This window comes from Amphiura filiformis, chromosome 15, assembly GCF_039555335.1.
Source record: "Amphiura filiformis chromosome 15, Afil_fr2py, whole genome shotgun sequence".
NCBI lineage: Eukaryota > Metazoa > Echinodermata > Ophiuroidea > Amphilepidida > Amphiuridae > Amphiura > Amphiura filiformis.
Window position 1 is genome coordinate 44184236 of NC_092642.1, and position 72089 is coordinate 44256324.

Below are 72089 nucleotides of genomic sequence, written 5' to 3' on the forward strand. Positions count from 1 at the left end.
AATAATTTTCATTTTTGAAAATCACAATATAATACAAATTTTATGACAAATTATAAAAATTTGATATTTTTCAAATTTTGATATATAACAGTCCTCGAAGTAAATTATATAAATCTAATGATATATTCTTAAAGTGTATATGTAGCAGGGAGGAAAAGCCGACGGTCAATTGAAAATGTTGACCTTTCATATTGAAGATATAGATTTTTTTTCAAAAAGACCTAATTTTTTTTGGTGTTTTGGGGAAAAAAAATCCATATCTTCAATACGAAAGGTCAAAATTTTCAATTGATCTTTGGCATTTCATCCCACCTACATACACGTTAAGTATAAATCATCAGATTTATAAAGTTTACTTCGAGTACTGTTAAATATCAAAAATATCAATTTTTAATGATTTGCCATAAAATGTGTATTAAATAGCGAATTTCAAAAAACCAAAATTATTTGATATCAGAATGACATTCTTCGTATTCAGAATGCAATTCGATATGTCTGATGTGCTCTAATGTCCCAAAATAAATACTGTCCAAACGTTCATACCACAGCCCTTAAACAGACAAAATGCTCAAACTTGGATGGAAATGTTCTCAACTACCTATAACGACTCGTTACCTAGGTAACCTTTCAGGGAACTACCGGTATAGGCCATCATCAACCGGGCTCAATTGGCAATGACTTATTTTGCTGTGCTACCTAGGAACGAGTCATTTTAGGTGGTTAAACAAACTATTCTTTAATGAAGTTGCTATCACCAAAAGAACAATTCCCTATCAAAGTTGGATTTTTCTGTTTTAAGCCCTGTGGAGTTGCTTATTTAACCTTTGACCTTTATTGCATATTATAACAACGATAAAGTCGTAGATAAGCGAAACATAATATTTCCCGCATCCTTATGACGATATTATGGAGTTACGGAGTTATGGGTAAAAGAGTAACATTGTGAGGTTATAGGTTCCTCGGCCCATTATGCGTCTCAAAACTATTAAACAGGTCTGAACAAAATGGCCATATGCGGGGCGGTGGATTCAACCTACCATGGCGATTTCTGCCATGAAGATATCTGGCGATGACACTGGGCGGGCGTCCTTAGTGCGGGCAAAAACAATCACAAAGTAGGTGGGATTTAACCCCACCTCTTTTTTCCACATTTACAATCATTCTGAGCAAGTATTAGTCTTTTAAATGAGCTTTTGTATTTATTTACTTGGTTTAGATGTCTGGGAGTTCATTTAGACATTTAGATCAAATTTACGATACGAATCCCTCCTCCTAATCCTCAACCACCCTTGGCACATTTCATGCCAAACGTCATAAGAAAATAATTAGAAATTATTTGAAAACAGGATAAAAACATGAGTAATATCATGAATATAGAACAAATTAGCCTCAATTTAAGACCTAATTGAATCTTCTAAGTGAAGGAATACTCAAGCGACACTGTTTTGAAGTCCAAGCTGCACATCAAAATGTAACAAAACCACCTTTTTGGGTACCCCAGTATATGACATAGGATCATATAGAATCAGACCCCCGCATCAGCCCGTGATCAAAACATCTTGAACTCAACGTAGCATTAAAACGTACGTTCTACGTTGAAATATGCTGATTTTACCTCATGTCTAGGTAAAGGAAACGTATAGAACGAGTGTATCCCAACGAATGTTATAATCAAAATATCATGTGTTTTTGTACAGGTGAGGGTGGGGCAATAATTCACTGATGCTCGTGCGATTCCACAACCATTATTACCAACCACCTGTTATCTTTTTTTGTATTTTCATGCGAATTACCCCATAGAGGCCTCTTGATAGACAAAGTTCGATAGCGTCTATGCCCTAAGTTGAGAATGGACCGTCCCACTCGATTTGTGAAAAGGTCGCGAACCCTTTTAGTGGGCCCAAGTAACTGCCTAAAATGAGGCAAAATTGGGGAAATACAAACGATCGAATTTGGTACTGGTGTTGAAATGAGCACAATATTTAGTTACACCTTTTCAATGTAAAATTAATTTTCTCGGCCAAATGAAAAGGAATAATTTTCATTTTTTCAGTAAATGTCAGGAAAAACTATAATGCTTGATATTTTATGGTTTTTTTTCAAATTCAAGTGTTAAACTTAGGCGTGAAATTTAGTCATCGAGTGTAAGATTTTCGATTTTGATAGGCTTCAACTTGCTCCGCGAGGTTTTGTTTTTTTTGTTTGTTTTTTTTGGATCAACTTTTTAGCTTTTCAAAGTAGTTAGATAGCCTAATGAAGGATTTTCCCAACTTTCTAAGGCACATCATTGTCAGCTATATATCATAGTTTTATCAGAATTTCCTTTTTGATTTCACCATTATTTTACTTTTACGGTTGTCATGTTTTTCAAAATCAACGCGTGAAATCTTTTCGCTGGTTTATAAAATTACATAAAGTCTGCACAAAAAGTAACGCAACTGTTATAAATACGCCTATAGCTTCAGAACTAACAGAGAGAATGATGATATATTTACGCGCATGTTGATACCCCATTTGTCTATGTCGTTCAACATTAACAACGCAGTAGTGCTTTTAAAGAAATATACCCGAAGTTGCAGTTTACAGCGATCTCTGGTTATTATGCCAGCACTGTAGCACGTAAAGCACGCCATTATCTTCGCGCTTACTTCAAATCAATACAAATAGCTGCAACTTTTTAATTCGGGTATCTTTGTTTCAAAACACTGATGTATTGTTAATATTGAACAAAACTGGACAAATTGGGTATCAAAATGCGCGTAAATAAATTATCCTTCTTTTTATGTTAAAATATTGTGAAAATAATTATTAGTTCTGAAGCTATAGGCGTATTTATAACAGCTGCGTTACTTCTTGTGCAGACTTTAAATATATCTTATTCTTAGGCCTATATTTCAAACTTGATATTGTGCGCAAATTAAAGAAAATATTGTAGAAAGACCGCAGAAAGTTTTCGTTTACCTATTAAATTTCAGGTAACAATATTGATCTTACGGTCAATAAATACGAGCGTGCTTGATCTGGTTATTTTACTTTTAGTTTATTTTTCATAGCGACAAGTATTTTCATATTGACAAGTGTCCATACTCAATCTCTAGGGCAACGCATCACATCCAACGGGATAGCTAGGGGGGGGGGCGGTATATGACTTTGGCATATTTTTATCGACTATGTAATTTTATATCGTTCCATTATCCAGAGACCGAACCGAACCAAAACTGAGCTAAAATGCCCAAATATATCCCCCACAATCTACGCATGTATCCTGGAAATCTAGTGGGTTTTTACACTTTCAATAACAATGAATCTTAGGGACCGATCGTTATTTACGGCAGGGGGGGGATGGGTGTTTTGGCAAAAATATCGACAAAAAATTTCGCGTTCCCCCCTCGCGTCCGCTCAAAATTTTCGCGTTCCCCCTTGTTTTCCCAATTTTCTCCATTTAAAATTAACAATCCCCCCTCATGGTTCAACCAAAAATATCAGGTTCCCCCCCCAAGAACACAAAAATTTTCGTGTTCCCCTAAATTACCCATTCCCCCCCCTCCGCCATAAATAACGATCGCTTCCTTAGAATTCGCTGTATGCACGTAGGCTACTAAATGAGCCGTTTGTTTGTTTGTTTGTTTGTTTGTCCAAAAGAAAAGAAAAAACCCCACCAGAACCCCCCAAAAAAAAAAACGCGAGCGAAGCGATGGAAAAAAAACGGCCAACATTTGTTACAAATTTGTTAAATTTGCTAAAATAATCTGCTAAAAAAGCAGCGGTTTATTTCGTCGCCGGCCATTGAAGTTTGGGTGTAACTATTTTTGCCGCTTACCACAATATTGGTTTCTAAGGTTCATTACCCTTTTTGGCATTGCGACCGACCTGACCATAATAAGTTAGTTGACACCACCTACTCATGCATTATTGTCCCAACGCGATGATCCATGGTGGCTCAAGCTGAATCCCCGGACCTGACTCTTCCTCCTACACGATATATTGTTGTACATTGGGTGTGTTAAAGGGAAATTCACAGATCTTGACCAATCTAAATATTGTGTTATTAATACATAACACCAAAAGATATGAGCTAAATCAACAATGAAAAGTCAAATTGCGGATCAAAGAGCCCGAAAAATGGTAAAACACGATTTTAGCGCAATGCATCATGGGACTATTTCTGTAAATTGCCAAGCGCTATTTTCAGATTCCACAGTTTCGTGTTTATTCAGGGAACTTACTCTACCTATCTGGAAATGCATTTCACTAAACATGGTCCGTAAGTGGTAGGCCTACATACCATGTCTATAATAATTGACATAGGTCTGTATACGGCAATATCCATCCTGGCATGCTTATTAGGCTTAGCCTAAGTCAGTTACAGGCGAAGTAAGTCAGATCAGGAAAGTTGAAAAAGACTTTTTCAACTTTCCTGGTCAGATGTGAAAATAGACATTTTATTAATTGACTTCATGTGATATATATTTCAAATTACAGAATCTTACCTTAAAATACCATTGAAATAATTTCATTATATTAATAATCAGTAAAATAAGAAACTACTATAATAAATAAGTTATATAATACTAGTTAATAAGACAAATAAAAAAGGCCGTTTGATTTCACCCATTTTATATATTTTTTCGTAGGCCTATACTGTGCCTGTTTAAATGGACGGTATGCCTAAGAAACAAAATAGGGCCTATAGACCTAGTTTTATAATAAATATATATTATAAACACTTTATATAGGTAACCAAATGAGAGATGTGTAACGCTAATACCATTTAATTACATCATAATTTTCTTTTCCATGAAATAATACATTTTTTGGATTTCTGAAATGGGCTCGCCCTAGTCTAATTAGGCATAGGTCTATACATTTTGTTATCTTTGTTATTATTTTATCTTTCTTTTCCCTCATTATTTCATTCTGTCTTCCTTCTTTCTTACCTTTCCTTCTTCTGTCTTTGTTTTGTTTTCGTTTCCTTTCTTCTTTTTTTTTTTTTTCTCACTTCTTTCTGTCGTTGTTATTTATTTGATTGATTATCCCCATTAATTGTTTCAGTTTCCTTTCATAGTATTCTTAAATTTTCTGTTATTTCACTTTGTCTTTCTTTATTTATCTACATTTTATTCCTTCTCTTTTCTTTCTTTCTTCCTTTTATTAGTTTTCTTTCTTTCTTTCTTTCACTCCTGAACTTTTTTCTTTCTTTCTTTCTTTCTTTAGTTATTTCTTTCCTTCTTTTATTCTTTGTTTATCTTTCTTTCTTTTACCTGATCATTGGTAAATGGCGATGAAAACACGGTACTCTCGCGTAGCTGAACTTCTTACCAGCGGCTGGCGCACACTCCACGCAGTTTTTAGTTTGACGCGCGCGTGGCGGCAAGAACTGCGCGGACAAGATTTCACAGAAATTTCAGTTAGAAACGAGTGCGTACTAGACGCGTGGATTATACCCCTTAAAGTATCGACCGGGGTTCGAACCAGCAATCTATGGATCCATAGTTGAGAAGCTATACCACTACCGTACGTTACGAGTCGACCGAAAGCTGTCTATTTATCATACTTATTGTTTACGGAATAAAGCGCGCACATACGATATACTATTACCGGGACTATTACTAGTATATTACCAATAAATACGTATTATAATCTAGGATCAATTAACCCTAACCCTAAACCCTAACCCTAAATAGGCTGAATAGGTACCTGATCATCGCAAGCTAGCTGTACAGCGCAGAAACACGCCGCATAATTTTCATTAGGCATAATAGTACTCCTCTTTTCGCCAAACGCCAAGTGTTTCTGGAATGCTGCTAAAATAAGAAAACTATTAATGCTAATTTATTGCACATTCTAGGGAAGCGTGGTTGCCTTTTTAAAATAGCTGAGTGAGAGGGTTTTCAATGAATTATTTTTGTGTCAAAATTGAAGCATCCTAATTATAAAAGAATATATGAATATTTACTGCACATCATATATAACGATTCGTGATACCCAATTGTGGCACATTTGATGTCGTTTAGGAGGCAGAGAATTTTATATCAATTTGATATACGCCAAAATATTTTTTTAATTGAGCAAGAATAAGGATAGAAAAAACGATGAAAATTCTATGTAAAAATTACATTAGAACCCGCCAAAGATTACTGTTTCGTTTTTATGGTAATCTAATCCTTTGTTTCCTGGGAAAAAAATTGAGGTCTAATGTGGATTTTTTTAATATAAATGATTAAAACATGTGTATTCGATGGTAGGCCGAACTTATTTTACTTTTTTTAAATTTCATATTGGGGAAATGTGGCTGGGAGAATTTATGTATGGCGTGGAGTGGTGTGGCATAATAGGTACATAATCGACGCTACGAAGCGAATCCCAAAACACCTATCGATCGTCACGAAGCGTGCTTAAAGCCATATTATAACATTTGCTGAGGAGAACGCCCTCAATATTTTTAAAATTCTTTTTTTTACATGATTATATTGTACTTTATAAAACTAACATACCCTGCAAAAATCAAGACTATTGGTGCTGTAGTTTTGTCAAAATCCGAGATTTGATAAAACGCAGGAACCGTCGATGAAAAAATTAGTCGAACGCGTACACGATGTTCATAACATAGTACGTGCGTGACGGATACACAGGGCCGGATTTACCATGGGCCAGATGGACCCCCAAGATTGCCCGAAAACACCATGTTTTGGACCAAAATATGGTAATATTGCAGAAATTTTCCGTGCTTCTCGCGGAAAAACCCATTACACACTAAAAATCACCTTAATCTTGTGTTAAAATAATCCGAAATTGAAATTTTTCGCGCGCATCATGTTAAATTCGAAACAAATATGCCCGTCACCCTCTAAACCAAAATGTGGACACTTGAATGCACATGCCTTCCTCATGGTGAGTTTGGGGGCCTCCAAAGTCTGACCTGGCCCAGGGCTCCCATAAAGGTAAATCCGGCCTATGGATTTATTTGTTTTGTTTTTTTGTCCAAAAGAGAATAGATTTATTTTGAATAAAAGAAGAAACAATAACAACACAAAAACGGAAAAAATCGGCCAACATTTGTTACAAATTTGTTAAATTTGCTAAAATAATCCGCTAAAAAAGCAGCGGTTTGTTTCGTCGCTGGCCATTGAAGTTTGGGTAAACGGGAAATTGGATTCGTTTATAGGAAAAAAGACACTTGAGTTTCTCTATTTTTGAGAAACTATAGAAAGCTATCGTAGACCGCGTTTCGATTAATGGTGAGAGACTTAGTTGATCTCATCAGTTACATTTCAGCTGAATCTTAAGATCACCTAGTATTTTGGTATATTTGTTCAAAGTAGAAAAATAAATCTGCAAAGCAACATAACTTAGGACTGAAATGCCTAACTTTTTGACATTGGCGATTTGGTCCATTTTTAGTGACAGTTTTTTTTCTTCTAAAAATAGAACATACAATGTCTATTATAAATAAATAATAATAAAATAAATTTCGGATTTATATAGCGCCTTTTTCCAGCTAGATCTTGAAGGATTCAAAGCGCTGCCATGGTGAATCATCACAACCAGATCGCATCATCTAGACCAGTTGCAGCCGAATCTCAGGCGCAGACCTATCCGCACTTAGATTGTAACATCCACCAAGTATCCGTGCAGCTCCCCAAATTCCATTGGGTGAAGGAAGTTTTTTTGATAACCAAACAACTAATCACCAATTTTTTGAAAGCAGGAGGAAACCGGAGATCCCGGAGAAAACCTGCGAGAGCGAGCATGGAACCGGGATAAACCAAATGCACACAGAGTCCTTGGGCACGGCCGGGGCTTGAACCCGGAACCTCAGTGGTGCAAGGTGAGGGAACTACCGCTGCGCCAACTCGCTCTCCCATTATGGCATTGTGCAGTTATCTTAACATTTAGTGGTGAGCGGGTGATATAGTTACGCAATCTAATGTTCAGATATCGGTAGGCCTTTAATAGAGAATAGATTGGTAGGCCTATAGCTATATATTTTACCTTCATGCAAATTACTTGCTAAGTTTTAGGTAACAAGAAGCTAATATGTTTTTGCTATGCAAAAATGCGTATATAGGTTGTAAAATGGGTGGTTGTGAAGTTCCAACCAACAGGCCATCTATTCCGTATAGAAAAAAAGATACTTGAGTTTCTCTATTTTTGAGAAACTATAGAAAGCCATTTTGCTCAGCTTAATTTTAAGATCACCTAGTATTTTGGTATATTTGTTAAAAGTAGAAAAATAAATATGCATAGCTTTATAACTTAGGTCTAAAATGCCTAACTTTTTGACATTGGCAATTTGGTCCATTTTTAGTGACAGAGTTTTTTTTTCTAAAAATGAAACGAGGTCTGAAATTGTGTAACCGCCAACCGAGGATACCAAGTTTCAGTAGTGACTCGCCTTACCGGGGACATACTGTGACATGGTACTATCCAATCGGGGACATACCCTATACGTATAAGAGAGGTCGCGATATGATTGTGCTCTAAATAGTAATAATAATTATTGTATTAAATTAATTTTTAGTGCCTCTATGGTGTGGGGGGTGTGCGTGTGTGTGGAGGGCTGATAGTTGGGGTGTGGGGGTGTGTATGTAAGGTGTGTGTAGATATGAACCTGTATAGCGCTTTCAGACCAGATGATCAATGGTTTTTGGGGTTGTGGTGAGCAGCGGTGGTTTCGGATTAGGGTATACGTGCTCTGTAGCCATGGCGCCTATGTTCAAGGGTTCAAGGGTATTAGGTTTGGCAGACAATGGTGACCGATCATTTAAAGGGGTGACCCTAGTAGTTTAGGATATGGATTGTCTTCAAACTTACATACAATATCAAATATCGTCCCATTTATGCATCTATATGAGAAAACGAGAATATTTTCAGCGTAAATGTGAATAATTAGCACAATTAGCAAGCCAATCATTGGTTCGCGTGAATTGTATTATGGTCCAGCATCCAGAAACATGCAGCTCTTTGCCGCATTCCCGTCGTGTGCTTCGCCATACCACTACGCCCATCATTCTTGACACAATATAAATGTAAATGAAAAAAAAAGAGTTTTCACACGTAGCATTATACAAATTATAATGAGGCGATGCCCAGGGGTGAAACCCCTTATTCCCTAATCCGACCCTTTTCCCACGTGTTTATTACAGGTTTACGTAGCTCCTATATATTTGAGTGGGTCCCCCAGGGGCAAAAAATAATATTTTAAACAATGGTGTGACGTCATAACTTCTTAAAAGTTTTTCAAAAATTGGCCCTCAAACTCATAATAACAGTCCAATACAAGAACGAACTGCAGAAATTCATACTTTAATATTCTGTCTTCCTGTATAACCGGTTATTTGGGATAATTACCGTCTCGTTATCTTGCTATTTGATGACAAAATCAACGGGCCAAAAAGACGTACCAAGGAAAAAATATGGATGGGCTCACCGACTTGGAGATTTGCTGGCTAGCGCCCATTGGCCGTTGGCGGCGGGTGGAATAGCGTCGAGCCCGATCTTAAGTTTATACACCTTCAACCTACATGCTTGGAAAGGTCGTTTTCAACAGATTTACCACATTCGCTTTGCTATAAAAATTGAATTTCGTTATCTGTTGACCTAGTGAAAAAAGTGTTTTTAGGGGAAGTGTTAACTTTCGTTCGATATAAAACAATCTGATTGGAAGAAGGAAACACTTGAGGCCTATTTTCAAGCTAGAATCTCACACAGCTCTATGATGCTATGTACTCAACCATATAGTATAATGAAAGACTGTGTTGAGACCATTAGCTTGGACGAAATTGTGTGCTCAGGTTTATCGAGGTGGAAACTGTGCATAGATGGTTTATAAGAGAATCGTTTTTGTAGCCAAACCTTTCCATATGCCTAATTACTGCGCATCATCAGCGCATGATGCGTCTGTTGTTATTGATAGACAGTCAACATTAATAGGTAAATTTTCACGGGAAAATTTTCTGGACACGTGACCAATGCGTATCAATGTGAGTGTAACCTCGAGCCTGATCTCTGACCCCCGGCGGTGACCTCGCTATTCAAGTCTTAGTAATTTTGAATTGGAATAGTATTTTTTGACCGCAATTTTGATAGAAATGTGTGCATTGCAAATTTATTGAATATTATGTTATCTTAATTTTTTCACAATATCATCAAAACGTAATTTCAAAAATATCTATCTACGGAAAAAAATATTTATCTACGGAAACTCTTACCATAACATTATTAACTTGCGACAAGTAACTTATTTTGCCTCAAAGGAGGAATTCTTCCTATTCAAATACATTGGAAGAACACCCGCCGTGCTCGGGGTCACATTCCATAATGCTAATATGTCTGCGCCCATGGGTGTCACGTGTCCAGAAAATTTTCCCGTGAAAATTTACCTATTAATTCTGACTGATAGATATTGACTCCGTGGAACGGACTGAAAATTAGGTAGTTTCGTAAAATTCTTTTATTTCAAAAACGGAGCGATCAATAATGTCAAGATGCTAAAAGTATGTGATAGCTGATTATGTTCTTCAACATCATTTCGAGGGCTTAGAGCCAGAACAACCTATGTCCATTTGTTTTCTCAATTACTTGTTAGTCATTTCGGCAACAAATGGACGGTTAATTATATACCCTCCATAATAAATGCAAGTGACTTTGGGGTATATGCACGGCCACTTAAACAGTTAGTTAGACGCAAGTGACCATGTATATACCCCAAAGTCAATTACATTTTCTTATGGAGGGCAGAATAACCGTCCATTTGTTACCAAATAAGTAACATGTAATTGAGAACACAAATGGACATAGGTAGTTCCCGACGATATAGTTCTTTCATATTATTGACAAAGGATGACGTTTAGAAAAGCAATATGAACACAACACCTCCGCAAAAACAAAAACAAGCCAACAACAATACGAGCAGCAGGAAATACTATATAAGACGTAGTGGTGCAAATTATTGATGACCCATAAACATGATAAATGCAACAACACAGTGTTGTATGTTATGGCTCTTGAACCAGAAGTGGAGAAAAGTTTTACCGGAAATGGATACTATGCTTTCAAAGGAGATAAATTTGTTATCCAAAGGTATCTGCCTACCTGTTAAATCCAGTCTTGAACATCACCAGAAGCCTACTCCAGAAACAGATCCTGCTGATAAAATCTCTGCGACTGGATGGGTCTGGGTAGTGTTGATAGGATGTTTTGTGAGTAGGGTATTGCTAGAAGGTTTAATTGCGTCTTTTGGAGTGTTCATCGTAGCTTTGCAAGATCAGTTTCCTGGCTCTATGGCGCGAATTTCATGAATAAGTTAATTGGCAGCAGGACTTTCATATATCGTTGGTAAGTTTAAAAATAATAAAGTATGTTCAACCATACCGGCAGGAAACCAAGAGATGGATCTAGAACATACAACATACAGTCTGTCCACTCTGAAGTACAAAGTGACAACTCGCGCGTATACAGCGAGTAAACAGTGCGCAGTGCTGCATCTCTGCTGCAGGTATGCGTGCCTTCAAAGTCGGCACAATGTGTGCGTCCGCGTCGGTACTTTTTACTTCAGAGTAGACTGACTGTAGCAGTGTCCAGACCCGTACGTAGAATTTGTTTTTGCGCGGGGTGCGAAAATTCAAAAATGTAGACCCCCCCCCCCCCCAAAAAAAAAAAAAAAGAAACAAAACAAACCCCAACAACCAACCGATCGCAGGTCAAAAGTGGACTTCATCCCACTAAATAATACTAAGTGGTATGAAGTCCACTTTTGGCATGTTATGGCTGTTTTTTATTTAGGCATTTTGTATGCCCCCAGCAAACACAAAAACGTTTTAAATAAGTTATATTTTGGCTTTTGATTTAGGTAAAAACGTTTTAATAACATTAAAATGTCGGGTTATATAAAGGTCATGAATTTATTTTTTAAACGTTTTGTATGAAAACACACTACAAAAATATTTTGTCAACACTTAAATAACATTATGTTAAAATATCTATATCCAGCAAACACGAAGAGGAACACGATTGAAGGTTTTTTTTATCCGGCATAAAAAAAAGCTTAAAAAATAAAACACGCGTGTTTACGACCAGACGACTTCAGCTAAATCGTAGATCCTTTTGCACTAGAAGTATCCACAGTATCCATGACACACATGTTACACACCATTGTCATCTGGTTGTCATCCTGTTTAACCTTACACAGCCCTCTAACGTCGAGAAACCATTTTATTTACTTTGTTTTATCAATCTCTCGGATGATGGCAGCATATCTATATTGGTGCTAAGGTTTATATAATATAAATATAATATATATTATATAAAATATGATCAGAGCCCTGACATATTGGAAAATGCAGCCAATCAAAGTTCATGAAGTCGTGCGATCGATACCTACAGCTATACAATTAGGCGATTTTATTATTAGGTATTTTTGCTGCACCATTAAATAGTATCAGCCTATATTAGTGTATGTTACTTACTTACTTACTTGCTTATTTGAAATCTTCTTCTTATATGAATTTTATGCATATTATGAAAGTTATCATTGTTTCTGTATTTTTAAATGTGGTGGTAACCAAGAGCGAAATAACATTATGTTTTGCAACAAATTTTACAATGTACCAAAAATTGTACGGATTTGTTGGAATTATTTTTATTTCGAAAATGTCACAAATATAAAGTTCATGATAAGGCTAAAAATAATGCTATGTCTCAAAGTACATGGCAGTTTAAAACGAATGCGGAGTGCGGGTGGTTTTTTTTAAAGAATTTTTTTTTGAAGACTTTTTTATAACTTAAGGGATGGGGTATGAACGTTTGGACAGTATTTATTGTGGGACATTAGAGCACATCAGACATATCGAATTGCATTCTGAATACGAAGAATGTCCTTCTGATATCAAATAATTTTGATTTTTTGACATTCGCAATGTAATACACATTTTATGGCAAATGATTAAAAAGTGATATCTTTGATATTTAACAGTACTCGAAGTAAACTTTATAAATCTGATGATTTATACGTAAAGTGTATGTAGGTGGGATGAAAAGCCGACGATCAATTGAAAATTTTGACCTTTCGTATTGAAGATATGGATTTTCCCCCAAAACACACAAAAGAATAGGGTCTTTTTAGGAAAAAAATCCATATCTTCAATATGAAAGGTCAAAATTTTAAATTGATCGTCGGCTTTTCCTCCCAGCTACATACACTTTAAGAATATATCATTAGATTTATAAAATTTACTTCGAGGACTGTTATATTTCAAAAATGAGAAAAATCATTTTATGTCATAAAGTTTTATTATATCGTGAATTTCAAAAATGAAAATTATTTGATATCAGAAAGACATTCTTCGTATTCAGAATGCAATTCGATATGTCTTATGTGCTCTCATGTCCCACAAAAAATACTGTCGAAACGCTCAAAACGCTCATTCCAGATCCCTTAAGTTTTGAGTTAAAATGTAATTTTCGAGTGTTCAAAAGTATACAGCATAAATTGTGGTTGATTTACACAATTAAAGTACAAATATCAATATTTAAACAATGTCATGAAAGGCATGGCTTCTTTTCTTTTTTTTTTTACCCTAAACAAAATAAATTTAGATGTCTTAGGTGCATATCTTTAATTTGGTGTCAGTGGTCATGCGCTCAACACCTATTTTTATTGAGTGTAAGACAATAGTAACAGCTGCACTTTAAAATTTTCTTAAGAATACCTTACCCACTTATGAGAATCTTGCACACAAATTGGGCTATTCCATTTAAAATCCACACTTATCCCTGTGGAAGATTTAATTTAAGTTTTCCACAGAGGGAGTGTGAGTTTCGAATAGAATAGACAATTTGATAACTTTCATTTGAAATACTCGCTCCAGTTGTGGAAGATATAGGTAAAACCATAAAACAAGGGGAGTATGGGTTGCAAAATGAATAACCCTGACCAATTACATTTGAAAAAACATACTCCCCCTGTGGAAGGTATTTCCAAACTCTTCCACAGGGGTAGTGTGGATTTCAACCGGAATAGTCCAATAAATGTACCAGCAGAAGAAACATACACTAACGATATCTTATTTTATCAATTTAAATTAATTGTGCATTTTAGCGCCTCAAATCAACTTTGAATTGTGAGTTTTCAAATATATTTTCAAAAGTCATCAAAACTTTTGCTTACGATGGTCTTGCAGTCTGCCCACATTAGATTGCACGTAAAAGAAACACACCCGGCCTGGTTACTCAGTGATCAGTCACGGTGGTCAGTTTCAATTGACTTCATTATAATGGGGTAAAGGTAAAAGCGCTTTGTTCCTATTCGAGATTCCTATCGCAAAATGGAGCGTTGACCAGTAAAATGCCCAAATTCATACATCTTTCACTTTGAATTTAAAAATCCAGTGGTCGTCACGCATATCACTAAGCTATTCAAAAATCAGAACTTGTTATATTTGGTACAGATTTTGAAAGTTGTATCGCCCAGATCTTCCTTTATGGCCAAGTTAAAATAATTGTGCCTGGTAGGCTTACTTGGCGACATCAGAGGTCTGAAATATAAAGAAAGGTGTGTACCAAGCGGTACCAAGCTTTAAGGCGAGTCGGATGAGAGTATCAATCTCAAATTTTGAGACAAGTAAAGATGGCACTCAAGAGGAAAGCTGTGTCTATATAAACCCTTCAAAAAGTTTGGAAACTTTCCCAAACGGCTTTACATCTGAAATATTTGAAATATATTTCCATATTGTTTCATATCAATACAAACATTGTTCTTTCTTGACAGAAAATTACACCAAATTTGTGACCATAACTTATTCCATGTAACTGTCTTTGAATGACAAGGAGGTCTCAAACAAAATGTGCCAAATCTGCCATTGTCTACGCCATTTGCATCAGTAAACATGAATAAGGAATATTACACTGTTTCATTAAAAACGGTTTCAAAGTGCTGCCAGTCTGATGTACCGGCGTTCTGCAGCCTTTGTTTTTCTTGGTCGGCCACTTATGGATCTGTCTTTGACATCTCCGGTCTGACGAAACTTGGCACGGGTTCGCTTCGCGTAGGATTTATTCAATTTTCGGGCGGGTTGATGCATTTATATTTGGTTCTATTTTCTAAATTTTCAGTGATTCCTTTGTTATAAAAACAGCAAAAATCACGTTTTTTTCTCGTGTATGAAATAGGTTAATAAAATGCGTATCACGTGCTTTAGACGCATCGACATCTCAGTACGCGTGTATGTACAATTTTACTCCCACTAAGTGATACGCGTTTATTAACCTATAAATGATAACCTTGCTTCGGTAATATGTCGGGCCTTGTGAAAAATCGAAACATTTTGATTTGGACCTCGGGATATTCCTCGGTTCCAGGGGCAAAATGTTTCAATTTTTCACAATGCCCCTGAAATAACTGATGCGCAGTTATTTACCTAAATATTGAGTTTCAAATAGGGTCACTTCGAGGCGTTAGGGCGCTACAAAAAAGAAAGAAAAAAGAACATACTATCCCAGCAAACTAACGCCTATAGAACTGAGACTTTTCCTTTGAGATCACGGTTGTTTGATGGGATCATTTACAACCAAATAAGTCAGGCCTAAATAGCAAAATGTGATATCATGCTAATGTATACAGATGCTTTTGAGTCATTCTCCCTCTTTTACAAAATTATTCACTTTTATAGCATTTTATAGCTTTTTCGATATAAAATGTATCTATTAATGACAAAATTGGTGGCGCTATTTAGTTTACTGGAAATTACTCTTTCCAGCTTTTAATACAGATAATTCCTTTTATTGTTTGATGAAATATGTTTATAAAAATTTCCTTGTTGCTTGTTTCACCTATTCCAACTGTTTTAATGGCAGTATTAATCACCTATCCCTTGCAAATAAAGAAATATGATTTAGGATAAATAGCGCCGTCTATAGTTTGCATTTAGTTAATAATGAAGCCAATTCTATATGCATCAAACAACCGTGAGATCAATGTAGTAGTATTAAGAAGTACACAGCGGTTTTTGTAGATTAATGGCAAACTCTGGAAAAAAATTGGTTCCTGCGATCCCACTCGGCTTAAATGAAATATTTTATCGCAATACAAACACTTGTTTGGTGTAAGGACAATCACCTAAAAATAAAGCCAAACTACGAGGTCCAGACTAATCGGACAACTGATATTATTGGCAAAAGTTAGCGTTTAGAAAGGCAATGGGCTATTCCATTTAAAATACACACTCCCCCTGTGAAAAATTTGGAAATATCTTGGGAGAGTATGAATTTAAAATGGAATTAGCATATTAGTAGCTCCAATTGAAACTCACCATCCCTCTGTGCAAGATTCAGATTGAATTTTTTTATCAGAGTGTGTGTGTTATTCAAATGGAGCTGCCTTATATGTTCATTCCATTTGATATTCATACTCCCCCTGTGGAAGATATTTCCAAAATCTTCCACAGGGGTAGTGTGGATTTTAAATGGAATAGCTCAATATAAACGCATCACCACCCCCGCAAAACAACAATAATAACAACAAAAAGCCAGCTATAAAAGTGGCAGGAAATACCTAAGACGACCAGTAGTGCAAATTATTGATGATCCATAAAATGCAAATAACGCAAAAGTGTTTTACGAGCTGTTACACCTGTTAACTAATTGATCCAGATTCACCCGATTGGATACTATGCTTACAAAGGAGATAAAGACGGTATCCAACGGCATCTGCCAATCTAAATCCAGTCTTGAACAACGGCGGAAACCTATTCATGAAAGTGATCTTGGTGAAGAAAGCTCAGAGACTGGTTGGGCCTGGGTAGTTTTGATAGGATGTTTTGTCAGTCGGGTATTGGTAGAAGGTTTAATTGCGTCTTTTGGGGTGTTCATCGTAGCTTTGCAAGATCAGTTTCCTGGCTCTATGGCGCGAGTTTCTTGGATTGGTTCATTGGCAACAGGACTTACATACATCGTTGGTAAATATGAAAATAATAACAAATGTTGAATCCTACAACGAGATGGGTCCAAAAGGATTCAACATAGCAGTGTCTAGACCTGTGCGCAGGGATTTATTGTGTGTGTGGGGGGTGTGTGTATGTGGGGGGGGGGGCACAGTGTCATCGCCCCGATATCTTCATGGCAGAAATCGCCATGGTAGGCTGAATCCACCGTCACGCATGGCCATTTTGTTCCGACCTGTTTAATAGTTTTGAGACGCATAATGGGCCGGAGGACATCTGAGTAAGGTGTGAGTGTGGGGGTGAACATGGTACGCCATAGGTCACTGCTTTTAGACTACCTCCACGATTGGCCTATACACTGCGCTATTATAGTTCGGCACATATAAAATCAGAATTATTGTCAGTTTTTGAGTTCAAGACGCAAGCTTCTTTCTCAAGACGCAAGCTAACGACTATCATATCTGTTCAACACGTATATTCAAGTGCAAGGAACCACATCTGGCTTCTTTAGACGAAATCATTTACGGGAGATATTCATCATTTTTTATTCCGGTATCCAAAGATTTTCGTCTGAATATCAAAATCGTGCATAGCACATTCACGTGTATCGATCCCGGGTATTTATTTTAGTATCTCTGCTGTACCAAGTAATTATTAGCCAGGCGATGTCGATGTGGGGGGGGGGGGGCGAAATACGGAAATTTGGATCTTTCTCCACCCAAAAAAATCGCCTGTGATGCAAAAAGTGAGCTTTATCCTGCTAATTATGGTGGATATTTTGAACAGTTTAACATTAAAATTGGTCCCTTTTGTTAATGAGTCTGTCTAAGTGAGATGTTGACCTTTTTACGAATGAAAAGTGCGCTTGCTCAGATTTGTGCAAAACGTGGACTTGTTTTAAATTTTTTGAACGTCTTATTACCAAGAAATGGACATTTTGTCCATTTTCTCCCACATAGGACATTTTTATTGGATAACAAAAAGTGAACCTTTGATAATGGAGGTGGACGCACCCGGAATCCCCTGTGTACGGCCCTACAGTCCAGGAAGTCGCACTACTCAAGTGAAGTTGCAGTAGCGTATACAGCCCTTTTCAAACGGGTGAGCGTCCCCGGTATCCAAAAGAAGAGAAATTGGAGAAAAAGAGAGAGAAACGCCTATGTGCATGTGATTTTGATGAGTCTTCCTATTGATTGAACTATTTTATATATTTTATACTTAGAAGCCTTTCAGTAATGCTACAAGCTGTGCATTATGTATTATGAACTTTACAATGTCCGTTCCCTTATATCTTATGTAGGCCCCTTTGGCAGTGCCTTTTGTAAGAAATTCAGCATAAGGCAGGTTGTATTGGGAGGATCCGTGTTGACTAGTGTGTCATTGGTTACAGCGTCATTTGCTACGGATCTATGGCATCTTTATGTATGCTCTACACTCGCAGGTAAGCTCAATGCAGGCAATAATGTTAAAACGTTGGTTTATGCATGGCGTAATGGTGTCATATGTGTGACATCTGCTGGTCGCAAAAGTCGCTACTGGTTGCTATGTAAATCATGCCATGAACATGGCATGTTTATGCCATGAACATTTCAAGACATTCCGATTCTTCTGTTTTGTATTTGGCATGAACATGCCATAAAATCATCTACCAAGGATTCGTGGTTGGTTAATTTTGAACCCATTAAAAATGTAATTGACGCCCTTGAATAAAGAATTAATGGGCATGGAAGTAGAGAAAATTTGACATTGACCATGATTCACGCCATGAATTTGGAATTGAATTCAGCCGATGTAGTGTAAATACCCAACAAACGAATTAATCGGCCGTAATTCAAAATACAGCTTAAGTCGGTTACGACTTTTGCCCAATGTAAACGGGGTAATAGACACAGAATGAACATTACATTCCCTGAATACACTAATGTGATATTTAGTCCGCACGATATCATCATCATCAGTCGGCTGCGGAGCAGGTGACTACAAGCTTTTTCCAACTATCCGATCCACGCGCTTGATGTTTAACATGACTCTGTAGCAAGATGCAAGAGGGATATACTCGTGTGATACACTCTTTTCATGTTCATTAAATTGTGTAGGAACGACCATGTGCGCATAAAATAGGGAAAGGTTTTAGCATAACAAAAGGTCAAGCTCAAAAAAAAAGTCAGCGTGAAACTGTATGATTTACACAACAATGCACAACTTTTAGAGAGCCAACGCCCTCTATAGCATGTTTGTATTCATCTGGTTTCTCATGACAATTTTACTAATTTTACTTCTGCCTGCTGTCATGGCTATAAGCCGTAATCGGGCTTTAGAAAGTATGGAAACACAAGATCCATAATAAATAGCATAGTTATTGAATTTTTTTTTCTTTGCTCCTCAGGTACAGGACTCGGTTTAATTTTCCAACCTTCCTGTGTCATCATCACATATTACTTTGACAGGAGACTTGCTCAAGCCACTGGCTTCGTCTCGGCTGGTGCCGCAAGTGGTATTCTCACATTTCCCCCGCTTTGTCAAACGCTCGTGGACATCTATGGATGGCGACCAGCACTTCTATTATTGGCTGGAATCATCAGCAACATCTCTGTTTGCGGTGCTCTTTTCAGACCAACTATCTTTGAAGTAAAAATCAACAAAATTCGACAGTTAAGGAACGATCCTGGTAGTGATGCCAAATGTCAGTGTAAACTCGGCTACGTTTTTACTTCTGTTTTACACGCTGGTGACTTAATCGTATTAAAAAACATCTACTTCGTTTTTGCGATATTTTCTTTATTTTTATTTGGCGTGTCCTATTTTCTCGCTCTTTATTACACGGCATCACGCGCAGTACACGCGGGTATTTCAGGTGTTGATGCGGTGTATTTAGTCTCCGCTATTGGGATGGGGTCTCTTGTCTCCAGACTTGCCCAGGGTTTCATTATTGACCACCAATTTATGTCTGCATCTTTGTTGACAGCGGTAACACAAATTATTTGTGGAATAGCTTGTAGTCTGAACCCAATTTCAAACAGTTACACGGTTTTGATGATTTCTGCTATCTTACTCTGTCTGGGTAGTGGCGTAATGGCCTCAACGATACCCATACTAGCGAAGGACTATGCTGGGCGAACGCACATTTCTGGTGCCTTGGGATGGATTCTGTTCTCGACGGGTTTAGGGAGTATACTTGGAGTATATTTAGCAGGTAACTTTTATTATGCATATTCCAAGATTTTTTTAGATAATATAGCTTACAATTATACAGGGTATACCACACAGCTCCACACCTTCAAATTTATGACAGTATTTATCAACCGGGATGTGAATCTCGAGAAACAAGAAGTAACGATCTCTATGGGCGTACTGTTAGGGGAAATATGGGAACTCGCCCGCCTGCCGCACGTGTATTTATTCTTTTCAACCAGAATGGTCCAAAATGCGCTAATCAAACCTTAATCCTAAGGCCCAGTATGATTGTAGTGGTACATTATTGTCGCAGAAAGAAATTGTCAGGGTGTGTTTATTTTTTGCAACCATAGTAAGCAGCAATACGCTAAACCTGTATATGGGCGTATAGTTTGGGAAAAGTAGGTCAGCTGCCCCGGGCGCTTATTTATTTTCTGCAATCACAATGGGCCAAAATGAACTAACCCTAACCCAAATCATAAACCCTAACCTTAACCCCAACCCTAGAGGCTCGGTGTATGCGACCCATTATGTTTGCAGCGGCCCATTATCTGATTATTATTATCGCAGAAAGAAATTAGCAGGGCGTGTTTATTTTTTGCAACTATAATAGGCAGCAATACACTAAACCTAACTTTAACCCTACACCCTAACCCGGCCCATTATGGTTGCAATAAGAAATTAAGAGCGCCACAAACTGAAGCTGCACGTCTGCATTTGGAAGGAAATGTTAGTTTTTATATTCTATTTTTCCTATTTCAGGTGTTCTCGTGGATGCCACTGTTTCCATTTTTTCATAACCAGTGCATGTTTTCTGCTTAGTACTCTCTCTGTAGCAGCTCAAACTCTTACGAAATGTACCATATCCCTGTCCCGGGGGCGTATTCAATTTCTGCAACCATAATGGGCCACAATATGCTAACCCTAACCTAACCCTAAACCTTAACCGTAAAGCTTTGGTCTATAATTGCGGCTCATTATGGTTGAAGCGGTCCATTATGGTTGCAGAAAAAAATTAAGTGCCCTGGGCACATGTTTATTTTTTGCAACCATATTTAGCCGTATTACGCTATAACCCTAAGTGTTGGTGATACTGCGGCCCATTGTGGTTGCACAACAACTGAACATTAAGCGCACCAGGCGCCACAAATTCAAGCTACACCTCTGCATTTGGAAGAAAATGTTAGTTTTATTCTATTTCTCCTATTTCAGGTGTTCTCGTGGATGTCACCGGAAGCTACAGCTTTCCATTTTTCATGGCCACTGCATGTTTTCTGCTCAGTGCTCTCTTACTAGCAGCTCAAACTCTTATTAAATGCACCAGTCGCCTATTTACAACAGATACAAGAAGCCGTGATGAATTACAAGGTGAAATCAACAATGGCTTAGAAATAGAGGAAAAACATCTAAATGAGCCCTTGGGTTCCAGAGGGCAACCTGGTAAATTTGTTCCAAAAAACGTGAGACCAGTTGCGGTCCCGGGACCGCTGGAATGAAATAGCAATTTTCTTCGTTTTACCTCATTTGTTTGGATCGAAATTAAAGTGATCAATGCCATCAATGAAAACTAAGATTTAAATAGGAATTCATTCTTTATGCAAATCACATATTTTACCATTAAACATATCAATACAAGACACTATTTTTAGACCGTGTCACCTTAAAACAAAATTGTAACATTTGCTGAGGAGGACGCCCTCAATATTTTTTAAAATTCTGTTCCTTACATGATTGTCAATGTACTTTAATGATACCCAGCAAATATCAAGACTATAGGTGCTGTAGTCTGAACAAACTGTTTATTATTACGGTGGAAATATTAGCATGTACATAGCGTGCGGAACGGTCATGCACAAATCAAAGGACCGTACCGTAGCACGACCGACGGAGTGACACGCATTGGCGACATCGGGTAGCAAATCAGTTGTTCCGATCAAAATCAAAAGGTGACATATCTGACAGTATAAGCTAACATTTAATTGAAAAGAAATGCTAATCTATTTTTATGGAAATGTCAGAACTTCAATAAAGTTTATTTTTCGAATACTACCTTTCAAAAAATATTCCTCGTGTATCAGTTCACCGTCGTCAAAATATTGCAGTGTTTTCCACAGAAAAGAAGCTGCTTATTTTTGTGTTTTAATTGTTTTTTTCATAATAGGTAGACCTAAATATGAAGATTTCGTATATCCTTACTAAACTCACCGTTATCTTTATAAAAAAAAAAGCATAATTGTCTGCTTAATAAACGTTCCCTTTCTATTGCAAATGAAATACAACTTATAACAATAACGAGAATGCCTCCCCTTTATTTATTTCATTCAATTCATTCCTAAACGGAAGCATGTACTTGCTTCCTATTAACCCTCTGACGGGTGTCGCAGGCGACAAGTTCCAAATTTTATGTAAAAATTCAGAATATTACATTTTCATGACTAAATTTTGAATCGGCATGAAAAATGCACGAATACGAGTACAAACAAGCCCAGTATTGGTTCAGTGGTTTTTGAGATAGCTCTTGATATTTTGAGATAATATTTCAGAACTTGGACTTTTTATGTTGAAGCCTATGGCTAGCACGCAGAAGATTAATTGACTTTGGTTAGACAAAGCTCGAACCGACTTGACCGATTATCACTAGTGTTAGGTGCACGTTTCGGTAAACATGGTAAATTGACCGGTAAATTGTCACTTAAGAGTGGTTTGTTACGCACGCGCACGTTCATTATCAAGAACACGAATCAAAACTAATAATGATTTTTTGAACAAAAGATGCAATAAAAAATACATAAAGTTTAAAAATTTCAAATAAACCCATTATTTTGGTTTCTTATAACGATACCTTAACACACAAGCAATATTAGCGAAATTAAAGTCCCATTCAGTGATCCCAGCGCACGTATAAAAAAAAGTGTAAAAATCCCTTAAAAGTGAAGGATATTAAAGTCGTTAAAATTGTCATTGTCATTAGGTATTTCTGAAATGAAAAATTTGGGCAAAAAAACAAGGAAGCAGCATTGTCGACAAAGTTGAATACATGTAAGCTAATTTATATACTGTCAGTATCTAAATTACAGATTCATGTAAACTGTCTTATTCAGTCTTTCATAAACACACGCAAGCTATGTTAGCACATCTATGACAATGACAAAGGTACCAAAATCTGAATTTTGATGATTTTTACGATCATCCAGATGAGCATATCACTGAATGGGCCTTTAACCGAACTATATCAGATAAAACGTGTTTTTCTCAGAATTGTACTTCGTGGACTTAGCACGTTTTGCAACCAAACTCTTCAGAACTCTGGTTGGTTCAATTTGGCTGGTGGTTGGTCTGATTTGATTGGTTAAAATACCAATCTATTTTACCATTACCATTGGTAGAAGGAAATAATCCACGTCATCGTTATTGATAACAGTTTTGTAATAATCGTTTACCAAGCACGGTTTACTTTCTAGCATAGTAACATTTACACATAACGTAGAATATTGGATATAGATAAGTGAATCGGTTAACATTGGATATTATTGTAAGACTAGAAATAACCTAACATGGGACTTGAATACCTTGGGAAACTTGGTGGTGCCGTCTGTTTCTGTTTTAGCCTGGTGCTGCTGGTATTAGTTATTGAGGAATCTAACGCGGGTGATCTTGCTATGGACTTTCACGATCTAACGGCAACGCCAGGTGAGTAATTTGTTATTGTGTGTGGGTGGGGTGGGGGTGGTGGGTGTTGTGTGTGTGGGGGGATGGGGGGGGTGTGTGTGGGGGTGTGTGGGAGGTGATCTTAAGGGCTGGGGTATTGGTGTTTGCACAGTATGTTTGTGGGATATTAGAGCACATCAGATATATCGAATTGCATTCTGAATACGAAAAATGTCCTTTTTTTTTAAATTCGCGATATATAATACACATTTTATGGCAAATGATTAAAAATAATATTTTCCTCGAAGCAAACTTAATAAATCTAATGATATGTACTTAATGTGTGTAGAGCTGGATGAAAAGCCGACGATCAATTAAAGATTTTGATCTTTCGTGTTGAAGATATGGATTTTCCCCCAAACACCAAACAAAAATGGGTCTTTTGTGGAAAAAAATGTATATAATATGTGAATTTTCAATGTATCGTCGGCTTTTCATCCCAGCTACATACACTTTAAGTACATATCATTAGATTTATAAAGTTTACTTCGAGGCCTGTTAAATATCAAACATTTAAAAAATATCAACTTTTGATAATTTGTCATTAAATTTGTATTAAGAAAAATCATAGTTATTTGATATCAGAAGGACATTCCTCCTATTCAAAATGCAATTCGATAGGTCTGGTGTACTAAAAAAAACTGTACAAACGTGTAAAACGTTAATATCCGATCCCTTAAAAACAAGATATTTTAGAAAGCAATTGACGTCATTAGCAAAAAATTCAGTATAGTTGGTTAAAAATTAATAAAAAAGCGAAATAGAGTTGTAATGTAAGTATAAATGTATGCACATAACTAGGAGATGCTAAAATGATTCATGTGTTTTTATGCTGTATGTTTCATGCATGATGATGGTCGTGATTGGAATGGTGTAGTGTTTTTGTTTCTTGTAGGACTACACCTCTGGGACTACTCGATGGATACACTTTCACTTTACACGCCCATGTAAATTTTCAACTTGTTTATCATGCCTATATTCCGTGAACTTATTTTTGAGATTCCGTTGATACCCTTTGCAGGTTTATGCCATCCCGGGATGCCCATCTAAAATCTTTGTGTTCTTGTGATGTATACCCAGCAAACACAAACACGTTTTTAAAACGTTTTAAATAAGTTATATTTTGGGTTTTGGTTTAGGTAAAAACGTTTTAATAACATTAAAATGTCGGGTTATATAAAGGTCATGAAATCGTTTTAATACGTTTTGTATGAAAACACACTTCAACAATATTTTTAAAATGTTTTCGAAATGTCATTGTAAACTATTTTTGTCAACACTTACTAAATAACATTATGTTAAAATATTTGCACCCAGCAAACACAGAAATGTTCTTAAAATGTTTTTTTACAAAACGTTTTAATAACATTTAAATGTCGGGTTATATAAAGGTCGTGAAAACATTTTAAAAACGTTATTGTAAATATTTTGGGCAAACATTTTTGCAAAATATTTTTTTCAACCCCAAAATAACATTCTGTTTAGAATGATTTGTACCAAGTTTTCAAAATGTTTTTGAAATGTTATTAAAACGTTTGTATACCCTTTATATAACCCGACATTTAAATGTTTTCTGTAAAACATTTGCGTTTGGTGGGCAGTATATTACCAACAAATGTTATTTAATGTTATGAAAACGTTTTATACCATTAATGTACCCTTTATATAACCCGACATTTAAACGTTTTCTGACAACCTTTTGTAACCTTTTGCGAATAATGTCGAAAACGTTTTGTGTTTGCTGGGTAACCATCTTAATTATTTATCGAAGTCATTCTAGGGGCACCTACCTGTAATCATGTAATTAGTTTCACTGACATTTACAGAAAGTTTGTTTGCTTTAAAGGGGCATTTCGTGATCCACAGCCTCATCCCCCACTTTTCCCAAAAAAGTTGAGATTTTTACACCACTAGATACCTCTGGCTACATAATGTTTATGTACCAAATATTTCTTGCAGATTAATTCGTTTAGCAAAGATATCGTTAAATTTGAATTTCGTTCTGGTGCACCAGAACGAAATTACAACACATTGTCTATGGAGCAGTGTAATACACATAATCATGCATAACTCGCAAACGCAAAATCGGAATCAACTGAAACTAACTTTGGAAATAAGCTTTTTTCGTGGATATCTACTGGAAAATGTCATAAAAAGAGGATGCTAGGATCACGAAATCCTCCTTTAAATCAGTTGCTTACTTCGGGTAACTCCGAGTCTTTATTTATCATTGTCATTTGATTAGCAATATCATTACTTGAGTATAGAATTGTCGTATCATCAGCAAACAATACATTCGCTCTGTCATTCATGTACAAAATAAATAGTAAAGGACCTAATATTGAGCCTTGTGTAACTCCGCAAAATATACTTTTATGTTTAGAACTTTTATTTATTAAAATTCACATATTGTTTCCATTACTTCAATAGCTCTTGAACCAATCGTAAACAATTCCTCTGAATCCAAAATGTTCTATTTGATCACATCCCTGATTTGATAGAATACTAAGGTCAACAGTGTCGAAAGCTTTTGAAAGGTCTAGAAACACTCCTATAGTAGTTTCATCATTTTCTACTGCATTATTTATCTTATCAACCAAATTTATAGTTGCCATTTGATTGGAATAATTGACTCTAAATCCAAATTGTTTATCAATTATCATTGAGAATGTTATTATTATTAATGAATTCAACATTTCTGTTAAGGATTTTGGAGCAAACTGGCAGAAGTGATATAGATCTGTTTTGAGAATATCTCGGCATAGTCTTTATTTTTTTTATAGATAAGAACATAACCTGTTGACAAAGACAAATTAAAGAGGTTGAACAAGTTCTTTAGTTTTAGAGGGAGGGGCAGAGGGGGGCACGTGCCCTGGGCGCCACCCTCGTTAAAAACTGTTCTCATCAACAGTTTTTAGTGTGAACACTGTTAAACAAGGAAACATGGATAAAACATGGGTAAAATGTCAGTATATAACTTTATAAATAATTATAGAACACCTCCGGTGTTAAAAACCTGAACATAATTTTAGGCGTCCGTTTATTTTACATTTAAAAAAATAACCGATTTTATTACATTATCACAATTAGTTAAAATGTTATATATAAGTGTAGCTGTAGTTTTTGCAATTCTGGTTTATATATGGTTGGAATCAAGGAATGCGAATAAATGAAGTTTAAATAATCATGAGCGGGCCTGTCAGTATTATATGTTGGAATTCTCCCAATATGTAGGCCATTCTTTATCAATATCCGCAATAAAATTCAGTGATTTGCTCATCCGGATGATCGTAAAAATCATCAAAATTCATGTTTTGGTACCTTTGTCATTGTCATAGATATCCTAACAATGCATGCTTCAAAAGCCGTATATTTAAGACAAAACACGGCAATTTACATGAATCTGTGATTTGTAATTATACTGACAGTATATAAATTAGTTACATATATTTGAATGGGGCTTCAACTTCATCAAAACAAAAGCTTCATTTTTGGCAAAATGTTTCGTTTCAAAAATACCAAATGACAATTTAAATGACTTATCCTTCACTTTTAAGCAATTTTTTAAAATGTTACACTTACGCTGCACCTCTGCATGGGCCTTTAGTAAATTGTTTAGCTAAAAATGTAGAAAGATCGAGAAATAAAGAAGACTGAAAAATATGTTTTCTTTTGCGTCGTCATTCGTTGTCTCTGTCCCAGCCGGTTTGTGTTCCTCCGTCACTAAACAACCGTCCTGGCGACAACCCGTGAAATGACCATCGCTGACTGGAATGAATTTCCAAATATAAGTATTTTCAATTGCCTATAGAACGTGACTTGTGTAAGTGACACTAAATATCATAGGCCCCACTATTTGTAGACATCGCAAAAGCAAAATGTACATACACTAACTTAGGCAGCCACTGAGGCGCCGATCGTCTGATATCGCCTTCCACTAGGGGCGTCGTCAGACCTTTTCGTACCGGCCAGAGGCCGGTACTATTATTTGGAATCGGTTTGTTGTTGTTTCTAACTTTCTATGATAGAGTTTATGAACAATCCGGAAAATATTGCCAAAAATGATAAGTGGTCATAACAACTAGATATACCAACATTGGTGCGTGAAGACAACAAAGGTTTTGTGTTGGTTCTACATTACAAGGTAAAATAAATATATAATTTAGAAACTTTCTTTCTGAATTAAACATTTTGCAAAATCGCTGGTCCTCTTACCATGCACACCGACCGACGTTTGTGGAGTATAGACCTTTTCCCCTATTTCCCGTCATGCACTATGAATGTCCATGAAATGAATCTCCATGAAGTCTTTCGTGGACAAGTTTTCCCTATCATTGTAGGCATATCATTACGTTTTGTTACCTGGAGAGATTTGATCATGTCTCACCTCCTTTTTCAACCAAGTCCACGGTAATAACTCTTGTAGTGCATGTAGTTGGTAGTGAGGCATCAACATTTAACCACAAATTGTCTCAGACAAAACTCACTTCCTTGGAACCAAACACCACACAAGGTCAATTTTATGTAACTCATTGACCCATTTGTGTTATATACTGCCCCTAGCTATAATGACATCCTTGTGATCTGGTCAACTCATTGACAGATACGAACCTCCGGAGGGAATTCAATTTTTGATCAATATATCTGCAGGTAGTGAAACGTAATGTAAATTCTGTCAAACAGAGCTTCAGCTGGCAAATGGTGAAAGCAGAAGCGTAAACGGCCACTTATTTATCCACTACGTCGGGGGTGTCTGAGGGGGGATCTCCCCCATAAAAGTTATGCAATTTTAGCAAAATGAAGGTCCAATTAAAGCAATTTGGTGCACCATTTTTACACTATTTAAATAAAAATTAAATAAAAAATGTTGCGTATGCGTAGCGTATCTATGCGTTAACAAATGGTGCGACTACGTAACGTGATACGTTGTTGCGCGCGAGTACCCCACTTGTACGGCTGGTACATACAACATCGAATTTCTTTTCTTTTCAATTGCAAACACGAGGGAAATACCGTAGTGAAATAAAATCCATACAATAGTGCAGTTGGGGTTTACAAATGTTGATTTTCTTTCCATGTATTTATTAAAAAAAACATAACAAAGTACATACATATCAAAAAAAGCTCAATTTCACGCAAAAAAACCAAACAAACACAACAACGTCTAGAGTACACAGCTGGGAGAGAACATGGACCTTTTTGAGCACCATTATTTCTGAATGTTATGTCTAAAGTATATAAAACCATATATATTTGGAAAGGAAATCAGTCGAGGAATCCCACGATCACGTCATGAAGTCAGATTTTGAATTATGTTTATTCGCCCAGTCAAATTAAAGAAATTAAGGTCTTACCCCACCACTAATTGCGAGCAGTCATGTCAGAAAAGCATATTAACCCTAACGCCCTCTCTGCTCTTTGGCGAGGGAGAAGGAAAGAAGGAAGGAAGAAAGAAAGAAGAAGAAGAGAAAACTCGGGTGCGGTTTTGAACCACAGACCCCTCGGGTGCCAGAAACGCAAATATCGTTTTCTTCATTACGGGCCTACCTTGCCACGGGGGTGTAGCTTGCCCGACCAAGCTTTCCGCGACCATAATTATTATGACTGTTCGCATGATGACGCAATCGTATCACGTGGGAGACCTGCTCGTGCCTATGTTTTATGAACTGTGTTTTTTGTTTGTTATACGGTTAGGGTTAATTAATACACATATAGGCGGAAAATTAAGGTGCTCTTAAAGAACATATCAAAAATCCCCGAAAGTCCAAGTGTTGGAACAATGCTTAAATCGATATAAATCGAATGGCCACTTATGCAGGTGTGAAATTTCAAAGTTAAGTTAGTGGTTGAAATCCATATCAATATATTCCTCAAAGAAAAAGGTCAATATTTTGGGGTCCATCTGGTAGCAGTAAATGAAATTCATGAATAACAGTTTTTCTTGCTTGCCAACACGGTTGTTTGATGTATATAGAATTGGCTTCATTATTAACTAAATGCAAACTATAGATGGCGCTATTTATCCTAAACCATATTTCTTTATTTGCAAGGGGTAGGTGATTAATATGCCATTGAAACAGCTGGAATAGGTGAAACAAGCAACAAGGAAATTTTATTAACATATTTCATCAAACAATAAAAGGAATTATCTGTATTAAAAGCTTGAAAGAGTAATTTCCAATAACTAAATAGCGCCACCAATGTTGTCATTAATAGATACATTTTATATTAACAATATCTAAGCCTACTTTGGTTTCTTCATCCACAGCCTTAAAAGTCGACTCGGACTTGACGACATCACATTCGATAAATGGATTACCAACGATCAGGATAACACATTCACATTTCGACGGAACTGACGGTAACGAGATGTTCGTATTACGTATAGTTCGAAGTTTTAATGACAAGCTATATCTCAAGCAGATAATACAGGGCACTTTCCTGTTATACATTCTACTAATGACAAGCTGTATGACAAGCATAGTAAGTGGAAACAGCGTGATAATCATGATAATATATAGTCTACTGTGATTTTATTAATGATATTCATGTAATAAATTGATATCAAATGACATATCCGTTTTGATTAACACATTGAAATTAGGAGCTTCAAAATTGGTGTATTTCCGAAGATATCATCAAAAAACTGTCGAATTAGTCTCAAACGTGGTATACCTCAGTTAAGACTAATTCAACAGAGTTTTTGATTATTTCTTTGGAAATATAAGGATTTGGAATGCCACATCTTAATACTAATAACGGCGTGTCCGTCCTCTGTCCGCGCGCTATCGCGTGCGAGTAGCTCGCTAACGCGTGCTCGCGGTGCGTATAACGCGTTATCGCGGTGCGTATCGCGTGCGAGCGGTGCGCTATCGCGTAGTGCGCGGAGTACCGACGGGCGCAGTGCGAGCATCGGAAAGCATTACAGTGACTAACAGGTGCATCTCATCGGACCAATAGGCCTATTTTTAAGACATGATTAACATCATTGAGAGACGTATATCGTAGTAGTTTGAAAGGTCAGGACAAGTATTATGGGTAACGGGTGTTGGGTAATTAGAGATAGGCCTATCACGAGAACCGCCCAACCCGAGAACCGCGAAATCTAGTTTCAATATATTAATGAGCAAAATAATAGCCTTCTTCTAATGCCAAAATCTGCATCTTGATGGGTGTAAAATGGGGGATGAGGCTGTTAATCAGGTTACCCAAATTTAACAACCAAATACAAAATACAATTGCTAGGATGATAATAAGCAAATACAATTGCTTGCATATATCTGCCCGAACTATTAAAACTAAACTGATTTTCCGCACCAGGGAATACCCGTGCCCTTAAAAAGCATGAACCCGACGTTACACAATTATTCCTACCTTTTGACAACTGTGACAACTATGAAAATTCCAGAATTAAGGCAATTCCTAAATTTTGTCCCGCCACACTGTGCATGTAAAAAATTCTGGTATTGTTAAATTTTGCAATGTGTTCTTATTTGGTTTCAGTCAAAGATGAAGACAAAAGGAAACCTGTTCATCATTATTATTATTATTGTACTTGGATGTTTTGAACCAGTTACCGCTACACATTTGAGAGGCGGATATATCTATTGGGAACCAGTTCCAGGTGAACCAACACAGGTAGGTAATACGAAAAAAAACCCACATGATTTAGCCGAAATGATAATAACAATAATAATAATAAATAAGATGATAGGTTTCTGTAAGTAAACCGTCACCCTCGTCCTACGGGGTGGGTTGGGTTAACGCTCGTCTTACCAGGGGATGCATAACCCCTGTCTTACCAAGGGTGGGTGCCGTAACCCTCGTCTTACCTAGGGTGGTGCTGTAAACCTTGTCCAACGGGGTGGGATTGAGCACTCTTAATTGCCAAGTTATATTATTCTGAAATAATACTGTTAAATAAATAAATAAATAAATAAATAAATAAATAAATAAATAAATAAATAAATAAATAAATAAATAAATAAATAAATAAATAAATAAATAAATAAATAAATAAATACAACTGACAACCATCAGAGACTTGGGGGATTGCGGTGACAGGGCCGAATTTACCTTTTTGGGGGCCCTGAGCCAGGCCAAAATTTGGAGGCCCCCAACGCACCACGAGGGAGGCATGTGCCGTTAAGTGGCCAAGTATTTAGATTTTACTAGGACATTTGCGCGCTAAAAATGTCAAATTTAGACTATTTTAGCCCAAATTGAAGCTGAATTTTGCTCTACATCAGGCCAGTGCGCGCGAAGCTCGCAAAATTGTGCAATTTTTGTATCCTATTTTTGGCCCAAAACATAGTGTTTTCGGCTAGAATGGAAAATACACACTGCACATGGCAATTTGGCCCTATGGTAAATCCGGCACACCCTGGGTGCACACTGATTTGATGTCAAACTCAAAACAACTGCTATTTAATTACATATACAAGAAATGGTATTACAAGATATGGTATTACAATGGCGGGGCGGACCCAGGATCTAGGAGGCAGCTGCCCTCTGTGAGAAGTCTTGGCCCCTTCTTTCCCCACCCCATGATATTAAAGATTTTAGGCCTTTTTTAAATAGTTTTTTGCCAATTTGTGATCATTTTGTCAAAGTCTACCCTCACCATGAAAGTTCCCCTGTCCCTCTTTGCCCTCTGAAAGAGTCCTCACGGTTGTTTGATGTGATCATTTATTAATTTTTTAAACAAACCATACCATTATATAATGTTCAATTCTAGACCTGGACAATACCATCAGCTATCACACTAATATACACATATAACAAATTATTAACCTTTTTCTGCTTTTTGTGATAATTTTTATTCTATAAACTGGACATTTGTGTGCAAGTTGAGGGCGCTATTTTGTGAAAAATTCCTTGACATTTGTTAATCTTTTTTCTGATGTTTTAATACCGTTATACAAATGTATACCCCTTGATACAAACACGATTTAAGATAACTAGCGCCATCATTGTTCAACTTTTAAAAAAATGCTCAGTTTTACATGCTATCAAACAACCGTGTCCTAGCTACTAATATATTTATTATATTTTAATTGATGTTAATTATATTTTTATTATTTATTTATTCATTTTATTATTTTATTTATAGAGGTGTAGGCCTATTTATTTTATTTTACTTTTTTAAATTCGTTATTTTCTACTACTCATTTCTAGGTTCTTGTGACTTGGCGTTTAGCCTGGCGAAATAGCTTTACAACTAATAACAACTTTGTTGTGTGTACTAATGCTAATCTTGGTGATCCTATGTACGACACTTTGGAGCTTGATTGTGGGCCAAATTGCACCCCAGCAACCAATACCGCGACTGTGCCGTGTAACGATTTTAGCCCTGTTGCTGAAAAAGATTGGAAAGCAGGTTCTGCCTCTGAAATATTCGAGATCACATCCGGCACGACTACAACTATATCGTAAGTGTTGGGACACATAAAATACAGCCATCGCTGCATTAATTATTTCAATCAATCAATCAATCAATCAATCAATCAATCTGTCAATCAATCAATCAATCAATCAATCAATCAATCAATCAATCAATCAATCAATCAAGCGGCCAATCATTCAATCAATCAATCAATCAATCAATCAATCAATCAATCAATCAATCAACCAATCTTTCTTTCTTTCTTTCTTTCTTTCTTTCTTCCTCATTCCTTCCTTCCTCCCTTCCTTGTCTCTCTCCCTTCCTTTCTTCCTTCTTTCGTTCTTTTCATCGTACACATATACACACTATAAGAAGTTGCCGCGGCAGGAATCTTTTGGAGGTCATAGGGGGGGACCGAAGTGAATTTCAGTGGGGGGGGGGGTAAAATCAACAAATTTTGCGCAAAATTGCCGCAAAAAGTGGTAATGTTCGTATTTTTTTACAGAGTGTAAACGAGGGACGGGAAGGGTTCTGACTGGGGGGATTTGCCCCCTCCCCACATGCCCCCACCCACGTAGCGCCGCCACTGACTATAAGCTCATTTTGGTGCTTTGATTTCAACAGGTTTTCAGGCACGGATTGGATACCAGTATTGAATGATGAAGGAGACATGAATGCCGGATGGCATTTCGAAACAGTGGTTGACCTGTCTGTACGAAGTGATACAATGGAAATAAATACATCACCAATAACTGCTATGCAACCTATACTATATACTGAGGAAGATTGCCCACTTGTTATTGACATTCCAGGTAAAATATAACAAGATAATTTTATGCTTCAAATTTTACTTATTGGAGAACGTCAATGGTGGCTTAATAGTGAGCTCTCTTAATAGCTTCTAGCCTTTTATTTTGCGCATGAGCAGTTTTTTGTTAATACAAGATTTCGCTATGCTTTGTTTGTATTATAATGGTGATTTTTTTGTATCATGGGCGTTTTGTGCCTTCTCTTGCTTGTGTAATTTGTAGTCTGTATACTCCCGCGTTGAAATGTCTTTCCGCACCCCCGTGTTAAAACTGAACAATTTTGGATGCTGCTCGATTAAAAAGTCCTTGGTCATAATTCTCTAATTGATATCTTAATCAGCATCGTGTTCTCTTACTATCAATTGAAAAATCACTGGCATGTGATCATTAATAAGGGTTTGGTGGCTACCTGTGTGAACCAAGTACAAAAAGCAGTTGCGCGAAGTCAATTGGGTTTCAATGCCTTGTATTTGTTGTGCAACCAAGAGGAACATGCAGGTGTACAAATCATCTGTCCTCATTGTTAGGTTTCCAATCATGTGCATGTGTGAGTTACATAACACATGACTTTTGGTGAATCTGGGCAAATATCTCCTTACAAATGTTAGGTTTAAATTTACATGATAAGGAGAACACGCCTTAGTACACGCCAGAGCAAAGGGCCTTCCTTGTTGCAGAGTGCCACCGCAGCTAAAGTCCAGCAGAGTGCTTCGGCGATTCCATCAGCAGTACCCACGTGGCGCTATTGAAAAAATGTTGCGAAGTATCAGATAACTGGAACGAGTCGCAATCTGAATAGAGAACATTGTGGTCGCCCCCGAACTGGATGTCTGCTGCTAATATCCAAGCAGTCCGTAACACTCTGCAGGCGGGGCAAGCAGGAGGTAAAATTAGCTGCCGTAGAAATGGACTTGGAATACCATCTGCAACTGTTAGCAGAATAACCCGTTTAGACTTGTGATTTCATCCCTATCAGATGATAAGGAGACATCCACTTCAGCAAGAATTACCAACGTCTCACTATATTCTGTCAGTGGTTTCATGCCCGTCCTCTACGTTTCCTTGAAGATTTCATCATTGTCGATGAAGCAGGGTTTGCATTAAATGTTTTCACAAGTCCTCCTGTAGACCTTAATGAACTTCAGAGCTAGAGACGCATAATGGCACAAGTTGACATTCTCAGGCAGGACAGACCTCTCATTAGATGTGTTGTGAACGCCATGTTGAGAAGAGCCGAAATCTGCATACAGAGGAATGAGCCATGGGGAAGACTAAGACTAAAACTGTCAATAACTATAAACAATAAAGAAAGTGGTGAGACTGTTTTGTGATTTTTATGTTTGATTTTAATTGACTTCGCGCGACTGCTTTTTGTACTCGGTTCACAAAAGTAGCCACCAAATCTTTATTAATGGTCACAGCATTACGTTTGGGTTTTGGAAAGAACCTTCTGTTAAATCATGCATGACTCAATTACAAATCTCTACATCCCTTTCTTCTTGTCTATTGATATTTTAAATAGTGTTTATCTTTCCCTAATAGATAGCGCCCTGATCGATTCTTCCTGCATATCAATATGCTTCATTTACATTACATTACATAGATCGGACACTAATCCCTGCCATAACAAACCATGTATAGACTCTACATGCAAATACAGGTGATATAACAGGTCACTACAGGATTAGATTAGTAAACTATGATCTATTTGCAAGTATTATATTGATTGAGCAGGAAATATGTTTTTTTTGTGTATAGTAGTCTAGTTGCCGGCGTCAGGTATACAAAGAATTTTTTTTTAATGATGATGACATGTATGATGCAAACTCATAGGTGTTGTGCGTTTGGCAAGTTGGGAGGGTGGGGGTTCAAAATGACCCCATAGGATTATAAAATCAAAATTTCAATTGCTCAAATACCTCTTTCAAATATATCAAATTATTTACATAAATAAACAAAAATAAATAAATAAATAAATAAACGAAAAAAATAGAACAAATTGTAGCGTAGCATTAAAATCATAAATATCACCATTGCTGGCAGGAGGACTCGAACCAACGATATTGACATCAGCAGTCTGATGCTCTACCATTGAGCTATGACAGCATCTAGTGATGAGGGTCGAGTTTTTAGCTTATACAGTGTTTGTCTGTGATGATGCCGCCTCGTGAAATAAATAAATATAAAATCTCAATTTTTAATTTAAATTTATTTGATAATTTTCTAACCTATATTTTCTTTAGAACAGGGACAAATATTTCCCATTTTATCCAATTTGACCGCTAAATAAGAATCTATATACTTCTTTTATTACTAATTTAATTCCGCGATTTATTCCATTAAGCAATATCAAAGATTAATGTCAAGCATCGCACAACAGATATTTAGTTGGCTTAGTAGTCTTGCATAGTGCTTTTTAACCGCGAGGTACCGAGATCGATTCCCACTGGGAAATAATAACTTGACATTCGCCGCTGACATTCGTACTGCAGAAGCAGAGTTATAACTTGTTAAACTTTGCTCCTTCCGTAAAAGGGTACATTATTTTGGCACTACATTATTTCTTTTTTTCCACATTGCTGGTATTAATGGTCATAATTGGCGGTCACTTCAAATCATCCCCAACTGAACGAGGTTCAGGAATGTCCTCTCTTGAACAGGATTTAGCCAAAGCAAACAAAGACTTTTAAGGTTTTTACTAATGCTATACATAAGTATAAACTTATTATCCTCTTCAATAATAGGATTAAAGATTGGTGCTTGACTGGAATTACGTGCTAGTGTCATTGGTTATTGTTAAAAGGCAATAAGGTGTGTAATTGCAATATCTCCTCTGAATAGGAAAGACTCTCTACATCGAACCATGGATGCTGATGGTTCGCAATACTGTTATTAGCTGTTATTTAGGGGAAGGTATCTTCCAACCCCAAATTCAAATGACACGCCAGTGACTTTCCAGCTGTGGGAGAACTAGATGTTGATTAAACTAGATACTTTTTGATACAAGCGCTGCTAGATAGGAAATCCCTATAGTGAGGCTGCATGATATTAACTGTATGGAAGTTATCTCTTTTGGATCGTGGCAAATAACCTAATCGCATAACAATTGAATACATGAATACAAAAGCCACCTAAGTCCATGCGAAGTTATTTTGAAAGAAAAACCTGTGTATCATTTTAATTCCTTCAGTTAGATTTACCTGGTCAATATGGTAAGTTTTACGTGCAAATGAGTGGATTAACCTGTATTAGGTATGACGATTAGCATTTCAGGGACTTCGTGGGGTTAGTTTTAAATTTTGGACTTAGGTGGTTTTTTGAATCATATACAAAGACAACAATGTTAGAATGAGATTACCACTAGTAAGATAATACAAAATAAAGCACACAGGTATGTATAATGTTGATAAGCATTCTGCCATGTAATATAAACCACACACTTTCCTTTATTAAACCCATTTTTGTTCAAAAGTCATTCTCCAGCAATGAATGTGTTACAAGTGGACTTTTATACATACTGGATTTCAATCAATGTGTTACAAGACTCAAATCATGGAATTGGGTGATTCTTTCATACATGCTATTTTTCACATGCCCAATAGACCCAGAGGATGAATTTGAGTTGTTCTTTCATGCATATTACAGGCCTATGTATAGCAACAATTTCCCATGCTTAACTCAATTTGGCCAAAGTATGGACTTAGGTGGCTTTTGTATTCATATATTCAATTACTAATCCGATGTGATCTAATCTAATATTGGTGATCCTATGTACGACACTTTGGAGCTTGATTGTGGGCCAAATTGTTATCAAATAGATACTTAGTAGTTTTGACCAAAGGCCTCATACTTTTTAATCTAGCGGCATTTTTCAAACTATATACTTTTTGATACACCCTGTAAAGCGCTGCTAGATAAGAAATCCCTATTCGCTGTCGTAGTGCACGTTACAATATGACCGTTGCTAGGCCAACTGGATCACGCTTTCTTTGTTACGAACCACTAATCGAAATGATCACAACACAAAGCCTATGGCATATCAAAATTCGGATCAGGTGTATGATCCCAGGCTTGGAGCAGTAACCAATGGTTACTAACGTGCACTACGACAGCGAATTATGAGGCGGCATGATATTAACTGTATGGAAGTTATCTCTTTTGGATCGTGGCAAATAACCTAATCGCATAAAAATTACTAATCCGATGTGATCTAATCTAATCTTTGTCATCCTATGAACGACACTTTGGAGCTTGATTGTGGGCTAAATTGCAACCCAGGGCTGCATGATATTAACGGTATGGAAGTTATCTCTTTTGGATCGTGGCAAATAACCTAATCGCATAACAATTACTAATCCGATGTAATCGAGGATACCTTTTTTCCTCTAGTATCACAATTCATGACCTTGATCATTTGTTATGAAAAAAAGAGTTCAAATACGCCGCGCGTCATCTGTTGTTATGGTGGTCACCAAGGACTGACGTCATAATTAGCTAATTAAGCACAGCACCGCCACTTTTCCTTTTTTGTACAGGTTTTTCATGAGATCATAAGAAAGTTTGCTTCGTTATTTTCCAGCAATGTTTTGATGTTGAAAAGTTGATTAAAACTGAATAAAGGTATTATAGATGATATTGAAGTAAATAAATAGGTTTCAATATCTCAAATATTGGACTCGACTATGTCTCGTCCAATATTTTAAAACTCATAGCTCGACCAATGGGTTCAACCGATCCAATTGTATATCAAACTTGGCCACAAGAGGTACTGACCCACGTTTATCGTAAGTACCCAGCTTGGGGGTCAATGTCATTTTAAGGTTACTAGGGTTGAAAGTTTTAACAGTTTTAAGAGAACTTAGGCAGTAGTGATGTCACTCTGTATTTCATCGAATTTCTTTTTCAGGCTGTTTTATTTGTCTCTAAAGCTTAATTTATACTCCATCGCTGAGCAAGGAGCGATTAGTCGGGCGATTAGCATTTGACCAATAAGGTAGCGCGCTATTCCAAACACAACAGAGCACAATAGCTAAAAACCAATCGCTATCTCTCGCTGATGCAGTATAAATTCAGTTTATTAATATATTGTCTTTTCTATTTAGTATATGATGCTGATGGCGACGTCGTAAGATGTCGATGGGCTGATGGTAATGCTGGCGCTGAAGATGGTCAATTAGAAGTGCCTGATTCCAATGACGTAACTCTTGACGAGGTGGGTCAGCTTGTTTTTAAATTTAAGATTTACACATAAACTCGCTGTCACACAATCTTACGCCATGCATAAATTCGCCTAGCCCGATTTCCCTAAAATGGAAATTTTCCAAAAGAGTCTTCCACCGACTGGACTCAAACCCGCATCATTTATTGATTACACAATCAATAATCCTAATAAATGGTACATCAGAGGCTGAAATTAGCTTCATTATGGAGCAGGACGCACCGGTAGATGTCAAGGGGCAGGGAGTTAGAAATAATAAGAAACCACGTCCATGTGAAAAGTTACTACTTTTAAGTAATGCCTTTTCGGGCTCTTAAAAGACCCCGAACATGCACCCCGAGTCGGACATTGACGTATACCCATACCTGTACCTATTTCCACAAGAACTCCCGGATGTACCGCTTAACTTATTGATATTATTTTTTAATTTTCACCTTTTTTTGGCCATTTTAGGCTAACTGTCAAATAATTGTAGACAGCGCATTCGTCTCCACTGATCCACGGGATCCTGAATGTTTTGGTATAGCCGTGGCAATAGAAGATTTCATGGACCCATACACCCCCGGCGACCCAGCTCTTAGTACAATTCCGTTACAATTTCTTGTTTGTGTGTGCGCTTCACCTGCTGCTTGTACTGAGACTCCAACGTTTGTGGAACCACCCACGCCAGCCGATGGGGATGTCATTAATATTGCACTAGGAGATACTTGGACCCAAGAAATCAGAGCACTTCCGAGTGATCCGAGTAGACCGTAAGTAGGAGTTATGTTATGCACCAGAATAGGTAGTCGTTACTCTGAGTTTCATGCCTAGAAGGCAATCGTCAGACGATGCTTTGGGTGGACTACCAACTCTCTCCCTTTTGGGATTGAGCACTTTATTCAAAAGATAGTCTAACTATGAGTAAAAAGTTGTTATTACGCCCCTGTTTTTGCAATTGAATACGGTATATGAATACAAAAACCACCTAAGTCCATACTTAAACCAAATTGAGTTAAGCATGGGAAAGTGTTCCTTTACATAGGCCTGTCATATGTATGAAAGAACAACTCAAATTCATCCTCTGTGTCTATTGAGCATGTGAAAAATAGCATGTATGAAAGAATCACCCAATTCCATGATTTGAGTCTTGTAACACATTGATTAAAATCCAGTATGTATAAAAAAGTCCACTTGTAACACATTCATTGCTAGAGAGTGACTTTTGAAAAAAATGGGTTTAATAAAGGAAAGTGTGTGGTTTATATTACATGGCAGAATGCTTATCAACATTATACATACCTGTGCGCTTTATTTTGTATTATCTTACTAGTGGTAATCTCATTCTAACATTGTTGTCTTTGTATATGATTCAAACAACCACCTAAGTCCAAAATTTAAAATGAACCCCACGAAGTCCCTGAAATGCTAATCGTCATACCTAATACAGGTTAATCCACTCATTTGCACGTAAAACTTACCATATTGACCAGGTAAATCTAACTGAAGGAATTAAAATGATACACAGGTTTTTCTCTCAAAATCACTTCCCATGGACTTAGGTGGCTTTTGTATTCATGTATTCAATTGAGCGCTTTCTGACTATCTCCGATAGATAGACTGACTCTAGGACAGACTTTGGCTGTGTTGACTGGTGAAATTCTAATTTCTGTGATATATTATATATAAAATGCTCTCAGTTATAATAGGGTTTTGATATACCGATTTTATCATGGTTAATCTTTCCCAGAGTGAATGCTGTTACAACAGTATCACCGGATGGCTTAACAAAGTCAGCTGTTCAAACTGATGGTACCGAGACATATGTTGATGTGACATGGACTCCCACTATGGACCAATTGGGAACGCATTTACTCTGCTTTACCGCTGATGATGATTGGTACGTTTTAAACTCCCTATTATCATTTTCTTATGTATTTAGATTGCGCGTTTAATTGCATATTTTTTTTCTAATCTAGTTTACAGTAGAGGAAAATCTCAAATATGTGTTTGTATAAATTTGTTGAAGCATTTTTGAGTAAAAGTCGATAGCCTATGTATCTTTTCTAATTTGGACCAATTGAATCCAACAAAATCGGTAAGCAAGAGTTATTTTGAGTCTATGACCCTCAAAATGACCCCGGAAATGACCTTATAGGGTTATACAGGGGTCAAAAATGAAACATACTTAAATTATCCGTCTGGTTGTAAGGGCACACACCACCAAATCACTCCGCGCGCGATGTAATGTGGATGAGTCCGGTAAAATCAAAATATTTTTGAGGTAGGGGGCCTATTTTGGGCCTTTCTGTGGACTTGTAATCAAAAAGTATGTTATAGCTTAGATACAAGTTTGAAAAAGTAGGCCCTCGGATTGAAAAACAAAATGGCCAGAAACGTGTCTAAAACGGTAATGGTAATGTTAAAACGCCAATATTTCAAAATATAATCACAAGAATACCCGTACATTAAATCACTCGATAAGTTTTATTTGGATACATATATTGTAAAGTACCAAATAGCTGGGGTGTTAGTTCGATATACTCCTATGTTAAGAAAATGTTTCTGCTGATGATCATAATGTTGGCTAAATAATGTGTACAAAGGCTCATCTAGGGATGGTAATATATTTAGACGTTCATCACGGTGCATTATGGAAAATATTTGCTACTTTAATTTAGAACTTTGGTTTCAATTTCAGCAAGTATACCGAGCAAAGGTGCGTGAGATTGGTTGTTATTAACGGTAAGTTTATAGATATCGCCGAAATGTTACAGAAAAAGTAAACATTTAATTTATAGTAGGTTTTTACTTAAAAGAGGAAGAATAAATGACCACGGCAACTCTGTAGCCAACATCTGTTTTTGTGCTGTAACTATCACCAACCGGGGGGGGGGGGGGGTACTCAAGCGACGGTATGTGACTGTCACGTCAACAGGCCCCCCTTTTTTGAAGTCGAATATAACCGATGACCCTTTTTAAAGTCATACCCAAATGGACATGGTTTTTGTGAATAGAGTAGAACATAACAAACTAATATACCAATTTTCTCAAAAATGTTAAAAAACTTCGAACTTCCGGCCGACGTATTGTGTCATTAATTTCCAGTGGATTCCTGTATTCTGTTTTATTTCCCTCGGTTGCATGTGTCATTATCCGGTCCGTAACAATCACGAAAATAAAACCAGACATTACATCTACCAGTTTTCACCTTGAACCATTCTGATTCATTCCTTTCGTCTAATACTGCGCATTCGCTATCTTCATACAAGATCTGGACGATTCTTATTATCTTTGATGGAATTTATCTAGTCATAATTCCCCACAGGCTTTCTCGGTGTACGGAGTCAAACGCTTGTTCAAAGTCCATTAACGTAATGATGGAGCCCTGAACTCAGGTGGAAAAGACGGTAAAGAGCCCACCAAACAGTCCAGTAGTAATTCTGGTAGAACTGCAAGTGCTACGATCCCTTACTACGGTGATTTATTCAGAAAGTATAACATCACAACTCACTTTAAACCAGTCAATACCGTACGCCAGGCCTTAGTCCACCCTAAAGGACAAGCAACCCAAAGGCAGACAGAGTAGACTCCTTTACAGCGTTGCTTGTTCAGCCTGAATACTTGAATGATTGAGATTTTCAAAAATTTCGAAAAGAATCTTGCATAAATGATCCTATCATTTACTGGCTTCCATTCTATAAATAGCTCCCATGCCTTCTTCGACATCATTATGGCAAGTCCGTGTTGATGTAAAAAAAACAAAAAAACAAAACACTTTCTCCTGTGTGCTCAACTTGACCTTTCCATGCATGTCCATATATGTCATATCTTTCCATCTCCTTTGCAATCTGAGCAGATTTTCCAATAGTGTATAGTGTTCTTTCCGGGGTTCTTACATTCCAGCATCCTATGTTTATTACTTTCGGCCCGGCTAACGACATAGTCCGCCGCTGAACGTTCATTTGGCTTTGAATCAGAACCGTTATCCACACACATGATATTATCATATTATCATATTCTGTTATCTGCAGTTTCCGTAACAATTGCGTGAACTGGGTGGGTTGTTGGCCCTCCTCAGTAGGCTTATTTTCGGGGTTTTCCTTCCGTTAGTCAAATCCTCGTTACACTAGAGCCACAATTAAGGATCTCGTTTCCAGGGTGTACCAGCTTGGAGGTCATAGGTCATTTCTTGTTCAGCGCTTATTTTTATTATCCTGTATTTACGGGCTCATTTATTGTCATATAGATAGTCCTCCATTGCTGGTCAGTGTTAGTGTTAAGTGTCAAGGATAAGGTATTATTATGTCATTTTGCGTCGTATTTATGTCACAAAACGTAGGTTTAATCAAATCATTGAAACCTTATTGCCTATTCTGCATTCCCGCAATGAAAACTATCTCTACTCCCTTTAAAATATCACAGATGAAGACAGAGATGGAATAGCTGACGAGGATGACAATTGCGTTTCTACCCCCAACGCAGATCAAGCAAATAGCGACACCGATACTTTGGGTGATGCATGTGACAATTGCGACTCTGACTTTAATCCGGTTCAGAAGGACACAGACGGGGATGGCATCGGTGATGCATGTGACCCCTACCCTGACGGTAAGTTCATGTTCCACTCACTTTTAAGGTGGAATACAGTGGCGTAACAAAGGGTATTACCGGTGCCGCCCTCCCCCGCTCACCATGGACCGTTGGTAATATCTTATTTCTGGATATTTGGAAATGCTCTGATCATGTTTTAAAGATATTAATTGTTAGGGCAAAGTACACTGATCAATATACCTTTTGAATGAATCAAATCGGACATACGGTTTTCGTTTCATAATATAACAACTTGTATTTCCATTGTATCTTGTTGTTTTTATCAATAATTGATAGAGTTCAGGCTCATTAATATAGGCTCATTAATATGTAATGTTTGTCAATATTTGCAAGTGCTAATAATTCATGCATAAATGTTCCCGGGTACTTCTATTTTGATAGTTTTACTATATTATTGTCTAGCCGGCCGTCATCTAATTTGCAAATTTGCATATAAATTAGCATTTATGCAAATCAGCCCCTCAATTTCAGGCACGAACGTTTTTTCGTGTAAAGTTGATTTTAAAATTATAATTCATCCATTCCACCTCTGATTTTGTCTTACTTCCAAGAAACGAATTAACGTTTATTCTTATATATATTGCTTTTTGTTACTAGGAACATGTTACATATTTGAATGCATGGAATTCTTTGTCACAGAGGGTGATGGTACTATAAGCATTACGATACTACGACAAGGAGATCCAAGTTTGAATACACTCATCGGTAAACACAAACCATAAATGAAGGCTAATGTTAGACATTTCTGATCCGCTCTGACAAAACAAGGAACAAGTCGCATTTGTGACATTTCATGATTCAAATAAAAATAAGCACCAGAAAATAAGGTCAAGAAAAAATGTTTGTTTGCCCTTTCATGAAATAAATCAGGAGGGTCGGTAGGTCGATTTTTTTTAATTAAAAAAATATGATGTAAACAATGGATGCTAAAATCCCACATTTGTTTCAAAAATAAAACACAAATAAAGAAAAATGAGAACAGTCGCATTTGTGACATTTCATGATTCAAATAAAAATAAGCACCAGAAAATAAGGTCAAGAAAAAATGTTTGTTTGCCCTTTCATGAAATAAATCAGGAGGGTCGGTAGGTCGATTTTTTTTAATTAAAAAAATATGATGTAAACAATGGATGCTAAAATCCCACATTTGTTTCAAAAATAAAACACAAATAAAGAAAAATGAGAACAGTCATGGAAACATAGGCATGAGGTATCTTTTGCCAAAGTTTGGGTTTCAAAACACATCTTAGAAAAGTATAAATTATTTTTTAATGATTTTTTTGCAAAAAATTACAAGGAAAAAAAAATAAAAAAATAAAAACGCGACCCAAGATTTTCGTGATTTTTCGGTCGGTCGGAAAATGGCAAACAAACAATTTTTTTTCTTGGCCTAAGCTTTAAAATAATACCAAAACTATATAAATAGCATCAATACTTTTCAAGATATGGATAATTTTACAAAATTGCTATTCTGAGTAATGGGCCAATGTGTTTCCTGCCTTACACAGATTTGATTAGGGATTATCATAGTTCAACTGTTATTTATTGCTCAGACAAACTGCCATTATAATAAAGAAGGAAGAAAATCAGAATCGTTCGGATTCGAAACAACGCACACTGACGATTACATGTCGTTCTGCTCACCACCACGCGCCACAGCAGCTCATGGCGGATCTGCCGGCGAATTGAACATGTAATGATTTTATTCTCTCGTAAATCTGGGTCTGATTTTTTCTCTCCTTTTTTATAATGCCAGTTTGTCTGAGCTCCATTGCTCTTTCCGGATCCTCGCATTTAATAATGCCTCATATTGACTGATGTCCTGCTAGGACACAGCAGATAGGCCGTCCTCTCTATTTATAACTGTTATTTATTGATTAAATAAACCTCTTTTTAATAAGTACTTTCTAGGATTTGAAAGTCAAATTTAGTCCCACAATTAAATACCATGAAATTAAGAATTCCAAAAGTTTTATATTACTTACACATTTACAAATTTACAAATTTACCGTTACAGACCTGGTAGTCAGCGATCAGTCAGCGATGAGCGCCCTTGACTATGCAGCATTGGTCCTAGGGAGAGTGGAAGTTGAATTTCTACCTGGAGATACAGAAAAGACGGTTATGTTGACAATTGTAGACGATATGTTTGAAGAACACGTGGAACAATTTCTTATTTCACTCGAATTTACCAATGCCGCTCAAGCTGATGAAACAGTGTGTCCACCGCTTAACAAGGCCATAGTAACCATAGAAGATGACGACTATCCAGGTGATTTACATAAAAGCACTTTTACTTATAACTGATAACTTTTACTTATACTTAAACTGAATTAGAATGAGGATAAAAAATAGGATTTTGTCTTTTGCCTATCCAACATCGTGTCATAATGGATGGGCTGGTCAATATTTTTATCGTAGTCTCCTCTCGAGTTCTTCTTTTTCTAGTCTTTCCGTCTCTCCCTCTCCTACCTTTCTTCCTCGCCCCTCCCACTCTCACTTGTTCAGTCTCAAGTATCCCCCTCCCTCTTTGCAAAATAATCAGTATGATCCATGACTGAAAATAGGCTCTGCAAAAATAAACATTTAAAATAAACCCAAGTCTTGCATATAGGCTCAACCAATTGAAGAGCTTTGTTTCAAAACCCCTTACATCCACTTTTGACTTTGCGAGAAAAACAGCTTTTTTTAATTGTGCAATTATTACTTGTTCGATTTGATTCAATTTGGGTTCGGATAAAGTGTTGATGAATAGAAACTGAAAGAATAGTTTTGGTACAATGTTCAAGCCTTCCTATTTAGTTTATTATTTCTCTAATATCGCGTCAAGGTTTCATGTCAGAAATTAACATAACTTACCAAAACGAAAACTGAAATTCACTTGCTTCAAATTATTTGTAACTAACAAAAGGCTAGAATAAAAGATTGGTAACAACTGGAGACTACCACTTCAGAATAACAATGCTTACGAAAACGGATACGGATACGGAAACAGAAACTGAAAAGATAAAACGACGGTATACATACTATAACCATCCGCCCAATCGTTTCAGGCTGACATTTTCTTTTCCAAACTTATTACAAGGGATATGTACAGTATTATTATTTTCACAGTTGTGTTTTTCATATGTTTTGGGCATCGTAGTAGTTACTGTTTTTTAGTAAATGGTATCCTTGTCGTCTCATTTCGTTAATAAATGGTGTAGCCAGTAAATGCAAATAAAATTCTACTTTCTTGTTTACATATCTTGATTGGTTATACAATTTGCAGACACTTGGTATTTCCTGGATTGTAACGATTACTATGTTGACGAGGCAACCGGGACTGTCGATATTGTCGTTAGGAGAGGAGGTGATCTGAGTGTGTCAACAACAACAAGTAAGTTATTTACTATGTTTACTATCCAACATAAACATTTGGTGTTCTTAAACATGTTAAAGAATGGTCGTTCACATTCAGCGTGTTTATAGTGAATATACCGAGTTTTGAGTATACCGTATACAATAATCCTTGTATTATACCGAAACTCTTGCTGTTTATAGTGAGACACACTTACCGCACAAATTATATATCTTCTAAGATTATCGTACATTTGCAATGACCCTGAGGTCACACGGAGGCTGTGTAAATATTGTGGCGCGAGCTATAAACAGCTCATTGAACAGCATGATCATGGCGGCGAACATGTAGCTTCTGTTTTGATCACTCTTGGGGGTGAGAAGCGTTCCGAATGTCCTGCGCGCATCATGAAGAAGCTGCTACTTCCAGAAATACAGCACACAATTTCCTCGTGTGTTTATAGTGCAAATATCTCGCGCCAATATCCTTCGGTTGAGAAGGATATCGATGTGCGGTAGATAAAAATACGTGCAGTCATGCTTGTTCGTTTTGTTGGACAATGGTGAAAAGTTTAGTTCTGATAGGGAGTTGTAAGTTGAATTTACTACAAGGCATACAAATGAAAATCAATATTAAATATAGGGAGTCTCCGGCAATCATAACATTATGCCTTATATGTTAGAAAATAATGATCAAGCACGAATCACATGGTTTTATTTAAAACAAACTCATATTGACCATAAAAACTAATAAAACAGTCGGCTCTCAACACGCGATATTCAAAATTCCCGCACCGAAATCGTCCAAGTGCCATGACGTAATGGTTATTTGTGCTTAATTGTCGTCAGCCTTGCTGAGACGTCATTGCACTCGGCAATATATTTCGGCTCCCGGGAAGTTTGAATGTCACGGGTTGAGCGACGGATGTTTTTATTCGTTTTTCACTATGAGTTTGTTTGAAATAAAACCACTTGATTCGTGCTTGAAAATTATTTTTCTTACATACATAAAGGCATAATGTTGTGATTGCCGGACACTTCCTTTTATTTACCACGCTGGTGTCAACACATCATCAATCCTTTTCAGCTTTTTTGTTGGAATATTTTCCTCGCCGCCGTTATTAATTTTTCGTTTGAAGTTTGCATTATACAATTACAGTGATTTAGTCTCCGAGTTAAATCGTCAAAGATGATGACGTCATTAAATCTACACAAATTGCAAATTTGCCACATACTGAATTTACATATTATTACATGTATGTTTAGAAAGTAAGCTACACAGGGATGTCGACTACAGACGACAAATTTCAATAAAAAATTTTTAAACATTTCAGAATCGTAAATTCTCATGACCATATTTGGAATCAGCATGAAAAATGCATTAAAATGAGTACAAACAAGCCTGGTATTGGTTCAGTGGTTCTTAAGATAGCTCTTGATATTTTGAGAAATATCTCATTTGCAATTTTTATGTTGAATCCTATGGCTACCATGCCATAGAGCGTTGGAGAGAGCTGCTGGGAAAGTCCCTACCACAATAATAACACGTGTAGTTCATTGTGTAGTTGATGTAATCAAATGGTCTGAACTTTCCATCCTGTAGCAGAATCTTTATCAAAACATTACCCTTAAGGGGGTTTCTTCGGTGGTTTATGACCACGTGAATCACTCACCAACTGAATATTACATTTATTTTTTTCACAATAAAGCTTTAACAGCAATGGATCTATCTGCAACATCAGCAACAGACTACGGAGCGTTGACTCCAGTGACAGATTTGACATTTGCAGCTAACGAAGACATGAAAACGGTATCTTTGGTTATAACCGATGACATGCTAGAGGAGCATACAGAACAACTGATGGTACAAATTGCATTTGCGGATGCTGCTACAGCTGCTGCTAACGGACAAGCTCTTCTTGAACCTCTTCACAAAGCCTCAGTCACAATTGAGGATGACGATTCACCTGGTAGGAAATCAAACAGCATTTTAGAATGTTCTTTTTTATATATTACCTAATAGGCCGGCCTAGGCTAATCTACTTAAAACCGATTCTATTCAATAAGACTCTATTTGTAAACATGACACGCATGATATTCGCCCGCGAAATCACGGGAGATTTATATACCATTACACAACACTATTGAGAAATTGTCAATTTCCTGCAAAAAAAAAAGTTGCAAAGCATCACTAACAAGTAATGATATAGCAATTCATTTATCTTGTGCATTAATTTTTCTCGTTTTTCGACATATTTAGTGCAAATTTTGTTTTTATAAAATAAAGAAGATTTTTTCCCTCCATGAAATAGATAAAAAATGCGTATTACTTGTTGCTTGGGAAATTTTACAAAATAATCATGTACTGTACTGAGATGTTGATTCGTATAGTGCACTCCTCGCTGCAGAGCTCAATCATGTAAGGGCTGTGCAATAATTATGAGCCCTGGGGAGGGTAAAATTGGGGGGTGGCAAGAAATTTTGGCGAGCCGAAGGGGGGGGGCAAGCAATTGAATATATGAATACAAAAGCCACCCAAGTCCATACTGTGGCCAAATTGATTTAAGCATGGGAATTTGTTGCTATGCATAGGCCTGTCATATGTATGAAAAAACAACTCAAATTCATCCACTGTGTCTATTGAGCATGTGAGAAATAGCATGTATGAAAGAACCACCCAAGTCCATGATTTAAGTCTTGTAACACATTGATTGAAATCCAGTATGTATAAAAGTCCGCTTGTAACACATTCATTGCTTCAGAGTGACTTTTGACAAAAATGGGTTTAATAAAGGAAAGTGTGTGGATTATATTACATGGCAGAATGCTTGTCAACATTATACATACCTGTGTGCTTTATTTTGTATTATCTTACTAGTGGTAATCTCATTCAAACATTGCTGTCTTTGTATATGATTCAAAAAACCACCCAAGTCCAAAATTTAAAATGAACCCCACGAAGTCCCTGAAATGCTAATCGTCATACTTAATTCAGTTTAACTCACTCATTTGCACGTAAAACTTACCATATTGACCAGGTAAATATAACTGAAGGAATTAAAATGATACACATGTTTTTCTTTCAAAATCACTTCCCATGGACTTGGGTGGGTTTTGTATTCATGTATTCAATTTTTGGCAAGCCGAGAGGGGGGGGCAAGCGATTTTTGGCACGCATTCATGGGGCGCCTTTTTAATAAAACGCTATAAAAAGGCTTAGGAAAACAGTACGGAAACGCTTAAATATGCAAATTTTCCTGCTCGCTGCGCTCGCAACATACATCTAGGCCATTTAAGGTTTGTAATTTAGGATCCCAAAAATTTGGCATGTTCAAGGGGGGAGGGGCAAAGACTTTTTGGCGGGCCGAGGGGGGGGCAAGAATTTTTGGCGGGCCGAGAAGAGGAGGGGGGGGCAAGCGATTTTTGCCGAGCCGTTTGGAATTTTTTTGGGGGGCTCATAATTATTGTACAGCCCCCAAACACTTCATTTCATATCAGTAGGTTTGAGTTATGTGTACAATTTCACTCTCAACGATTAAAATATCAATACATTTATTTACCTGAACTTAATGGTTGCACAACTAAACACACTCTTTTGTTTTCTTTTCAATAACTCTTTTATATTTTGTAACAGACTGTGGAACTGGTTGTCTTAATAGTGGGGTGTGTGTAGCTGATAATCTGTGTGTCTGTTATGAGGGGTTTGCTGGTAACCTGTGCGAAATAACCGGTAAATGAAACATATTTTATCCTTTATGTGTAACAAAGATTTATGTGTCCTCCCCGGACCAACCCTAATCTTGACAATCTGGACAAATCTGTTGTTATTCAGGAACACAAACCAAATTTGGAAATTCCAATTAAATACTTTCTTGTCACACTTTTAAACTATTTTAAAACATGAATGACAGAGTGGAGAAATCCACACATATTTTCGGCATCTTCGTATTTAATAAAGTTTGGTCTATATACTTTTAGAAATTACAAAATAATTGCAAAGAATCCTTTGTGATCATCAGTTGCACAAAATCTACAAGGATGATGTACTACATCACACCCCAACAAATAGTGCATGATGAGATACAGTTGAAAATGTATATACATGTATGTACATTACCTTATCGCAGATTGCCATTGTTTCGCTTTGCTCTTTTCCTTTTGTTTGAATTAGTATTGTCCATTGTTTTGTGGCTTTAAAGGGGGTCTCCGATAATCACAACATTATGCCTTATATGTAAGAAAAATAATTATAGTATCAAGCACGAATCACGTGGTTTTATTTAAAACAAACTCATAGTGACCATAAAAACTAATAAAAACATCAGTCTCTCAACACGCGATATTCAAAATTCCCGGGGCGCCGAAATTGTCGAGTGCAATGACGTCCCAGTAATACAATGAAGGCTGACAACAATTGAGCACAAACAACCATTACGTCATTGCACTTACACAATTTCGGAGCGGGAATTTGTGAATATCGCGTGTTGAGAGGCAACTCTTTTTATTCATTTTTATGGTCAATATGACTTTGTTTTAAATAAACCATGTGATTCATGCTTGATAATTATTTTTCCAACATATAAGGCATAATGTCATGATTACCGGAGACCCCTTTAAGATATGCCAGTACCCTTCAAGTCGACCAAAGTTAATATATATAGCACGTAACAAAGATTTATCCTCTCCGGACCAACCCTAATCTTGGCAGCCTACAATCCTCGAAAAAATCTTGGAACACTTTTGTCAAGAACAGAAAACTGACACTTGGTAAGTGCCAATGTCTTCAGCAGTTTTCCAAAGTGTTCCAACATTGATTGATGGGGAGAGGGGAAGAATAAATCATTAGTGTATGTGTCGTGTTTGACCATAAACAAAATATACACGTCATTTCCATGATCATTTCAAATTCTGCACGGAATTATGATTATGTGTACCAACTGTTCGAAGTACTTTTTTCGTTGTTTTTAGATAAATAAGGTTTTAAAACTACCCAATTAATACAAACAAATTTGTGGACATTTCAATTAAACAGTTTCTTGTCACACTTTTAAACTGTTATAAACACATGAATAAGTTGATACAATACAGAAATGTTACAAAATAATCGCAAAGACATCTTTGTGATCATCAGTTGCACACAATCTACGAGGATGATGCACTACGTCATACACCCTCGAAAATTGTATGATGAGATACAGTCGAAAAGGTCTATAATCATTTACCTTATCTCATCTTGCAGATCTCCATTGTTTCGCTTTGATATTTTCCTTTTGTTTCAATTAGTTATGTCCATTGGTTCTTTCTTCGTTTTTCTTTGCATTTGTTGGTGTCGTTGTTTTTGTTGCAAAACGTTAGATTCACCAGATTACAACCCTATTAAATTGTACGACTCAGGAGACATAGATTGAATGATACAAACGGTACCCTCTTTGTGGCTTTAAGAGATGGCATTTAATACTCAAGACCAAACTTACTACAACCACTGTGTGTGGGTGTTTTTTTTTTCAGACACTGACGGTGATGGAATACCAGATGATATGGACAACTGTCCATTAATAGTAAATGATGATCAAGCAGACACCAATGGCGACGGTGAGGGAGATGCTTGTGACGATGACATCGATGGCGATGGAGTTCTAAATGCCGTCGACACGTGCCCTTTAACATTCACCTTAACTCAAGACGACACAGATGGCGATGGCATCGGTGATGCATGTGATGATGATATTGATGGTGATGGGATCCGGAATGATTGTGACAATTGTGTAAAAGTGGTCAATGTAGATCAGGCAGACATCGATAATGACGGCCTGGGCGACGTATGCGACACTAGTCCACCAGGTAAGATATTTCCCTTATACAATATCTACAATTACGTAGCGAAATAATATAACTCTTTTATCATTACGCAACTTAATCCTGAATTCAGTGACACAGGTATATACTTCATAAACAACAATTTCTTCAGTCGGTTGGTTAAAAACCTGGGTGGCCTGGTCCCACCTGTAAAGTGTGACTGAAACTTTATCAACATCTCAATAGGCGTGGATTGTTGTACAATTTTACTCTCATAAATAATATACAGTTCTTAACTTAATATTATTGGTTATACAACTAAACACACTCTTTTGTTTCTTTTCAATAATTCTTTTTATTTTGCAACAGACTGTGGAGCCGGTTGTAATGGCGGGGTCTGCGTAGCGGATGGTCTGTGTGTCTGCTTTGAGGGGTTTGCTGGCAACCTGTGCGAAATAACCGGTAAATGAAACATATCTTATCTTTGAAGTATAATAAAGATGTATGTGTCCTCCCCGGTCCAACCCCAAACCAAAACTTTTGTTTGAAATAGTTCTGTTCATTGGTTCTTCATTGGTTTTGCTTTGCATTTACTGGTGTCGTTGCTTTTGTTTGTATTTATTTATATTATTTATTTCATTGTTATTTAACCTGTGTTGACCTTTCAATGCACTAGCACTGTTCTCCTAAGGTGGCCAGGTGGCACAAGGCCAACATTAAAATACCCAAAATACCACATACTTTTATTTAAAAAAATACAGAAGGAACAATAATATACACAGTAAAAAACTAAGCAAAGACAATTTAAGAAGCTAAACAGCACAACAGAGTGGGTCAGGGTCAGGCGATGATCCCGCTGGTGAAAGCACAAGACAACTGTGGTCTTTGTGTATATTCAACTAAAAATACAAATTAAAAATACACTATAGAGACAATATTGTACCTGTGCCAAACTATGGGCAAGTCCATTCGTGTTAACAGAAGGTCCATACTTCCACCCAACAGGAATGCCGCTGCCGAGACTAGGATCCCCAGTCCCCGCCCTGTCGGGCAAGCGCCTATAGCCCAGTAACCATCGCCCCAAGTAAGCCAGAGTGGAAAACTAGGCCTCCAGAGCAAAAAGCTACAACGCCAATACCATCGGCCACCCGGACAAGAACCCAGCAGACTGTAGCAGGGGCCTTAGGTCAACACAAATGAGCACACCCATAGTCAGGCCACAAATGAGGGATGCATGATAAAAACAATTGCACATAATCCTAAAAATGCATAATTAATTAAGTTAGATTTTTCAATGCACCTTTAAACAGTTTTGGAGTGAGAGGAACCGGAGATTTACCAGTGATGTTTGTTCCAGGACACTGATCCTCTATATCTGAAAGTTATTTTGCCTGACTCAGTCCTTGGTTTTGGAGGGATAAGATTGCCCTGTTTGCTTCCCCTAGTTTGATAGGTGGAGTAGTCGTAGACATGGGGGCTTTTTTAGTAATACATTTGTACATTGAGATGTCTAGCCAGTCTTTATAATAATAATAATAATAATAATATTTATTTCAATTGCCATAAATTACAAACATGAAAAAACATTAAAAGCAATTTAAATGACAATCCAGGAAAGAAGAAATAGACTAAACAGTCCAAGCACAATGTGTTCTTCTTTCCTGATTATATTAAAGTACATATAGTAATAATAATAATATAGATACAAGATACGCATAAATTAAAGCAAAACATTTGTATAAAAAAATGAGTGAAACACTCTATGACATAACTTAACAGTAAACAAGCATATGAAAAACATAATTACATCATAAAATGCTCTTTACACATGGCCTTAAACAAGGTAAGGGAGGGCGCAGAGCGTACAACAGTGGGAAGTTCATTCCACAAACGTGGAAAGGAAACAAAACAGAGTTGAAAAGGGCATTGGTATGAGAACTACAGTGGAGATACCTAAACTCCTTAACCTTAGAAGCCTTGAAAAATTGGCATAAAGAAGAAGGACCAATTCCATTAATCAATTTAAAGCAGAAGACCAACCTCAACAAATCAAATAAGTCGCATGTTTTAAGTAATCCAAATTCATCTAATCTAGACTCATATGAAAGATCAGAAGGACACCTCTTCCTATACATCAAAACTTTAGAAATCTTTCTCTGACTCTTATCTAACCTATCAAGCAGACCAGTCTGACAAGGATTCCAAATAACAGCACAGTAAGTAAGATGAGGGAGTATCAATGCTTTAAATAGATGTAGAAGAGCACGGAAGTGCATATGTCGAGAAGTTCTGATGACAAAACCAGTTAGGCGAGAAACCTTTTTACAGATTTTATCAACATGTGAAGAGAACGATAGGAAAGAATTGAAAACAACACCAAGCAGTTTATACTCATCAACAACCTTAATTGGAATACCACCTAACTTGTATGTAAAAAAGGCTGCAAGCCCTAGACCTCGAAAAATGAACAACAGCACACTTAGAAGCATTCAGGGGGAGTTTATTCTCAATGGTCCACTTGTGAATTGTGTCAAGATCTTTCTGCAGTGCAACTTGATCCTCAAAAGTTCTAATAGAGCGTACAAGTGTATGGTCATCAGCAAATTGAAATAAGGCAGAGGACAGGTTGGCATTAATGTCATTTACAAATAACAGAAACAAGATGGCCCCAAAACAGAACCTTGAGGAACACCCGATGTGACTGAAGCCCAATCAGATTTAGCTCCGCCAAAGATAACTCTCTGTTTTCTATCAGAAAGAAAGCTTTGAATCCAGTTAAGCACATTATTCCTGATACCATAGTAATGAAGCTTTTGTAACAAAATTGTATGATCTACTCTATCAAAAGCAGCACTAAAGTCAAGAAAAATCCCATCCACCAAATTACAATATTTGCTGTTATCAAGGTTACCACTGAGAAAATGATACAATTTAGCCAACATCTGCTCACAATTCCTACCATGTCGAAAACCAAATTGATTATCTGAAAGAATGTCATGCTCATCAAGATAACCAAGAAGACGTTTGCAAACCAATCTTTCCATGACCTTACAGAGGATTGCTGTTAAGGAAACTGGCCTGTAACTCGAAATAGCATTCTTAGGCTTACCAGAGCCTTTGTAAATAGGCACAACATTTGCACACTTCCAAGCAGACGGAATTTCACCCTTTGAAATACATTCATTAAAAAAAGGTACACAAAACAGGAGCTAATTCACTTGCACACGATTTTAAGAAAACAGGAAGAATACTATCAGGACCGGGAGACTTGTTGGTATCAAGACCCTTAAGAATATCAACAACTTCATCAACAGAAAACATGTCAAAGGAGAGACAAGCTCCACCATGAGAGGGGGAGAGTCAGAAAGACTATTCACATCAATGGTAGAGGATGTCCCAAAGTTACTTGAGAAATGCTTATTAAAAGCGCAAGCAATATCATCGGGGTCAGTCAAATCACCACTATCAGTAGTAAGTGAAAGCTGGGAAGAGTCCTTAGAACTAGATCTTACATAGTTCCAAAAAATTTTAGAATTACTACTAGCTAGTTTGGAAATACCAAGAGAATAATTACAATGACTAGTCCGAATAGCTTTTTTCAAATTCTTACTACACTCTTTAAATTGTTGCTCAGCAACATGACTAGCAGATTTCTTAAACCTCCTGTACATAAGCTTCTTTCTTGTACATAACTTCCTAATGTCCTTTGTCATCCAAGGAACCGACTTACCCTTCTTAACTAATTTCTTAGGAACAGTTTTATCAACAGCAGCATTAATATAATGCTCAATGAAATCCCATTTGCTACTTATATCATCAATCATATTACAAACATTCCATGGGCTACTTGAAATAATATCACGCATTTCACCAAAATTAGCCCTATTCAAACAGAAAACAGGTTTATCAACAGCCTTACTTTTCAATGTATGCAAATTAAGATTCAACACAATAGCTTTATGATCGCACTTATCATTTACATTGAAAGAAGTTACACATGACTTAACATACAATGGATCAGATACAAACACAAGATCAAGGAAGTGCTCATTACCATTACGAGTGACATAAGAAGCCTCATTAAGCACTTGAGTAAACCCACAAGAATTCATACAATCAATAATAAGATTAGGAAGGGCTCCTTTTAAGTTAGATGGTTCACCATCCACCCAATCCATATGAAAATATCGATATATACATGTACATTACCTTATCGCCTAAGTTAGGCCTATATATGTTTGATATGATATTTTTTTAAATGACAAAGTAATCGTAATGACATCTTTGTGATTATTAGTTGCACACAATCTACGAGGATGATGTACTACGTCATACACCCTAGAAAATTGTATGATGAGATACAGTCGAAAAGGTCTATAATCCATTACCTTATCACATCTCGCTGATCTCCATTGTTTCGTTTTGTTCTTTTCCCTTTGTTTGAATTAGTTCTGTTCATTTGTTCTTCGTACGTTTTCTTTGCATGCTGGTGTCGTTGTTTTTATTGCAAAACGTTAGATTCACCAGATTACTACCCTATTAAATTGTACGACTCAGGAGATATAAATTGAATGATGAAAAAAATCCCTCTTTGTGGCTTTAAGAGATGCCATTACTCAAGACCAAACTTACTACAACCACATTGGGGTGTTTAATTTTCAGACACTGACGGTGATGGAATACAAGATGATATGGACAACTGTCCATTAACACCAAATGATGATCAAGCAGACACCAATGGCGACGGTGAGGGAGATGCTTGTGACGATGACATCGACGGCGATGGAGTGCCAAATACCGACGACACGTGCCCTTTCACATCCACCTCAAATCAAGACGACACAGATGGCGATGGCATCGCTGATGCATGTGATGATGATATTGATGGTGATGGGATCCCGAATGATTGTGACAATTGTGTAAAAATTACCAATGTAGACCAGGCAGACATCGATAATGACGGCCTAGGCGACGAATGCGACGCTAGTCCACCAGGTAAAATATTTCTTTTAATATACAATATCTGCAATTACGTAGCGAAATAAAAAAGAACTCTTGCGAACGATTAAAAAAAAATTATATAGATCATGTCACTTATTTTGCCTCTGTTTTTATCATTACGCAACTTAATTCTGAATTTAGTGACACGGGTATACTTCATACACAATAATTTCTTCAGCCGGTTGCTCAAAAACCTGGGTGGCGTGGTCCAGCCGGTAAAGTGTGACTGGAACAAATGTACTCCACACGGTAGGGCTCATGCATCAGACGCATCGACATCTCAATATGCGTGGATGTTTTGTACAATTGCACTCTCAACAAGTAATATACAGTTCTTAACTTAATATTATTGGTTATACATCTAAACACACTCTTTTGTTTCATTAACTCTTTTTTATTTTTAACAGACTGTGGAGCCGGTTGTAATGGTGGTGTCTGTGTATCGGATGGCCTGTGTGTCTGCTTTGAGGGGTTTGCTGGCAACCTGTGCGAAATAACCGGTAAATGAAACACATCTTATCTTTGAAGTATAACAAAGATGTATCCTATTTTAGAATATCTCCTGAAATTCAATGTTATCCTAGAATATATACTGACATTTTCCGTTATTTTAGAGAATGTTGTGAATTGTTGTGCTTTTTTACAATATTCTTGTGTTTTCGTAGGTTTTTTTTAAAGGATGTTTCGTTATTTTGCGTTATCGATCATGTGACATATGGCCTCGTTAATGAGCAAAACACAGCTTGACATTTCAAGACTTGCAGACATGGGATATCACACCACTGAAGCGAAATATGCGTGAGATTTCTCAATGCTATATGACAAATACTGGAACTAAACTACAGACTTGACATTTAATATGGAATATTTTTTCGTAAAATTCCAAGACTGGTCTAGAAAGGATCTGCATAAACCGCACGGGCTAATATTAATTGGGGTGTGTCGGGAGATGGTGTAAAAATAATTGTTTGACAGAAAATGTGCTTTCCATTAGTTTACACTATGGCGCTCATGATGTTGTGAATTAGCCTAAAAGGGCGGATTTAAGGAGACCGAATCTGATTTTTGTGGGGGTAAAATTTCTGAATTTTTAGGAACTTTATTCTGATATTATCAAATTCATTGAGGTTTGAGGTGATATTTACTGAGCCTAAATACCAATAAGCGTTCATCAGAACAGATATGTACTTGTAATCTACAAATTTTGAAAGTGGGAGGAGCTTTAAAAATATTGCTCTTAAAAGTGGTACGCACTCAAAAATTTTGAATGCCCCCTTGGCCAAATGTTACTGTACACAAAGAAACATCGTGAGTTCATTGGACAACCAGGAATCCGAGCAGTTATTTTTGTACCATAAGTTTATACCATTACCGGTATTTTGCCGCGAATGCCGGCTAAATTTTCTCCGCTATTTCGACGGCATTTACTCTTCTAAAACTACAATGCTAGACAAACTAGGTTGGAATGAAAAATAAAATGGTAATTTTTCGTTATTTTTAGAGTGATGAAATTACGCTTTCTTTAGTGTTTTAAGTCTAAACATTAACCTCACTCCCAATACCTCTCCCTGCCTAATCAATGATGGCTACTACTGAGCGCATATGTTAGGATGTTAGGAACACCCGATGTGACTGAAGCCCAATCAGATTTAGCTCCGCCAAAGATAACTCTCTGTTTTCTACCAGAAAGAAAGCTTTGAATCAAGTTAAGCACATTATTCCTGTTACCATAGTAATGAAGCTTTTGTAACAAAATTGTATGATCTACTCTATTAAAAGCAGCACTAAAGTCAAGAAAAATCCCATCCCCCAAATTACAATATTTGCTGTTATCAAGGTTACCACTGAGAAAATGATACAATTTAGCCAACATCTGCTCACAATTCCTACCATGTCGAAAACCAAATTGATTATCTGAAAGAATGTCATGCTCATCAAGATAACCAAGAAGACGTTTGCAAACCAATCTTTCCATGACCTTACAGAGGATTGCTGTTAAGGAAACTGGCCTGTAACTCGAAATAGCATTCTTAGGCTTACCAGAGCCTTTGTAAATAGGCACAACATTTGCACACTTCCAAGCAGACGGAATTTCACCCTTTGAAATACATGCATTAAAAAAGGTACACAAAACAGGAGCTAATTCACTTGCACACGATTTTAAGAAAACAGGAAGAATACTATCAGGACCGGGAGACTTGTTGGTATCAAGACCCTTAAGAATATCAACAACTTCATCAACAGAAAACATGTCAAAGGAGAGACAAGCTCCACCATGAGAGGGGGGAGAGTCAGGAAGACAATTCACATCAATGGTAGAGGATGTCCCAAAGTTACTTCAGAAATGCTTATTAAGGCCAGAGTAATGGAAGACACATTCGTCCACGACCGAATTTGAGATTTTTTGATATTTATCAACACTAAGATGTATTCTTTCACTTTAAACTGATAAAATACAACTTGCTAATATTTATTCGTATGTTTGCTTGATTTATTTCACTCTGTTCAACTCTAAAAAGTCACATGGCTCAAGATAGCTTAGTAAATTGGCGGGAAATAATGAGTCAGAAATGCGCGAATGCGAAATATTGTGATTACGCGCGCGATTCGCGTCGCGTGACGCGGCGCAACACTGCGCGTATGTCCAACGCAGTCAAGGCGCATTCGGTATGTTGTTAACGCCAGCAAATGTGGTGTAAACAAAACAAAATTTTGCAGTCAAAATGCCACTTAGATTTTGTAATTATTTTGAATTTTGGCGCACTGAAAGCAGAGATTATAGATTCATTGGTGCAAAAAGATGCATATTTAGACCATGCACCAGATACAGCTTTTACAAGTGTGAAAGTCTTACCGTTTTAAAATTTAAGGACGTTTTGTGCATAATTTTGACATTTTTTACTAAAACGTCGATTTCTCAGAGTTCACTTTTGACAATATTGCGCGATTTTGGTGACAAGATAACTCGAAAAATATGCAAGCAAAGAGTAAACTTTTTGCACTATCCTTTAGAGTACATCAAAGTCTAGGGAAGGTTTTTTCATTTTTTCAAAATATTTGTTTTAAACAAAAATATACACCATTATGTGCAATTTTTTAGCTTAATAGAGTGACAAAATGGCTTTTTTCACATGTTTTTTTCAATATTTCGAAAAAAGACGAATTTCAAAAAATAAAAAACCTTCCCTAAGTTCATGTCTCTTCTTCATGAAAAGCTAACTGGATTTTTTTACTCCGAACGGATTTTTTTCTAAGTTGTCACAAAAAAATTGGGGTAAAAAAGTGAATTTTTGTGATTTTTTCAAAAACTTGAGAATTTTGAACAAATCTGACGTCACCATGGGATTCCTTGACTCATTTCCTTTTCAAAAATGTATAGTTTTATATACTTTGGACATACAATTCAGAAATAATGAAGCTCGAAAAGGTCCATGTTCTCTCCCATTACTCTGCCCTTAAAAGCGCAAGCAATATCGTCGGGGTCAGTCAAATCACCACTATCAGTAGTAAATGAAAGCTGGGAAGAGTCCTTAGAACTAGATCTTACATAGTTCCAAAAAATTTTAGGATTACTCCTAGCTAGTTTGGAAATACCAAGTGAATAATTACAATGACTAGTCCGAATAGCTTTTTTCAAATTCTTACTACACTCTTTAAATTGTTGCTCAGCAACATGACTACCAATTTCTTAAACCTCCTGTACATAAGCTTCTTTCTTGTACATAACTTCCTAATGTCCTTTGTCATCCAAGGAACCGACTTACCCTTCTTAACAAATTTCTTAGTTTTATCAACAGCAGCATTAATATAATGCTCAATGAAATCCCATTTGTTACTTATATCATCAATCATATTACAACCATTCCATGGGCTACATGAAATAATATCACGCATTTCACCAAAATTAGCCTAATTCAAACAGAAAACAGGTTTATCAACAGCCTTACTTTTCAATGTATGCAAATTAAGATTCAATACAATAGCTTTATGATCGCACTTATCATTTACATCGAAAGAAGTTACACATGACTTAACATACAATGGATCAGATACAAACACAAGATCAAGGAAGTGCTCATTACCATTACGAGTGACATAAGAAGCCTCATTAAGCACTTGAGTAAACCACAGAATTCATACAATCAATAATAAGATTAGGTAGGGCTCCTTTTAAGTTAGATGGTTCACCATCCACCCAATCCATATGAAAATATCGATATATATATGTACATTACCTTATCGCCTAAGTTAGGCCTATATATGTTTGATATGATATTTTTTTAATGACAAAGTAATCGTAATGACATCTTTGTGATTATTAGTTGCACACAATCTACGCGGATGATGTACTACGCCATACACCCTCGAAAATTGTATGATGAGATACAGTCGAAAAGGTCTATAATCCATTACCTTATCACATCTCGCTGATCTCCATTGTTTCGTTTTGTTCTTTTCCCTTTGTTTGAATTAGTTCTGTTCATTTGTTCTTCGTACGTTTTCTTTGCATGCTGGTGTCGTAGTTTTTATTGCAAAACGTTAGATTCACCAGATTACTACCCTATTAAATTCAGGAGATAGAAATTGAATGATGAAAAAAATCCCTCTTTGTGGCTTTAAGAGATGCCATTACTCAAGACCAAACTTACTACAACCACATTGGGGTGTTTATTTTTCAGACACTGACGGTGATGGAATACAAGATGATATGGACAACTGTCCATTAACACCAAATGATGATCAAGCAGACACCAATGGCGACGGTGAGGGAGATGCTTGTGACGATGACATCGACGGCGATGGAGTACCAAATACCGACGACACGTGCCCTTTCACATCCACCTCAAATCAAGACGACACAGATGGCGATGGCATCGCTGATGCATGTGATGATGATATTGATGGTGATGGGATCCCGAATGATTGTGACAATTGTGTAAAATTACCAATGTAGACCAGGCAGACATCGATAATGACGGCCTAGGCGACGAATGCGACGCTAGTCCACCAGGTAAAATATTTCTTTTAATATACAATATCTGCAATTACGTAGCGAAATAAAAAAGAACTCTTGCGAACGATTTAAAAAAAAAATTATATAGATCATGTCACTTATTTTGCCTCTGTTTTTATCATTACGCAACTTAATCCTGAATTCAGTGACACTGGTATACTTCATACACAATAATTTCTTCAGCCGGTTGCTCAAAAACCTGGGTGGCGTGGTCCAGCCTGTAAAGTGTGACTGGAACAAATGTTCTCCACACGGTAGGGCTCATGCATCAGACGCATCGACATCTCAATAGGCGTGGATGTTTTGTACAATTGCACTCTCAACAAGTAATATACAGTTCTTAACTTAATATTATTGGTTATACATCTAAACACACTCTTTTGTTTCTTTTTCAATAACTCTTTTATTTTGCAACAGACTGTGGAGCCGGTTGTAATGGTGGGGTCTGTGTAGCGGATGGTCTGTGTGTCTGCTTTGAGGGGTTTGCTGGCAACCTGTGCGAAATTACCGGTAAATGAAATACATCTTATCTTTGAAGTATAACAAAGATTTATGTGTCCTCCCGGGACCAACTCTAATCGGGACAAAAATTTTTTTTTTAAATAAAAATTTTGAAATTCCAATTAAATACTTTCTTGTCACACTTTTAAACTTAGTTGGGTCAAAATCGATGTAAGTATGTGGGTACTAGAGCAAATGTAATGGTCGACAGAAGTGCCTTGCCCAAGGACACAACACGTTGGCACGAGAGGGGCTCGAACTCGCAACCTGGATTATGAGTCGGGCGCCTTATCCACTCGGCCACACGTGCTCCCTAATGAAACACATCTTATCTTTGAAGTATAACAAAGATGTATGTGTCCTCCCGGGACCAACCCTAATAGGCCATATGTCACTCCTGAAATTCAATGTTATCCTAGAATATATACTGACATTTTCCGTTATTTTAGAGAATGTTGTGAATTTTTGTGCTTTTTTACAATATTTTTGTGTTTTCGTAGGTTTTTTTTAAGGATGTTTCGTTATTTTGCGTTATCGATCATGTGACATATGGCCTCGTTAATGAGCAAAACACAGCTTGACATTTCAAGACTTGCAGACATGGGATATCACACCACTGAAGCGAAATATGCGTGAGATTTCTCAATGTTATATGACAAATACTGGAACTAAACTACAGACTTGACATTTAATATGGAATATTTTTTCGTAAAATTCCAAGACTGGTCTAGAAGGGATCTGCATAAACCGCACGGGCTAGTATTATTATTGTGGTGTGTCGGGAGATGGTGTAAAATAATTGTTTGACAGAAAATGTGCTTTCCATTAGTTTACACTATGGCGCTCATGATGTTGTGAATTAGCCTAAAATGGCGGATTTAAGGAGACCGAATTTGATTTTTGTGGGGGTAAAATTTCTGAATTTGAGCAACTTTATTCTGATATTATCAAATTCATTGAGGTTTGAGGTGATATTTACTGAGCCTAAATACCAATAAGCGTTCATCAGAACAGATATGTACTTGTAATCTACAAATTTTGAAAGTGGGAGGAGCTTTAAAAATATTGCTCTTAATTTTGAATGCCCCCTTGGCCAAATGTTACTGTACACAAAGAAACATCGTGAGTTCATTGGACAACCAGGAATCCGAGCAGTTATTTTTGTACCATAAGTTTATACCATTACCGGTATTTCGCCGCGAATGCCGGCTAAATTTTCTCCGCTATTTCGACGGCATTTACTCTTCTAAAACTACAATGCTAGACAAACTAGGTTGGAATGAAATATTATAAATGCAATTCATGAAAGTATGACCTGAGAAACAGAACATTACAAAATGAAATAAATAGACAAAATCCACAGAAAATCTTTATCGCGTCTTCTGTAGATAGTTAACATATTTAGTATATTTTACATGTTTTATAGCTATATTGTTCTTAACGTAAGTCCGATTCTCATGAAATTTTACATGAACAGTAACAAAGGTATTACCTTTTGACACCTAACCAACAATTAATATTACTGTCGATGGTCTAAAGGTACGGTCTCTGTTTATTCATAAACATCCTATATTTAAAAGTTCATGGTTTACATCGTATTATCATCTTCGGTAGACAGCAAAAAAAAAGATAATGCATATTGGTGCATTCTCGCATAATCGTCATGTACTCAATGCATATGTGTATGTGCGCCAATGCGAGTGTGTGTGTGGGGACGAAAGACATCTGTGTGATTGTTAGTTGCATACAATCTACGAGGATGATGTACAATAGAGATACAATAGAAAAGGTCCATAATCCATTACCTTATCACATCTCGCAGAGCTACATTGTTTTGTTCTTTTCCTATTGTTTGAATTAGTTCTGTTCATTTGTTCTTCGTTCGTTTTCTTTGCATTTGTTGGTGTCGTTGTTTTTATTGCAAAACGTTAGATTCACCAGATTACTACCCTATTAAATTGGACGACTCAGGAGATATAAATTGAATGATGAAAAAAGTACCCTCTTTGTGGCTTTAAGGGATGCCATTACTCAAGACCAAACTTACTACAACCACGGTGGTGTTTTTTTCAGACACTGACGGTGATGGAATACCAGATGATATGGACAACTGTCCATTTACACCAAATGATGATCAATCAGACACCGATGGCGACGGTGAGGGCGATGCTTGTGACGATGACATCGACGGCGATGGAGTTCTAAATGCTGGCGACACGTGCCCTTTCACATTCAACTTAAATCAAGACGACACAGATGGTGATGGCATCGGTGATGCATGTGATGATGATATTGATGGTGATGGGATCCCGAATGATTGTGACAATTGTGTAAAAGTGGACAATGTAGATCAGGCAGACATCGATAATGACGGCCTAGGCGACGAATGTGACACTAGTCCACCAGGTAAGATATTTCTTTTAATATACAATATCTGCAATTACGTAAAGAAATAAAATATAAAATAACTCTTGCGAACGATTTAAATTTTTTTTATATAGATGAGTTGACCTCCATGTTTATCAACAAAGGCTAGGGACCGGTATATCGATATGCTCCAGCGATCTGCATATAACCACTACACTCTTCAATAGCCTTATTGCGATGTGGCGGGAGTTTTAAAACCACGGGTCCTGAACAAAATATGAAGCGCGCAAAACAATGGAAATTGTGATGATGCGTGCGCATACTGCCAGGCAATGACGTCAGAAGTCAACTCATCTATAGATCATCTCACTTATTTCGCTTCTGTTTTTACCATTACGGAACTTAATCCTGAATTCAGTGACACACGTATACTTCATAAACAACAATGTCTTCAGTCGGTTGGTCAAAAACCTGGGTAGCGTGGTCCCACCTGTAAAGTGTGACTGGAACAAATGCACTCCACCCGGCAAGGCTCATGCATCAGACGCATAAACGTCCCAATTTCACTCTCAACAAGTAACATACAGTCCTTAACTTAATATTATTGGTTATACAACTAAACACACTCTTTTGTTTCTTTTTCAATAATTCTATTTATATTTTGCAACAGACTGTGGAGCCGCCGGTTGTAATGGAGGGGTCTGTGTAGCGGATGGTCTGTGTGTCTGCTTTGAGGGGTTTGCGGGTAACCTGTGCGAAATAACCGGTAAATGAAACACATCTTATATTTGAAGTATAATAAAGATTTACGTGTCCTCCCCGGACCAACCCTAATCTTGACAATCTGGACAAAAATGTATTTTTTTTTACTCTGCACAGAAATACAAACAAAAAAACTTTTAAACGGGTTTAAACACATGAATAAAATGATATCGGCCTACTTTTGTTTTGTTTTTTGTCCCCCTCTGCATACCGTCTAGTTTGTCTGTATTTTGTTTCCCCACATCAAGTTGGTATACCTTGCTCTCTTTCTTTTCAGTAAAATGATACAGTAAAGAAATATCCCAATTCACACCTATTTCAGCATTTTGGTAATTAATAAAGTTTGGTCTATAATATATATATATTATTTATGTTTGCTTTGATACAAATGACAAAATAATTGCAAAGACTTCTTTGTGATCATCAGTTGCACATAATCTACGAGGATGATGTACTACGTCACACCCCCTCAAATAGTGCCTGATGGGATACAGTTGAAAATGTCTTTATACATTTACCTTATCGCATCTCGCTGATCGCCATCGTTTTGCTTTGCTCTTTCCTTCGTTTTTCTTTAAATTTGATGGTGTCGTTGTTATTTTTTACAAAACGTTAGATGCTGCAGATTTCTACCATATTAAATCGAAAGACTATAAAGACATTGAATGATGAAAAAGTACTCTCTTTTTTGGCTTAAAGGGATGCCATTACCCTTCAAGACCAAAGTTACTATATAGCACGTAACAAAGATTTATCCTCTCCGGACCAACCCTAATCTTGGCAGCCTACAATCCTCGAAAAAACCTTGGAACACTTTTGTGTCATGAACGAAAAATTTACACCCCCCCCCCTTCTCTCCCCTTGCAATCTTGGGAAGTGCCAATGTCTTCAGCAGTTTTCCAAAGTGTTCCAACATTGATTGATAGGGAGAGGGGAAGAGTAAATCACTGTTGTAGGTGTCATGTTTGACCATAAACAAAATATACGTCATTTCCATAATCATTTCAAATTCCGCACGGAATTACGACAACGTGTACCAATTGTTCCAAGTACTTTTTCGAGGATTGTAGATAAATAAGGTTTTTACTTTTCCATGGAATACAAATATAATTGTGCAAAGTCCAATTAAACAGTTTCTTATCACCCTTTTACATTACTTTCAACACATGAATAAGTGATACAGAAGGGATAAAGTACAGAAATGTTCCAATTCATCCCTATTTCGGCATTTTGGTAATAAATAAAGTTAGACCTATATAGGCCCTATGTTTGCTATGATATTTTTGAAAGTGACAAAATAATCGTAAAGACATCTTTGTGATCATTAGTTGCACAGAATCTACGACGAAGATTTACTACGTCATACCCCCTCATTGGTTCTTTCTTCGTTTTTCTTTGCATTTGTCGGTGTAGTTGTTTTTGTTGTAAAACGTTAGATTCACCAGATTACTACACTCGTAAATCGTACGACTAAGGAGACATAAGTAAGTGATTGATGAAAAAGTACCTTCTTTGTGGCCCACTCTTGGTTGTTATTTTTTTTTTTTTTGACGGTGATGGAATACCAGATGATATGGACAACTGTCCATTAATAGCAAATGATGATCAAGCAGACACCAATAACGACAGTGAGGGAGATGCTTGTGACATTGACATCGACGGCGATGGAGTACTAAATGCCGACGACACGTGCCCTTTCATATTCACCTTAAATCAAGACGACACAGATGGTGATGGCATCGGTGACGCATGTGATGACGATATTGATGGTGATGGGATCCCGAATGATTGTGACAATTGCGTAAAAGTGGACAATGTAGATCAGGCGGACTTCGATAGTGACGGCCTAGGCGATGCATGCGACGCTCGTCCTCGTCCACCAAGTAAGATAATTCTCCATAATCTGTATCTACAATTACAACACTAAATAAAATCACTCTTGCGAACGAAAAATTATTATTTAGATAGGTCATATCACTTAAGAAGACATTGATATAGAAAAAGAACTAAGCTTACTTACTTACTTACTTACTATACTGCGTATTCCAATGGAATTTTTTCAATGCTTGACCAACACATGTAGTTCGACTCAGCCCCAAAGGTCATATAAAACAGCATACCAATATTTTTGAACATCTCTAGAAGACCACGGTCCAGCTTGGTGGTCGATAACCGCCTTTACTTTAACATTGCGTTGTTCATTTAATGTCATCATGTTCATATAGACCATGTGCAATAAACCAACCGGAATGGTATAGCAATTGAAATGGCAGCCATGTTATAATATACTCTAAGCCACAGTATGATTTTTATTTTCAGAGAAATAAATATTTCCTTCATTTAGTACTTTTCCTGTGTCGTAATACGCTTCATAATCTTATGCATCATTCTTTCATGTAGATCCCCACTGTTGCCTCTTCTTCGTTTTAATATATACCATGTCTTTGTTTTCCCACAGCGGTGGTCAAGTTTGGATTGGAAATATATTGCGTTAGTGAATCTGAGAAAATTGTAGAAGTAACAGTTATCAGGGAAGGCTACCTCGGAAACGTTACAAGTTTTGGTCAGTTTATCATTCAAATTGCTGCGATCGTTCGATCGACTATCGATGTCAGTAGTTGATAGGTCATTAATATCAAGTATCGAAGAAGCACCGACGGCCGATCCCTTGATCGAACAAATTTTAGCTGCGGTCGCCTTATACACATCATGCGTTTTGCAAATAGACATGTCTTCGATAATAGTCGAAATATTGAGATTGTGTCTTCGCTGAAAACATAATCCAAGACAATTATTCACCCTTTCGGTAAATCCCATAATCCTTTGTGTTTGGACTCCTGATGACGTCACTTGATGTCTCCAATCATTCGGAACTCATTACTGCGCATTTCCAATGCCGTTACCATGTTCGGTGTGACTATAAAAGAGACCCAACCGCAAAGGCTTATGGGATTTACCGAAAACAATGACTTTTGCTCAACTATCATTTCTTCACTGAAGCCGGGTATGGTTTGGGTGAAGTTGACACTCGGCCCAAAATTTGACGTCCCCCTAAAATCACATGATCATAATGGATAACACTCGTAAATTACGACTTTTAAATCTGATCGTCGACGCCCCCGCCCTAATATTTTAACTCTTCCACTGCCACTACATGTCTTCAAGCGAATCATGTCTAACAGAAACCATTAAGCTTGTCTTGAAACTGGCTTAAATGAGACTTACATTTACATTTAGAAAGAGATGTGAATTTGTAATGTGAATTGCGTTGTTGGCACCGTAAAGGCTTTACTGTCATGTATCTTCGTGCACATAAATGGGGTTAATATTAACATTTCCATCCGCGTAATTTTTGAAATTCTATCGGCGCCTTTTTCTTAATATAGTTTGAAACTGAAATTCTATCGGCGCTTTTTTCTTAATAGAGTTTGAAACTCAGAACTTAAAATTCAAATTTTAACAAAAATGTTGAATAAATAGTCATTTCAAGTGAACAATAAACTTCCAACATAATAGTATTCCATCCCATTTTGCTTCCTTTAAAGGGCTCCTCTCAAATATTGTTTAATATTTTGCTTATTTTGAGACTAGAAACACAACCCGCGAAATACAGCCGTGCCCAGAGAGCAGTGCCAGTCACTGCATTTAACGCCCTTGGCTAACAGGCATTTGTTCTACATTGATGTAAGACGTCATTCTCTAAAACGATAAATATATTTTGGAGATGATTGCTAACTGCTTGTTGTTATCTTCTGTTAACAGAGGTATTCACTTACGATGGTACTGCCTATGCTCATGGTTATGGTAACCGCATTGAGACTGATGTTGCCGATTATAATGATTACGACCCACTTATCCGTAATATAATCTTCCAGAAAGACGAATCTTACTATACTTTCCACGTGGTTATCAATAACAGGGATGAGAATTTTGAGCCAATTGAAAGCTTCAGTATAGGTATTCGAAACGTTGAGGGCGCTGAACTTGGCTGGCCTAATGTAGCTAAGATCTTCATTGAAAATGACGATGGTAAGGACATCAAAAATGATAACTATTTTGAACAAGTTGGCTATTCATCTTGTGACTTTTATATCGGTGGTTTTCTGATAGGGTTTTAACTGTTTACCAACTAGCCTATTATTAACAACGACCAAACAATAAAAATCCTACATTGTCGAGGGGACATTTAAGCAGTGTCTCACCGTATATAGAATTTCTGAACGATTAAACCACATGGCAATGAGATAATTTGAAGTAACTGCTCTCGCTCTTGTCCTCTTCAGGTGGGCTAGGGGAATCCACTCGTGTTTGAAATTTAAAAGGAAAGAAAATCTTTGTTGTACCAGCAGGGTACACGCGCGCAACAACGCATCGCGTTGCGTATCGCGCAATTTGGTAACGCACAGATACGCTACGCATACGCGACGCTTATCTGCATGCGTGGCGCATCTTATGGAAACACCACGGAAGCACTGATTTCACAAAAACCTAGCGGTCAAATGGCTCCGTTTTAGCTGATAAAATATGATTTTTTTCAAGTTCTTTCCCCCCATTTAAACATCAAGATATTAATAGATTTCGTCCAAACTTTTCAAGGGGCTGTGGATTTACCCGATGTTCACGTAATGTAAGGTAGAAAAACGAGAACTGTCGCATTCTTCTGTAAGCTTCGATCAAAGTGCAAAATGTGACCACTTTATACTTCAACGGCCTTTATTTCAATGTTCATTTTCTCGGTAAAATGACGATTTAGGTACACGATAACTCAATTTATACAGCATCTATAGGTAAGCAATTATGCTCATCATAAAAAGCATGATTGACTTAAGAAACAGTTTTCTCATTTTTATATATTTTGGTCTATTTCCAACTTTAGGCATCATTTTGTGCAAATAGGCGGTTGTGAATTTTAAAAAGTTCATTTTGATGCCTTATATGGTCAATATCTCCAAAAATAAAGCCAATATCAAAACACTAAAAAAACCGTTTTTGGAATGGTGCCTCAAGATTAAGAAAAAAGCAAAACAACAATTTTTGGAAAGAGTGTTTTTTTGTTATGATGTACCGAACAAAAATTGCCAAAAATTCACTTTTTTGCGATTTTCTTCATAATTGTTGTTTTTACACCAAAACTGTACTTATATTGCAACAACGCATCGCGTTGCGTATCGCGCAATTTGGTAACGCACAGATACGCTACGCATACGCGACGCTTATCTGCATGCGTGGCGCATCTTATGGAAACACCACGGAAGCACTGATTTCACAAAAACCTAGCGGTCAAATGGCTCCGTTTTAGCTGATAAAATATGATTTTTTTCAAGTTCTTTCCCCCCATTTAAACATCAAGATATTAATAGATTTCGTCCAAACTTTTCAAGGGGCTGTGGATTTACCCGATGTTCACGTAATGTAAGGTAGAAAAACGAGAACTGTCGCATTCTTCTGTAAGCTTCGATCAAAGTGCAAAATGTGACCACTTTAT